This window comes from Lolium rigidum, chromosome 3 (assembly GCF_022539505.1).
Source record: "Lolium rigidum isolate FL_2022 chromosome 3, APGP_CSIRO_Lrig_0.1, whole genome shotgun sequence".
NCBI classification, from domain to species: Eukaryota; Viridiplantae; Streptophyta; class Magnoliopsida; order Poales; family Poaceae; genus Lolium; species Lolium rigidum.
In genome coordinates this window covers 235,460,900-235,532,988 of record NC_061510.1, presented here as the reverse complement: position 1 = coordinate 235,532,988, position 72,089 = coordinate 235,460,900, and the positions used below count along the sequence as shown (strand labels likewise).

Genomic DNA, 72,089 nt, shown 5'->3' with positions numbered 1-72,089 from the left:
ATACATGTTATGTGAGGGGGCTTTTTACGGTAGGTACTAGCAATTATTGACCGTTCAAGTAGGATATCTAATGGTCTGAATTGATCAATACTTGTTGACTGAATGAGTAGTATTTTTCCACCATAGTACAGATTAGGCAGGTAAAAAAGAGACATGTATCTAATATAGAAAACTATCAGGGAGAGTGCATGGGTATCTTTGCCTACCATGTTTATTCCAATAGATACGATGGGTCAATAATTCGTGAGATGCATGTACCGTATCAACTAGTGTGTACCACGGGCCACAACAAAATATTTCTTTTTTCAACACGAATGGGGTCTAGAAGACCCCATAGAAACTTCATTTCACACGTGGCGGGTACAAATTACAATGATACCCTTTTACATCTCTTGCACTGAGAAACCAGAAATTTTTTTTTTTTGAAACGGGGCAAAAGCTTTGCCTTTCATTGATATAGGAGAAAAGAGTTGGTCCGTTTATGAGGAAAACTGACCGAAAAACCGTACAACACGACACCACCCGCCAGCCTCGAGGCTGCGCTCCACACGGGTCGACGACCAGCCAGGTCGACACCACACCTCAAACGCAACAGGCGGAGGCAAAAAGACCGGAGCCACCGCTCCAACTACCACACCGGCCCCGAGGCCGCGCTCCTCCTGGCCGAAGACGAATCCGCCTCCGCCGAAACCACCAAAACACTCCACAAGCCCCTTTGTCCGGTGGACATCCAAAGCGAGGCCCCAAGAGGCAAAACGACGCAAGAGCGCCGCCCACGCCCGATCCCGCGAGGGATCTAGGGTTTCCCCCGGAGAGTCCGAGCGGAGAACAAGAAACACCCGCTTCGACGACGCCTTCAAGAAGTATGCGGCGCCCACAGGCGTCGCCGTCGTCGGTCCTGGCCAGCCGCCAAGATAGAGCTTTCGCCCAGCGAAGAAACCAGAATTTTGAAGAAAGGCCCTCAAAACTAACAAAAAGCACCCTCAAACAAAAAGGAAGAAAGCAATCAGGTCCCTGGGCGCCGCCGCCACCTCCCACCGGCGATCTCAAGACGTTTCCATCGAGATACAGTGCCAAGACGTCCAATAGCACGCTTCCGGTGAAGCCTTGCATCTGCCAGCTGTTGGAGATATGCCCAAGAGGCAATAATAAAAGTGGTTATTATATATCTTTATGTTTATGATAAATGTTTATATACCATGCTATAATTGTATTAACCGAAACATTGATACATGTGTGATATGTAAACAACAAAGAGTCCCTAGTATGCCTCTTACCTAGCTTGTTGATTAATGGATGATTAGTTTCATAATCATGAACATTGGATGTTATTAATAACAAGGTTATATCATTGTATGAATGATGTAATGGACACACCCAATTAAGCGTAGCATAAAGATCTCGTCATTAAGTTATTTGCTATAAGATTTCGTTACATAGTTACCTAGTCCTTATGACCATGAGATCATATAAATCACTTATACCGGAAAGGTACTTTGATTACATCAAACACCACTGCGTAAATGGGTGGCTATAAAGGTGGGATTAAGTATCCGGAAAGTATGAGTTGAGGCATATGGATCAACAGTGGGATTTGTCCATCCCGATGACGGATAGATATACTCTGGGCCCTCTCGGTGGAATGTCGTCTAAATGTCTTGCAAGCATATGAATAAGTTCATAAGAGACCACATACCACGGTACGAGTAAAGAGTACTTGTCAGGAGACGAGGTTGAACAAGGTATAGAGTGATACCGAAGATCAAACCTCGGACAAGTAAAATATCGCGAGACAAAGGGAATTGGTATTGTATGTGAATGGTTCATTCGATCACTAAAGTCATCGTTGAATATGTGGGAGCCATTATGGATCTCCGGATCCCGCTATTGGTTATTGGTCGGAGTGAGTACTCAACCATGTCCACATAGTTCACGAACCGTAGGGTGACACACTTAAAGTTGGATGTTGAAATGGTAGTACTTGAATATGGAATGGAGTTCGAATATTTGTTCGGAGTCCCGGATGAGATCCCGGACATCACGAGGAGTTCCGGAATGGTCCGGAGAATAAGATTCATATATAGGATGTCATTTTATGTGAATTAAAATGTCGCGGAAGGTTCTAGAAGGTTCTAGAAAAGTCCGGAAGAAACCACCAAGGAAGGTGGAGTCCACATGGGACTCCACCTCCATGGCCGGCCAACCCTAGTGGGGAGGAGTCCCAAGTGGACTCCCCTTAGGGGGCCGGCCACTCCCCCATATGGGAGGTGGAACTCCCACCTTTGGTGGGAGTCCTAGCTTGGCTAGGTTTCCCTCTCCTATGGAAGGTTTTTGGTTCGGGTCTTATTCGAAGACTTGGACACCAACTCTTGGGGATCCACCTATATAATGAGGGGCCAAGGGAGGGGGCCGGCCACCCCAAGACCACAAGCTGGCCGCCCCCTTGAAGTGGCCGGCCACCCCTCCCAAACCCTAGCCGCCCCCTCTCCTCCATATCTTCCGCGTAGCTTTAGCGAAGCTCCGCCGGAGTTCTCCACCGCCACCGACACCACGCCGTCGTGCTCGTCGGATTCAAGAGGAGCTACTACTTCCGCTGCCCGCTGGAACGGGAGGTGGACGTCGTCTTCATCAACAACCGAACGTGTGACCGAGTACGGAGGTGCTGCCCGTTCGTGGCGCCGGAACCGATCGTGATCAAGATCTTCTACGCGCTTTTGCAAGCGGCAAGTGAACGTCTACCGCAGCAACAAGAGCCTCATCTTGTAGGTTTTGGAATCTCTTCAAGGGTGAGACTCGATACCCCCTCGTTGCTACCGTCTTCTAGATTGCATCTTGGCTTGGATTGCGTGTTCGCGGTAGGAAATTTTTTGTTTTCTATGCAACGTTATCCTACGAGTGGTATCAGAGCCGTGTCTATGCATAGATGGTTGCACGAGTAGAACACAATTGTTTTGTGGGCGTTGATGCTCTTGTTATCTTTAGTTGAGTACTTTGCATCTTTATGGCATAGTGGGATGAAGCGGCTCGGACTAACTTTACATGACCGCGTTCATGAGACTTGTTCCTCGTTCGACATGCAACTTGTATTGCATAAGAGGCTTTGCGGGTGTCTCGTCTCTCCTACTATAGTAAAGATTCAATTTACTCTTCTATTGACAACATTAGTATCAACATTGTGGTTCATGTTCGTAGGTAGATTAGATCTATATCGAAAACCCTAAACCACGTAAAATATGCAAACCAAATTAGAGAGCGTCTAACTTGTTTTTGCAGGGTTTGGTGATGTGATATGGCCATAATATGATGATGAATATGTATGAGATGATCATTATTGTATTGTGGCAACCGGCAGGAGCCTTATGGTTGTCTTTAAATTTCATGTTGAGTAGTATTTCAAAGTAGTTGTAATAGTTGCTACATGGAGGACAATCATGGAGACGGCGCCATTGACCTTGACGCTACGCCGACGATGATGGAGATCATGCCCGAAGATGATGGAGATCATGTCCGTGCTTTGGAGATGAAGATCAAAGGCGCAAAGACAAAAGGGCCATATCATATCACATATGAACTGCATGTGATGTTAATCCTTTTATGCATCTTATTTTGCTTAGATCGCGACGGTAGCATTATAAGATGATCCCTCACTAAAATCTCAAGATAATGAAGTGTTCATCCTTAGTAGCACCGTTATCAAGTCTTGTCGTTTCGAAGCATCTCGTGATGATCGGGTGTGATAGATTCAATAAGTACATACAACGGGTGCAAGACAGTTTTGCACATGCGGATACTAAGGTGGCCTTGACGAGCCTAGCATGTACGGACATGGTCTCGGAACACATGATACCGAAAGGTAGAGCATGAATCATATGATTGATATGATGAACACTTTGAGTGTTCGCCATTGAAATCACACCTTTTCTCGTGATGATCGGGTTTAGGTGCGGTAGATTTGGTTCGTGTGATCACTAAGACAATGCGAGGGATATTGTTTTGAGTGGGAGTTCACCTAGATTTTTTAATTATGTTGAATTAAAATTTGAACTCATTTTGTCATAAACTTAGTCTAAACTATTGCAAATATATGTTGTAGAGATGGCGTCCCCAATCAATTTTAACCAGTTCCTAGAGAAAGAAAAGCTTAAGAGCAACGGTAGCAACTTCACCGACCTGGTTCCGTCATGTGAGGATCTTCCTCTCCGGCGGAAATCTGCAATATGTGCTTGATGCACCGCTAGGTGACCCTCCCGTGAAACTGAAACCGATGAAGTAAAAGCTGTTTACGAGACTCGGAAAACTCGGTACTCTCAAGTTCGGTGTGCCATCCCGTGCGATCCGGAATCCGATCTTCAAAAACGTTTTGAGCACCACGATCCTCATGAGTTGATGAATGAGCTGAAAGCTATTTTTGAGACTCATGCGGCCGTGGAATGCTATGAAGCATCGAAACATTTCTTCAGCTGTATGATGGAAGAAGGCAGCTCCATTAGTGAGCACATGCTCGCCATGACCGGGCATGCGAAGAAACTCGGTGACTTGGGAATAGTGATTCCTAACGGATCGGGGATTAATCGTGTCCTTCAAACACCGCCACCAAGTTACAAGAACTTTGTGATGAACTACAATATGCAGAACATGAACAAGGAGTTACCTGAACTCTTTGGCATGCTAAAAGCTGCTGAGATTGAGATCAAGAAAGAGCACCAAGTGTTGATGGTCAACAAGACCACCAGTTTCAAGAAACATGGCAAGTCTAAGGGAAAATTCAAGAAGGGTGGCAAGAAAGCTGCCACACCTCCCGTGAAACCTAAGAACGGCCCTAAGCCTGATGCTGAGTGCTATTACTGCAAGGAGAAGGGACACTGGAAGCGTAATTGCTCCAAGTATCTGGCTGATCTGAAGAGCGGTCTTGTCAAGAAGAAGAAAGAAGGTATATCTGATATACATGTTATAGATGTTCATTTTACTGGTTCTCGTTCTAGTACACGGGTATTTGATACCGGTTCGGTTGCTCATATTTGTAACTCGAAACAGGAACTAAAGAATAAACGACAACCGCCGAAAGATGAAGTGACGATGCGCGTTGGAAACGGATCCAAGGTCAATGTGATCGCAGATCGGCACACTTCCTCTACATCTACCTTCGGGATTAGTTTTAAGCCTAAATAATTGTTATTATGTACCTGCGTTGAGCATGAACATTATATCTGGATCTTGTTTAATGCAAGACGGTTATTCATTCAAGTCCGAGAATAATGGTTGTTCTATTTTTATGAATAATATCTTTTATGGTCGAGCACCCGAAAAGAATGGCTTATTTCGTTAGATCTCGATAGTAGTGATACGCATATACATAACATTGATGCTAAACGAATTAAATTGAATGATAATTCTACTTATATGTGGCACTGTCGTCTTGGTCATATTGGAGTGAAACGCATGAAGAAACTCCATACTGATGGATTACTTGAATCACTTGATTTTGAGTCACTTGATAGATGCGAAGCATGTCTAATGGGAAAAATGACTAAGACTCCATTTTCTGGTATGATGGAGCGAGCTACTGACTTATTGGAAATCATACATACCGATGTGTGCGGACCAATGAGCGTAGCATCGCGCGGTGGTTATCGTTATGTTCTAACCTTCACAGATGATCTGAGTAGATATGGGTATATCTATTTCATGAAACATAAATCCTGAGTGGCCATCGGTGGCCCGGTCAAGGAAGGAGGAGGAGTGAGGCTATTGTAGAGGTAGGAGAGCCTGAGGTGGGGGAAATGAGGGGTGAAAAATTCTTTTAAGGACAGGCTTCATGGAGCTTCTTTTGACATTCTTTGAAATTATCATTTAAATTTTCGAAAAAATCCAACAAAAATACTAGATGCGTCAATGACGTATTGTATTGCCTGCAAAAGGTCAACACAAAATAGTTTTTTTTGGCATACATAAAAATAATAAATACTGATAAATCTGGCGGTTTCTGAATTTTGTACTAAACCTTGGATCTCGAAATTTGTAATTCTTAGACAGCCTAGACTACATAATGTTTCGCTGTGATATTTGCACACAGGTAGAAATCATCATTATCTACATCTAAGAATTTTTTTCAAATTTTCTAAAACTTCAAAATGTTGATTTTAAATTGATTCAAAATGGGGCTCCACGGGGAGCTCGTCCTCCGAAATGACGCACTCGGGCTATAGGGGGTATCACGGGCATTGATAACCGACTGGACCAATATCAAGGGTGTCGGCGCGACCTTGTTGCTGCTTGACCTGGGCGTCACGGAGTAGTAATTTGCTCCTTTAGGTTGATCATCCCCTTTGATACCTAGATCAATACTTCTGAGCACCCCATCGCCCTGCAGGTCAACAACTTAAGGGATATGCCGTCGCAGTCAAGAGTTTGGTTCGTGCATCCCCGTCGCCACATGTTGTCTCCTAGGTCGACACCTCCAAACCCGATAATAATGCCAGACATCCTTCCTCCATACAGTGTGCTGGCTGCCCGGCAGCATGGTCGCCGATTAATGTGCTATTTCCATGGTCGTGCCCACATGGCCGCATCTAGTTCAACACTCCAACATCGATCTGAGTTCTTAATATTGTTTCCACTGAGCTTGAAATACCAGTACTACAGTGCTATTGGTACTCTAGCAGCTTGTACATTTGCGTTACGGACAGTGCCACTTGCCTACACTTACTGGCTAACAGATACAGTCCAAGACCATGTTAACTGGTCGGGTCGAACATATTGCGACTTAGCAGGACGGTTGGGGCAGATAGGCGGACGACGTCGTCTTGTATTTCACGGCCGTGCAGCTTGCCGCCGCCAAAGCAAGTACATGCAGCGCCAGCGTGGGTGCCTCGCAGGGTCGAGTCTGCACCATTTGCATGACTGCACCACTTGCATAACTAGTTGAGTGCCCGTGCGTTGCCACGGATCGCTAATTTTTTCCACCACACATGTAAACACCATGATGCATGTTAAAATTCATGTTTATACAATAGTAAAATTTCATTTGAAAGACCAGCTGGAGCGCTTTCCCTATCATAGTCGTCCATTTCAACCATATTGTGAGGAATGTGAGCGACGGTAGCTTGTCAGTACCTCCAGAGTTTGTAGTACTGTATTTATCTCATATTAACTCAATCCAAGGCTTATGCGAATCTCAACGGTCCTGACCGGAGTGGATTTTGTAAGTATATATTTTCCCGGAAGTCAAATCGTATCTCTTTTCTTCTTTCTTTTTCTTTTTCTTTTTTTTTTAGCACCTCTCTATGCCCATGCGATACTCCCAGTCAGATCTACCACTTTGACCTGATTTTCCTGGCCATATCATTGCCCAGTGACAATCATATATGATATCACAAAACTTCTTTAGTTCTTCTCATCACACATTGAATCAAACAGATTTTAAGAGAACACATTCAGCCGAAAATGTATTCTTAAACTTGGTAGCACCTACCAATTTTTCATTGGAAATTATAACTACAACATACTGCAGATTATTTCTTACTAACTCAACACAATGCATCTCCCATAATTTCAATGATATCCGTAGGCGTTCTCCGGATGACTTGTAAGGCCAAAATTTGAGAAAGAGAGCTTTTTCGTGTTGTTTCTTTGGAGAATGCAGATTGTGTTTATGTGCTAGCAGTCCTGGCAAACAAAACAGAACCTACACATGTTGACTGAATCTTCTTTTCGCCATCTACGACTTGGTGCAGAGTAGAGAGCCACTATCCACAATATCTCATTAATCATCAACGCTGTGATACATCAAGATGAAATCGGTAACATTTTATTATTGAAGCATTAAACTGAAAACAACTTCTAAATACATTTTTATACATGGAACTTCAACACATGCACTTTCAGTTTTAGTCTTGAATGAAATTGTCTGTCAGCATGTCGACTTGATGCATTTACCTCCGATATAAACCAAATGCGTTCAGCATGTAATGTATCTACCTACACACTATGACCCAGTAAGTACAAATCAAAATGTGGTATGATCAGACGTAGTCCTATCGGGTTGACATGTATAAATCATGATCCTGAATGTACCAAGTTTCATTTTGGTCAGCCAAAATAATTCTACCTAATGGTAAACAATCAAAGTAAAATGCTAAAAATGTCCAATTATTGTTTCTACTTGTTGGCCCAATTCCAAGTGAGCACTACTCTTTGGCAAAATAAACTACAATAACCTGAATTCTTTTTTTTATTTTGAAGAGACTAAGCATCACAAACAACTTAATTTATTTTCAATACCGAACCTCCCCCAAAATATTTATGATTTTTATTGAATGGTCCTAAGGTTGATCATTAAATGCATGCATAATTAAGGGTTTTACATGATTCAATTTCTTACCTTTCTTTAGGTCAGATGGCTACCATATAAAAAAAACATCACATAAAAGTTCAGAAGTGAACATCTGTAATCCTGGCACAAGGCCAAATTCAGTACAAGTCACCACAGAAAAAATGGATTAAACTTACACATGTTTCAACAAGCCAACCATATGACTGCAATTTACAAGTGAAAAATCACCCGAGCTAATTGAGAAATCATATGAGTTCAAATGACCAAGCACATACAAAATTGATTCACAAACGAAAGTAGAAATACATTGTCCAACAGTGTTTCAACACACATTGCAAAATCCTACAAATCAGAGCATGCACGCATATAATAAGAACCAAAGATAATGTCCTGAGTTTTATAGCATGGTTTGAAGTTTGTACTTCCTCACTTGTTTAATCATCTCCTCGGGGCACTTCACCGGCATTGTGGTTTATCAACCAATGCATTGCTTTTCAGATTAGCCTACATGGCCCATTTTATAGAGACATTTTTTTGCATGGACCTCATACTAATAACCTGTATGCACTAATAATAATGCTAGATTGTGGCACCAACATGTACATTACGAATGTTTCAACCATAAACCAGAGTTCCATGTAAGATTTGCACGAAGGTGAAACTATATGTTGCCTCATTCACATGTAAGAATAATACTTACCTCGGAGGATTCATTGTACTCATCGGAATAACAGCGACCTGAGTCAATTTTATAGATACCAGAGTCAATCATCCTGCAAACAAGGGAGATCAGCAAAAAAAAGGACAAAAAATAGAGAGAACAAGTAAGAGATGGATCAGTCTCCTAGGATCTGCCAACGAAACCTAATGAAGCCTCGGGAGGTGCAGAGGAGGGGCATCTCGCTCGCGGCATGCAAGGTGTCGGCGTCTTTGCGTTGGGAAGGGAGGCTGCGTGGTCGACTGAACATAGCGGTTGCATGTGCTCCTTACCACAGGGCGGCGGCGTGGGCAGGGCGGCGACGTGGGCAGCTGTGAGGTCATGATGTGTAGGGCGCAGTCCGAGACAGTTCAAGACGGAGAATATAGAGATTGATATGGAGGAAAGGCAAATGATAGTGGGGAGAAAATACGCACCGTGTCTTCACTCTTTGGGAACACCATTGCTGCCGTCCTTCCCATGGGCCGTGGCGGCGATGCAGTCATGGTGGCCACCGTAAGAACTTGAGCGAGGCGTCAGGAGATGATAGGAGATGCGGGGGCTTGCTGTGCCGCGGCTGTGCGCCCATCCGTGCGCCGCGGCCTTTCTTAAGCATCGCACGGTTGGAAATTGCATGGGTGAACCTGGGAGCAAGCGCACCCTATATTCAAAAAAAAATTAATAATTCAGAAAAGGTCAAAAAAATCAAATCTTTTTGGGAATCAAAGATGATCATGTATTGTACTCGTATACGAAAGATTCACCATGGAATACCTTCTCTTTTTTCCTGGGTGAAAAAAACAGACTTGGAGGTCCTATATTAAAGTATTATTCACGCTATATTCGTCATAGATTTGTTTTTTTTTTGCCTGAAGTCAATGTGAAACATTTCTTGGCCAAACAAATTTATATGAGTACAATACTTGATTGTCTTTGATTCCCAAAAGGATTCGAATTTTTTTGACTTTATTTGAAATTACTACATTTTTTGGAGTATATAGGGTGCGCCTGCACCCGAGAGCCAAAAGTCATGGTCATCGCACGGTTCTGCTTCCTTGCCTTGTCATGCCTTCCTTTTTTCGATTAAAACAAATCGTAAATACCATCCAAATATATGTCTCCTCCGTAGAAGGCGCTACGATGGCGCCCCGCAACATCTCCCGCGATGCCGAGGATAATGGCGGCCAGCGATATTGCTTATGTGCTCATTCATATCATCGCTTGAGCGCACTAAACGGCCGTGCAGTGGGCGACATGGTGGACACTCCGGCCAGGCTGATCGGCCGCCTCGTCGGCATGTACATCTCGGCGACAGTCGCGGTAAGCGCGCAGTAATTCATCGGCAGCACTAATAATATATCAATGTCCGTCCTATCCTCCGCGCTTAGCTCCTCGTTGATTTAGGAATCGGCCAGTTTGTTGGTCATACTTCGGTCTTTCGCTAATGAAAGTGATGTCGCGCCTTGCCGACAGTGAAGCGGCAGACAGATAGGAGATCGCCCGCTAACGATGTGGTGCTCGTACTCTCCTCGACGCCTCGACAGCGTTCTACTTCTATGGCGGTGACTCCGCCCGGGAGAGGTTCAGCATCGGAGAATCCCCTGCTCGCCTGTCCGAAAGACGTCGCTGGTCGTCACCATCACGCTGCCTTCTGCGGAGGATTAAGAAGTACGGCGAGACATGTATTAATACGGTATATTTGCGACTTTTTTAATCGGAAAATGAAGGCATTAGAAAAGAAGGAAGCAGAACCGTGCTATGTTTGAGAAAGAGCCCCGGCGCACAGCCGCGGGCGCAGGCAAGCTCCGTCCGTGTTCTTGAACGTCCTAAACATTGATTGCCATGATTAGTGCGCAGGAATACTTCCGTGATTGATGGTTGAGGAAAATAAGGAATTATTTTGGAACGAAATAATCGTGGGTTGCAAGATACAATAACTTTCCTTATAACCATTGACGTGGGAGATGTTTGATGGGCATTTTTAGGTTGATTTTAAAGGCTGAGATTTCTCCAATGTTTGATGTCAAAGTGACACCATCCCCAACTCCAATTTAATATGAGTTCAAATGACCAAGCACATACAAAATTGATTCACAAACGAAAGTAGAAATACATTGTCCAACAGTGTTTCAACACACATTGCAAAATCCTACAAATCAGAGCATGCACGCATATAATAAGAACCAAAGATAATGTCCTGAGTTTTATAGCATGGTTTGAAGTTTGTACTTCCTCACTTGTTTAATCATCTCCTCGGGGCACTTCACCGGCATTGTGGTTTATCAACCAATGCATTGCTTTTCAGATTAGCCTACATGGCCCATTTTATAGAGACATTTTTTTGCATGGACCTCATACTAATAACCTGTATGCACTAATAATAATGCTAGATTGTGGCACCAACATGTACATTACGAATGTTTCAACCATAAACCAGAGTTCCATGTAAGATTTGCACGAAGGTGAAACTATATGTTGCCTCATTCACATGTAAAAATAATACTTACCTCGGAGGATTCGTTGTACTCATCAGAATAACAGCGACCTGAGTCAAATTTATAGGTACCACAGTCAATCATCCTGCAAACAAGGGAGATCAAAAAATGGACAAACAAATAGAGAGAACAAGTACGAGATGGACACAGTCTCCTAGGATCTGCCAACGAAACCTAATGGAGCCTCAGGAGGTGCAGAGGAGGGGCATCTCGCTCGCGGCATGCAAGGTGTCGGCGTCTTTGCGTTGGGAAGGGAGGCTGCGTGGTCGACTGAACATAGCGGTTGCATGTGCTCCTTACCACAGGGCGGCGGCGTGGGCAGGGCGGCGACGTGGGCAGCTGTGAGGTCATGATGTGTAGGGCGCAGTCCGAGACAGTTCAAGACGGAGAATATAGAGATTGATATGGAGGAAAGGCAAATGATAGTGGGGAGAAAATACGCACCGTGTCTTCACTCTTTGGGAACACCATTGCTGCCGTCCTTCCCATGGGCCGTGGCGGCGATGCGAGTCATGGTGGCCACCGTAAGAACTTGAGCGAGGCGTCGAGGAGATGATAGGAGATGCGGGGGCTTGCTGTGCCGCGGCTGTGCGCCCATCCGTGCGCCGCGGCCTTTCTTAAGCATCGCACGGTTGGAAATTGCATGGGTGAACCCGGGAGCAAGCGCACCCTATATTCAAAAAAAAATTAATAATTCAGAAAAGGTCAAAAAAATCAAATCTTTTTGGGAATCAAAGATGATCATGTATTGTACTCGTATACGAAAGATTCACCATGGAATACCTTCTCTTTTTTCCTGGGTGAAAAAACAGACTTGGAGGTCCTATATTAAAGTATTATTCACGCTATATTCGTCATAGATTTGTTTTTTTTTTGCCTGAAGTCAATGTGAAACATTTCTTGGCCAAACAAATTTATATGAGTACAATACTTGATTGTCTTTGATTCCCAAAAGGATTCGAATTTTTTTGACTTTATTTGAAATTACTACATTTTTTGGAGTATATAGGGTGCGCCTGCACCCGAGAGCCAAAAGTCATGGTCATCGCACGGTTCTGCTTCCTTGCCTTGTCATGCCTTCCTTTTTTCGATTAAAACAAATCGTAAATACCATCCAAATATATGTCTCCTCCGTAGAAGGCGCTACGATGGCGCCCCGCAACATCTCCCGCGATGCCGAGGATAATGGCGGCCAGCGATATTGCTTATGTGCTCATTCATATCATCGCTTGAGCGCACTAAACGGCCGTGCAGTGGGCGACATGGTGGACACTCCGGCCAGGCTGATCGGCCGCCTCGTCGGCATGTACATCTCGGCGACAGTCGCGGTAAGCGCGCAGTAATTCATCGGCAGCACTAATAATATATCAATGTCCGTCCTATCCTCCGCGCTTAGCTCCTCGTTGATTTAGGAATCGGCCAGTTTGTTGGTCATACTTCGGTCTTTCGCTAATGAAAGTGATGTCGCGCCTTGCCGACAGTGAAGCGGCAGACAGATAGGAGATCGCCCGCTAACGATGTGGTGCTCGTACTCTCCTCGACGCCTCGACAGCGTTCTACTTCTATGGCGGTGACTCCGCCCGGGAGAGGTTCAGCATCGGAGAATCCCCTGCTCGCCTGTCCGAAAGACGTCGCTGGTCGTCACCATCACGCTGCCTTCTGCGGAGGATTAAGAAGTACGGCGAGACATGTATTAATACGGTATATTTGCGACTTTTTTAATCGGAAAATGAAGGCATTAGAAAAGAAGGAAGCAGAACCGTGCTATGTTTGAGAAAGAGCCCCGGCGCACAGCCGCGGGCGCAGGCAAGCTCCGTCCGTGTTCTTGAACGTCCTAAACATTGATTGCCATGATTAGTGCGCAGGAATACTTCCGTGATTGATGGTTGAGGAAAATAAGGAATTATTTTGGAACGAAATAATCGTGGGTTGCAAGATACAATAACTTTCCTTATAACCATTGACGTGGGAGATGTTTGATGGGCATTTTTAGGTTGATTTTAAAGGCTGAGATTTCTCCAATGTTTGATGTCAAAGTGACACCATCCCCAACTCCAATTTAATAGTAAAGATACGTATTTTTTTTTTCACATGACTTGTATATATGGTGGGATTTTATCCACCAATACGTGATCTGTATCATTAAGTATCAAATTCTGACATGACACGATTGCACTTACCATAGTAGAAAATGAAATAAAATCTCCATCATGATTTTTTTTCTAGTAATTTGTTCAAAATATCCATAAAATCAACGGTAGATATTACTCAATACTACTAGTCCTATGGACTAGTAAATTGCACCGTAAAAAACCTCTATGTGAGACTTTATATATTCATACCGTAAAAAACCCCTATGTAAAACATGTCCAAATCTTGGTTCCGCCCCTGAATGCTTCCTTCCAAAGGCACCCAAGTGTGGCACGTACAAGAATTATTAGGATAAATTTGGTTTTGGGCCCCGACAACTCTGCCGCGTTGGCACAAAAGTATGCAAGTTACCGTGAACCATACACAGTAAAATCCGACGTTACCTGACTAAAATTATCATGTTAGCTAACTCCTTATGTTTTTTCCTATTTTTAAAGAAACCTCCATGCACTTAAGATTGCACATTGCCTAGGCTCGGTGTGCTCTTTGAAGTTGGGCAATAAAATGCCAGAATAATTTTGAGTAGTTACTACGGCCAATTTTCAGAGTATGTAATAGGTTATACTGATGATGGTTAGATGTTGATGTAAGGCCAACTTCAGGCAACTAATGATTCGGCAGCTCCAATGTAATTCCAGTTTTTTCTACAGTATATATCATATGGTGGAAACATGCACAATCCGTGGTCGTAGAGGGAGAGTAAAATCTAGCTAGTTCTATATAGCGCTGAGCTGCCTTATGTTGACGGGGAAGATGAATGGCGCCGACCCATCAAATGCGGTGTCGGTGAGCTTCTGCGCGGTGGCCTCGGTGGGGTGGTAGAAGTCCCAGAAGACGTGGTCGGAGCGGTTGGCGCAGTAGGCGCTGAGCGGAGTGCATGCGATCTTGGCGTGCATGTCCCCCAGACCGCAGCACGCCGACTTGGCCTCGGCGAAGCCGTACGCCGCGGGCTGGTCGATGTACCGGAGCAGCGCGGCGGAGGAGTCGAAGAGCGCGTAGTGCAGGTCCGGGTGCTGCGCGCTCATGCCGCTCAGCACGGCCTCGGCCGCCTTGTTGTACTGCACGGCCATGGCGTTGGCCAGGGCGCTGCAGTCCTTGGTGGAGCTCAGCTCCCGCAGCGACGGCGTGCAGCCCACCGGCCCCGTGCCGAGGAAGAGCACCTTGCGCGCGCCGAGGTTGTAGAGGCTCTGCAGCTGGCCGGTGAGGGACTGGATCAGCGTGTCGACGTACTGCTGGGAGGGACCGTCCCCGGCGCCGGCGCCGGTGTTGGCCTTGGCGTAGTGGATGATGTCGTTGCTGCCGATGGTGATGGCGAAGATGGATTTGGCCAGGTGGTTGTCGGACTGGGCCTGGCCGAGGCTCCGTGCGAGCGAGGCGTACACGCCGGAGTAATACTCGATCTGCTTGTCGAAGGTGATGCACAGGTCCTGTGGTTCAATCATCGCGCCATAAGTTCCAGAGATCAGTATCTGCTTGTTGCTCATTTGGGTGCGTTTGGAAAGGGAGATAATTTAAGATGGATCGCGTACCGTGTTAGTGGCGTTGGAGACTCCTGCGCCACCGGAAGCGAAGCTGACGCCGTTTGCGTAGTTGGCATTGCTGCTTGAGGACAAGGCGAGGTATGGCGGCGAGGTCGCCAGCCCCAGCTTCTCGGCTGCATCAACGATTCAATGTAGTGTGTCAGTTTTATAGTACATTCTTTAACAAAAACATCTGGTTGTCCGTCACACCAATTAGTATTAGTAATTGTGCAATGGAAAAAGTACGTACTACTACAGAGTACAGACAGAATTGAACACTTAGGTCACGATGTCAGGGTATTATGATAGTCCATCTACCTCCATAATAGAAAACCTAGAAAAGGGAGATTATCATAAAATTAATCTGAACCTCTAATGAAAGGTACTCGTCAGTTTGATCACTCATTTGGAGTGAACTGAATACGCACCGATGAAGTCAGCGGAGTTCTTGCCGTTGCTGAAGCGGCCGGTGGCCTTGCCGCCCGGGTAGTCCATGCCGTTGTGCGAGAAGTCCGCCTTGAGCACCGTCACCAGGTAGTCGTTGTTCCCGACATCGGCCAGCGAGTCGCCGAACACGTAAACCGCTGGTACAGACGCCGCCACGGTCACCGTAGACAAGAACAACGAGGCAGCCATGAAAGCCATGAATGCTGCTAGGGAACAAGAAGCGACTATATTGACACCCATTGCTGCTACCTCAAACGAATTGTTTCTGTTGAGCAGCTAGCTAGCGCGCGTGGTATGTGTTTTGCAGTGATTTAGTAGTGTCCAGAAGTGTTCACAATGAGTTCAAGAGGTTTGGTTGACGGCAATTTATAGGCCGCGCGCGCTGGAGTAGAAGCGTTATGTGAAAATATGAGATATAAAACTGTTAATTAAGCTAGGTGCGAACTGAAAAGAGCGCCGCGGAGGAGTACGTACGCTGGTCTAGCGTGTGTGTATGTGCTTGCTGGTGTGGAAAAAACGGCACGGCAATCACATAACCACCAAAATGACAACTGAGCGTATGGGACGGGTCTCCGCCGGCAGATGCAAAAAGTAAAATAAAGGTAGTACTAGCATAATCTCACCTCCTTCGAGACAATAGCATAAAACCACCACTTTGATGGTAAAATTTACCGTGTACCACCACTTTACGTTTGTGCGATAAAAAACCACCACATTTTGATAGATTTACATAATACGCTATAAACGTGAATTGATCCGGAATTGACACAGTTTCTGACCGGTGGGGTCTACTGCAAGTGATGATGTGGTAGGAATTTCTGAGATGGAGAGGGACCCATCTAATAGTTTAATTAAAAAAATCTAAAAAATCTGTAAAAAGAAATCCCAAACTGTGCCGCACCCGCACGCCAAGTGCCTCGCCTCTGAACCTGCACACCGCCGCCTGGCCGTGCCCGTCCGCCGCCGCGCGCCTCGCCGTGCCCGCCTGCCATGCGCCTCACCGAGCCCGCCCGCCGCCGCCTCGCAGGGCTCTGACCGGCGGCCGGCGTCGTCGAGATTAAGGCGGTAGAGGCGGCTCCTGCGGCTTGAGAGGAGGAGGAGGAGGGCACAGGGGACGTGGAGAGCCCGTCGTGCTGCTGCAGATGCTCGGGGTCAACCGCCAAATCCTCCGCCTCTCCTCCCGTCAGGCCGCCACCGCGAGCTCCTCCGGCAAGGAAGCCGCGGCTCACCACCGGTGCGAGCCCCCGCCTCCCATCAAAGCGTTGCCGCCTTCCCCTTTTCTCGTTGTCCGGTATCTCCAAGATCGAGACCCGTCGAGCCCACCGCGCCGCTGCACACGGAGCTGCTCTTCACCGACGCCCTGCTCACGAGCGAGGGGAGCTGCGGGCAGGCTCGGCGGCGGGGTCTGCGGCTTGGCACGCAACGGCGGAGGCAGGTGGGATCTGTGGCGGGCGCGGCAGGCCCGCACGGCGGGGCGCGCGGTGGCGGACGTGCACGGTGGCGAACTGGTGGGCAGCGGCGGACGGAATCATTGGGGAGATTTTTTAACACATTTTTTGTTTTTTAAATATATTTTATTTTATAAAATGGTCTGACAAGTGGGACCAATGCCACCTCAGCCCTAACAATGGGGTCAACCGTTGAAATTTCGTGTCAATTCACTCTAAATCAGCTATTAGCGCATGCCGCAAAAAAACTCGCAAAATCTGGTGATTTTTTGTCCCGCAAATATAAAGTGGTGGTATACGGTAAATTTCACCACCAAAGTGGTGGTTTTATGCTATTGACTCCACCTCCTTCTGTACCATAGACAAATGATATCATGCTTTCATCCTTCTCTAGAAAAAAGGTTCTTTCGTATTATATTATTATCGACTAATCCACTTTTTAGAAAATGAAACATTTCATGGGCATATCCATATGTCTTAAAAGTTTGATGTCCGGCCACTAAAAACTAAGCTTAACATAAAAAAAAGTGTGGCAGGCCACATATAACAATACTATCCGGCCTAATAATTAACAAAACACATAAGCCACACAAATACATCATCGTCCCGGTATGAAGTCTATTCGACGCATCACGCATGCTACCTAAGATGGAACATAAATTTGGTTAACTACTCCAACTCGTGAGATAAAAGTGAAATCCTAGCTTTTTTGGAGAATCGGCTCTATCTAGCCCGCGGGTTTTTCAAGGACATTGAACCATAGTTTAGAAGCTATATTAGCTCACGGCCTCAACACACAAGAACAACATGTAGATGTGTATCATGGATTGACTAGCCATTTGCACAAGTGCAGGCTTTTAATTACATTGACTAGTGCATGAAGTTTCACATGGTATCAAAGCTAAGGTCTCGAGTTCCGGTCCTATGTGGCGAAATTTATCGTAAAATTGCTGGTGCCCCTTGATTGTGTGTGCTCGTCGTATGTAGACACGTTGTTGGGGAACCCCAAAAGGAAGGTGTGATGAGCACAACAACAAGTTTTCCCTTAGTACGAAACCAAGGTTTAATCGACCAGTAGAAGAAATGCGTGACTTCTGAAGGTGTTACTGGCTGACTAGTGGCAGGGCGCACTACTGGCGTCAGCAACAACGTAAAACCTGCACATAACACAACCAAAATACTTTGCCCCAACTTACAGTGAGGTTGTCAATCTCACCGGTTTGCTGAACACAAAGGATTAGACGTATCGAGTGGAAAGAGATGTTTGCAGAAAGTAAACAGAACATGATTGCAGTTGAATTTATCAGTAAAGAAAATAGGACCGGGATCCACAGTTCACTAGAGGTGTCTCTCCATAAAGAAATAGCATGTTGGGTGAAGAAATTACAGCTGGGCAATTGATAGAATATTGATCGATACATGACAAGATGATTACTATGATATTTTGGTATTAGGCATTACAACATAATACATAGATCGTAATCCAACTGCGTCTATGACTAATAATCCACCTTCAGGTTAGCGTCCGCACTCTTCTCTACTACTTAAAAAGAAGGAACATGTTCCCCCTTCTCCCCTACTTTCGTCGTCCTTCGTCCCGCGTGGCTCAAATATTTGGTCGTCCCGCAGTATGGCGCCCCTTTGCCCCGCACGCCAAGCTGGGCCAGGCCCGTCGTCTATCACAAAGTCGCGTCGCACCTCCTAGCTCTTCTCCTCCTGGCGAAGTGGAGATCCCTCCCTATCCAACCCTAGCCGCCATGCCTTCTCACCCCAACGCGGTCTCCTTCCTCCTCCCGTCGGCGTCCTCAGGCATTGACGAGCAACTAACCCACCGCCCACCACGGACCCTCCAACGACGACAGCCAGGACGGCGGCGATCTCGGACCCCGCCAACCCAATCCCGCCATTGCCCTGAGCTAGGAGGCCTCTGGATCTCGGATGGCATCGGCCAAGTCCTCGCGGTCGCGGTCGGCCACTCCGGGGTGTTCCCTCTGGGCGGGGCGGCGTTGGGGGTTGGCGCCGATGGAGGTGGCGGGGGCGGCGGCGGCGGCGACGGCTGGGTGCAGCTCGCCGACAAGCTCAAGATCTTCAAGACCGACAACTTCGATCCCGACGCCTACGTGCAGTTCAAGTGCCAGACCATGAACGAGAAGGTGAGGCAGCTCTCTCTCCCTCTCTCTGATCCGGCTAGGGGTTGGGCGCGCGCTCGATCCATCTCCATTTGTGTTTGCCGAGTCTGGATCGTGAATGGTGGGATTTGGGTGGTGGAAGGAGCCTGTGATCGCGGTTCGTATGGGGGCACGAGAAATGCCATGTGGTGGCTCAATTGGTGTTCGCATGTAGGGCAAATACGTTATGGGGGCATCAACTTCTCCTTTCTTGGGGAGCATGGGGCTGACACCTCACCAGGATCTCCGCCGACACGCCGGATCTGGTGCCGGACGAGCTACCAAATGTCACCTCTCCATGTTTGTCCTCCCCAACCCACGTGACGCCGCCCAATCCGTGTTGCTGCTATCTTGCTGCGCCAAGCACCTCTCGATGAAGGATGCAGTGCCGTCCGGATCGCCGTTAGGTAACCTCCGTCGTCTCCAGGTCTTCCATGGCCGTCGCTTGCAACACCAACCATCGTACTGTGGATTCCCTATACGATTCGAGCTGGCCTCCCAGTGCTCCTCCTGCACCAGCGAGTACCACTGCGGCTGCCACTATAATCAAGGAAAAGGAAGGATGGCAAGGTATTCAAGGTGAATAACATCAAAAAATGTTTTGATAATTCCGCTCCTCTTAGTCAATTTGATCTACATGTTATTCTTTGGGGATTGTAGGACTAGATTAGAGGGTGTATAGCTGAAGCGGTCCTACCTTACCCCATGTAGCCACGGCCGCACAACCTACAGCCGAATCTCCGCATGAGGGTAACAAATGGATGATTGTACTTCGAATGGTTTATATTTTGCATAATCTGATGATTATGGCTTCATTTTTATGCATAATGGATGATTTATTCATGCTCAATGTCTTTCCTTTCATAAGCTTTAAATTATGTTAGTACTTGTGTTTCTCAAATTCCGATGGACTATCTATGTTAGATGCCTGCTTGTGTCTCCGAATTCTCATAACACCTGCTGACTTTGTATGTTTGGTTTGGTTTAAATTGGTTTCACTTGCACCTTGTGGAAGTAAAAATTATTTTCAGTAAAATCCGTAGCACCGAAAGTGTCCAGTTTCCACTATTATGAAATAGCATCCTACTAATATTACTGCATATTTCATTATTCTGTACTAGCTATTAATCCACATTTGATCATCAGGTAGATGGTAATACTTTTCTTTAAATAAATGGTAGATGGTAATCCTTTTCTTTAAATGGAGTCATCAGGGAACAGCTATATAACTGATGCATTGATGTACACCGGTTCATCTCGGTTTAGTAAATTTGAGTTATCGTAGCATGTACAGTGTGAGCAGAATTTGATTTCTTTGCTTTCACGAACAAGTTCAGATACATGGAGAGCTCCTGAGCACATGATTCAGGTTTGTTATCCGGCTGATAATTACAGTGGAAGCTTATTCATTATTATTTCTGCATTTTATCAAAATGTTTGTTGCACATAATCTACGGCTACTTGCATTTTCTTATGCCTTGCATTTTTAATTCGTTTTGCCTGATGAAGTTTCAGTTTGCCAACAGACGCTCTATATCATCATGGTAAGGAGCAAAAGTTTTTGTTTGGTACTCGAATTTGCTGCTTTGAATATACTCCCTCCGTCCCATAAAAGTTGTCTGAGATTTGTTAGATTTGGATGTATCTATACACTAAATAGCATCTAGGTACATCTAAATTTTAGTAAATCTCATACAAGGTTCATGAGGTGGAGGGAGTATGCTTTCACTTAAGAATAACAAGGAAGTTCCTATCAAATTTGCCACGCATGGTGTGCTTTGGCTGCAGGACTGCGGAAGAAAGCAATTTGGCGACTGAATCTGGTGCCTGCGTGCAGGTGCAACCTGCCTCAATTTGTTATTAGGGGTCTCCTCTCCTGAAAAACAAGTAGCAGCAGGTTGTGATTGTACCCTCGCCGTGCGCAAATATAAACTACCATGCCTTTGATTGAGGTCTTCTCTCACTGCCCGGTGGTCATTTTAAAGCCACACTTAGCAATGCGATGCAATATATTGCACTCGGCACAACCACTTTTTGGCTAGCAGCTTTCTGTATTAATCAAGTTGCGGAAGAGTATATTACCTCATTCCGCAACAACATATGAGGTGAAACATGACAGGGCAATAATTGGATAACATTAGTGAAATTTATCAAATTGTCTAATTTACCAAGTAAATTAACAAACTTTATGCAACTTATTTCTTCACATCAGTTTAAAAGATTAGCTTAGAAACTGGAAGCTGAGCTCCACTTGATGCTTGTCTGTTTTATTAGATCGTCTTTGGTGTTTTAGTTTCAGGTGATATTTGTCTCTATGAGCTAAATGTATGCAGGACTCGTCGGCCTAAGTAGCTGATCTATTTTATTGACATTTGTATATGAGATATGTCGGCTCTTCAAAATTTGAAATTGAGCTTATTGAGATTGTAGATTAATGCTCAATGATAGATTACATGCATGGACAGGTCAAGGCCATGATAATTTCATTTTCAGAGTTATCTAATATTTTAATGCTCTAAATTTGTATGCTCTCTGATTCGTCCTTATAGCTACATGCTTCAACTTTCATTTTGAACGCTTGCATTCGGAACCCAATTAATAACAAGATGCATTAAGGTCAAGGTCAGTAAATTCCATCATTTTTTCATTTCGTATGTTCTATTGTCCAATTATTGGACGTGGTATTCAGGTGTTTGTTGTAAAATCTCCTGGTTTAGGGTAAATAGGAGAGCAAATTTGCATAACCCACCTTACCGGGAGAAAAGTTTCGAGTATATTTCTAAATTTGAATGAGATTTAGAATTTTTGTTGAAATCTGCATATCTCATTCAGGTCATATCTAAAGAGAAGAGATTAGGGTGAACTTTGAGAACTTTGTTTCTCAGATGTAAGGTACATGTAAAAAGGTATGACTACTAGAAGCCTGAGCATTTTTTATTTTTTATATCTTTGTAGTATGTTAATTGTCAGAGTAATGTTCCGTTGTTCAAAATCTTGCAGATTTTGCACTATAGCTGTATAGTTCTCATCCCAAGGTTTAGACTTCGGATATTAAGCGTGCAAATTTTATTTCTGGTTGTTCCATATATAGCAGGGTGTAAATGATGAGATCTTATTCCTACACTTATTTTTGTTGCATATACTGATATAGAAGAAGGAAGTGGATCTCCACAAAATGCTTTCCGAGAATTTAAAGAATCTACTGTATACTAGATTGACTCTTACGTGTGGATAACCTGGCCCAAGTTCCTCTTCCGCTCCTGATGGCCTGCGCGGCTGTACCTGATCCGCCTCAAACCATATAGCAGGAGCAGAGCCTGCAACTCGTGCCTGACCCTCTGAACTTCCACGTGAGGGCGTCGTGCAGTACTAGCCTACACCTTGTTATGGTAGTTGGAGCACATTCAATGAATCTGCCGTTCCTCTTGCACTTAAGGATGTTAAGGATGGGTGCCACAGAACGTGTACTCCAAAGACCAAGACAAGAGTGGCGAGGTTTAGATATGAGCATACAATGTCTTTTCATACACCCATTACAACATACTGGATGTCTGTTTCAGTTTACAATCTTGATATTACCATGAGATCATCTTAATTGGTATGCTTGAGATGCACTTGCAAAGGTGAGCACGTAGCAAGTTTATAAATTTGCCATTGCTATTCTTTCTTGAAATTACTGGTGAAATTTGTTTTCTTGATGTTTGTTATTTCTGCATATTAGATGGAAATAGAATTATGGAAGAACCAACGAAAAGTAATTTTATCACCAGCATGACGTGGTGGAGAGCCGGAGACTCTGATACCATAGATAGAAGGTGTCGTCTGGCAGGGATGCTAACAATGAAGACTGGTTGGGAAGAAGCCGACTGATGGGTGGTGATGTTTTTTTCTTGCCAGTTTATCATTGGGACAGTGTTTTGAACTAATGATAAATCTGTATTATAATTATCTCAAAAGAAATGTACTTGGAGTAACTAATGTAACATGGTACCGTTTACATGTGCACTTGAAATGTTGATGTCCTCCCGTCGCTGCGTTGATTCTAACTTTTTTTTGGACTATTTTGCCCTCCCACCAAATCCCTTAATACCGCCCTGCCATGGTACCGTTTCAGTTTACACCCCTCTCGCTATGGTCGCATGTCACCTAAGAACCGCTCGTTTACTCGACACGCGCACGAGAAGAGGCACCTGAGGGCCCAGGCCACCCGAGAACCGGCGGTTCCTTCTCGCCACGCCTTTGACCTCCGAGAACGATGAAGAGCGGGAGCATGCGGTGTCCTAGCATGGCGGCATCGACGGGTGGCCGGAAGGAGGAGAGTCAAGACGAGGGGATCGAGGAGGGACAAGACGGAGGCCGCATCTGCCACCTGTTCCTGCTAGCCACGCGCGCGAGAAGATGCGCCGGAGGGTCGGTCGACCTCCAGGAACGATGAACAGAGAGAGCATGTGGGACGACGTCGATATGGCTGGGAGATTGACTTGTGATGTGCGCAGAGGGCATGGTGTAGGTGGCTGATGATTGGAGCGCCCACGACGATGGCGGCGGCCGCATGTTGCTCTCCTCGTGGCAATGCAAGAAAGGAAGACTAGGGAGAGAGGAATTAGCTCAAGGTAAACAATGTCTCTCGATCTAGCAGCCTCTGAACTACAACTGCAAAGCCGACCTCTCGGAGCAGCTACCCTCTTGAAGTTTGGATCCTTCACTCATATTTGCTTCTTTGCCCTCTAGGAATTTATTGCAGATGCTCATGTTGTCATTCCCAAGCTAGCTTTGTTGTTGAACTTAAAGTTGGTATGGAACCATTCTCTCAAATCTAAGTCCAATTGTGAACGACTGTTGGAGTATTATTTATGTGTAATACCTGCAATATCTAGGTTGTCCCCCATCAACAAATGTTTCTTTGGCAATATAACTATAGAAGTGAGGAGAAAGGAGCCCATGTTTTCATCAAGTGTAATGAGGTCAACCTGGTGTGTGGCGAAAGCATGGAATGGAGCACATTCAAAATAAACGATTGTCTTGACAGATACTGATATGGCAATACATATCGTATGGGAAATATCAGATCAATTGAGGATTTAACTTATGACTGCTTGTTGGAGTAACCCGAATAGTACCCGTATAGGAGATATTCCTTTTCCGGTTTAAGATGTTGCTCATAAGGCTTGATGCTATTCTATATATGTGCATTAAGAAATGAAATTTGAGACCCGTGGCAACGCACGGGCATTTGTACTAGTTCCAGTATAAAGTTACAAGCAACAAACTATCGCATTAAGCAATGCGTGTAAAGTAAACAGTAGAGTTACCCTTGGATAAAACATTGTTGGGTTATCCCTGGTAGCAACAACACATCTACAACCTTAGAAGTTATAAAGGTACTCTCCCGAGAAACTAGAGGCATGAACCTAGCTACTATCGAGCATAAATACCCCCTCTTGGAGTCACAAATGTCCACTTGGCCAGAGTTTCTACTAGCAACGGAGAGCATACAAGATCACAAATAACATATGACATGAATATATAATCAATCTCAACATAGTATTCAATATTCATCGGATCCCGGCAAACCAAACATATAGGATTACATAAAGATGATCTTGATCATGTAGGGCAGCTCACAAGATCGATACATGAAGCACATGGTGGAGAAGATAACCATCTAGCTACTGCTATGGACCCATAGTTCAGGGATGAACTACTCACGCATCACTTCGGAGGCGGGCATGCGATGTAGATGCCTCCGGCGATGATTTCCCACTCCGGCGGGGTGCCGGGAAGAGATCCAAAACCCTCCGAGATGGGTTCGGCGATGGCGGCCACGACGGAACTTTTCGTGGATGGAGGCTCGGGTATCCAGGGTTTTCCCGAGAAATGTATAAATAGACGGAGGATTCAGGTTGATGGGGCGCATGTGGGCCCCACACCTACCCTAGGCGCGGGCCAGCCATAGGCCGCGCCTAGGGGTGGTGTGGGCGCCCTGGTGCGCCTCTTAGCCCCCCTCCAGACTTCATCTTCGTTTCGGTAAAATATTGACTTCGGCTTTTGTTTCGTCCAATTCCGAAAATATTTCCTATACAACTTTTTTGAAATACAAAAACAACAGAAAACAGGGAACTGACACTGTGGCATCTTGTTAATAGGTTAGTGTCAAAAATCATGTAAAAGTGCAACGAAGTGTAAACAAAACACATATGAATTAGTGTAAAATAAGCAAGGAGCATCAAAAATTATAGATACGTTTGAGACGTATCACCCCTCTATCTATGTGCAAGGTATCTTGTGTCTACATCTGAGCTCCATGTGTTTACTTTCTCTTCTCCCGTAACACGTGAGAGAGGGGTGTTGATGTGTATAACTGGATTTTCTAGGATTTGGGGATGTCAGACATTTGTCAACCAACTTCATTCGGATAAGGTATTTTTCGTTGGTTATGTGAGGGAAATTTTGGGTTACTACTTATACAACCGAGAAAAGAGCGAAGTGTTTGTCACTCGGAATGGTGTCTTCCTAGAGAAACAATTTCTCAGCCGGAAGGACAGTGGTAGTAAGGTGCAAATCGAAGAAATTTGAGAAGTGCTGGATAAGGGAAAGTTGGCAACCTCGAAGGTTGAATCGTACATTGCACCTAAGGCAACAAATGCATCGGAAATTTTTTAAAAAAAATCGAGATTGCGATGTCATGTTGTTAGACAGTGCTAAGCCGGCTACTTATCAGGATGCGGTGGGAAGTAATGATTCTCTGTCATGTCTAGAAGCCATGAGATATGAGCAGAAATCCATGGACGACAATCACATTTGGAACTTGGTTAATCTGTCAAGCGACATGAGAGATGTGGACTGCAAATTATGGGTAGCTAACATGGAAGAAAATGTTTCCACATACAAAGTATGACTTATCACGGTGTGTTTGGATGAAAAATTTACTAATGGATCTTGTTGTGGTTCCTGGCTCATCCAATCCTGACAAAAATGGTGCTTTCGCACAAGCCATGGAACCTAGATAACACTAGAAGAACAAACACATACTCAAGCGGTATCACGTAATTAGGATATTTCTTAAGATGGGAGATATGAAGATTTGCAAAGTGCGCACAAAAGATAATGTTGTTCATCCATTAACAGAGTCGCTTTCACAGCTGAGGCATGAGCGATGGGCATGAGATGCTTTACACATGGAGATGATACTTTGTATGAACTATTGCACATGTTGTTTGATTTGATCCATTGGGAATTTGCGCTTAATTAATTTATAAATATTCAGTCCTTAGTCGTTTGAGGTTGTACTGGACATAAAGTATCCAGGTTAATGTGTAAGGCGAAGGACCCCTCATTCAAGCAAAACAGATAAAGTATTAGGTAATTTTGTTTCTAGAAACTATTCCTGATTAACATATACTCTGTATGAGAATATGATGATTTCTAATTAGATGATTTTGTTACAGTTAGGAGTGATGGACCTGGAATGGACGAGAGGGAGAAGCATTAGAGCATGGCCATGCATGAAGATGGTAGCAACCGCGTGAGGATTGGAGATGTAGCAGCAAGTGGAGATTTTAGAACTTTGAAGACACCATAATGATGCAGGAAGACTTGGATGAGATACTCATGATCACACTTCATATTTTTGTCCATTTCTTTATATGGTGCTACGTCACCATTATTTTTGGGACAATGCCTTGTCATTTTAGATGCTATTGTTTCGACCAGTTTTTAGAATCCGTATTTAAGGAGGAAAATCAATCTAAGATAGGATTCGGCCACCTACCCCTTGGCTGGTAGAAACTCTGCCTATCTTCCATAAATACCTCCATAGGCGTTAGTATAGACTCGGGATTTTATTTAGTTAATAATTTAAAAATCGTTGCAACTTCTACGTACTTCGTTTTTGTCCAACGACTAGATAAAGACTGCCTAATAAAGCTTTCATCTTTATTCGTAATTCAGGTTGTTGTTATAATTATGTATTGTTCGATTGTGTGTAGGAATTGACTCTCGTGGTTAGGTTGATCTAGCTCCGTGTGGTCAATAACCTTGGAAGTTGGTGTAGAGATTGCTAAGGCACAACGCCCACGCACATTTGTAGTCGGATCATCAATGTCGACCTCCAAAAAAAATGGATAGCTACCTTCTCATCGAATGACTGGGACATTTTTACCATGTCAATTCCACCTGAATGTGCCCATAGAGATGCTATCCAGTTTACATGTGCTAGGCAAAAGATTTATGCTACCTGGATTGCCCCCAAAAACAAGCTGGCACGAGCAAGTCGTCGTGTGTCTATCTTGACCAATGTAATCCTTAGACCCGAGATGTTTGCATAATCTAGGTTACAGACTAGCCGACTTTGAAGTCGCCTATCGGTGTACGTAATTGGTAGCTCTAAAGGTGACTCTCGAGCCGCCTAAGAAGCAAGCCGCATGACGTGGATGATCAAGATGGAATATGCCCCTCCAACTCGAAGAGATATTCTCTGGATCCTCTCGTGTGATATGGTTCGGAAGCATGGCCATGCGCAACCTCATGCCCGTTAATCGAGGTTGTCCGATTAAGGTGTTAGCCGAAGGAATCATATATCACGAAGATGAGAAAAGAGAGTGAAGATGACACTAGCATGACAAGTGCCTTGCCTACGGCTTAGCACAAATATCGTGAGACAAAGTTAGACGCTTTGTCACATGGATAAGCTACTCATAGGTATCTAGGAGCCGACATGCTTTGCTAGAAGCCAATTCCGTCTATTAGTTCTAAGCGCAACTCATGGAATTATGCCTGACTTACCTTGAGCATGTGGGGTCACACACTGAATAGAGTGGAACTAGGTGGAAGCGATCCAACTAACACAAGCCGACTAAGTGAAGACATATGTGGAGAAGGACACGTGTTAGAGCTTGTTCGATTGCAGGAAGATCCACCCGTTTTGAGGTGTATTAAGGGGTATCAAATCCTATCTAAGTCAAATCCTCCCTAATACTCTCCAAAACACTCCAATCCACATGGGAAGGGGATTAACTGGGCAAGCCCTCAATGGGTTAGACCGACTTTGACTAGGGTTAGGGTTTGGGGGAAGATGGACACATGGGATTGTCCTCTCACCCAATCCCTATAAAAGGAGAAGTGGATTGGTGGCGGAAAACATCCATCCCAAGCCAGTAAAAGGCCATGCCTTTGAAGGCAAGTTAGTCCACTTCACCACTTACCCATCCTTGGCAACATAAAAGAGGCTAACATCTCCCTATCACCGTTTCACCTTCTTTGTATGTGAACTGTCAAAGGCACCTCAATTCCAGTGCTCTAGGCGGTGGCGTTACCGGAGTCGGAGATGGAGGAAAGGCCGGCGGCAGAGCGAGTTCGCGATAGTCCATGTCTTAACCGACAAGGCCAAGAAGGAGAAGCCAGTGATAGAGTAGAAGGATTGCACTGTCCCGCCTAGTGTGCGACACTGACTTCCACACATGCGTGTCAAGGGGTAAGAATCGTGGCTTCTCACCTAAGCTGGATCCTCGGAGGCGTCTCGCAAGAGCCGAAGGAAAAAAATTGTTACTCTTCCTACTCAAAACACGAGACCCAACAGTTTTTTGTACTCCGTGTGATCCTATCTCATGCCTGAAGCTTTTGTGTATGTGTTTGTCTTTATCCTTACCATTTGCTTCATCACATTCATATCTCTCTCGTTAGCCAACAATTTGATTTATTTATCTAGTTAAAGCACTCGGTTTATTATCCTATGTGTTTTGCTTCATCGAGTTTATATTTTTTAGGTTTCATCATGTTACTGATGCGCATTACTTGTTACTCCCCCCATCCCTAGCCGTCATACTCCGATCTTTTACACATGTTTTTTTAGTATTTCAACTTTATGCAGAACTAATATTCTAGCATTTCCAATAATTAAAAGTGGTATCGTTCTGTACAAAGTGGCATCAAGTGGTTTTGCATTGACCTAGATCGATGTAATAACCCGTCAACTAACTAGCGTGTATTCTAGCGAGTAAGTGATAACAATTTCACAATTACTACTAAACAGTTATCAAAACATGTCAACATCTATCTAGTTTGTAAGATCTCATCCTAAGTTGATAACTAAGTCAGTCGTGAAAACGAAATGTTAATCAAATTAGATGTTGAAAAGATAAAAGTTTTCAACAATCTGATCAATGGAATCTATGTTTATCCTGAGGGCCTCCGATAGGGACTCCGTGAGGCTTAACTTTTTTATGCATCGGAATTCACAAATGATTTAGGCTCCGTTTGGGAGCACCGTATTTTCAACACCACTGTATTCCAAAAACGAAGCTGTCTCTGAAGTTTTCAATAAGTCAAAATAACTGCAGTTTGGGGAAATACTTAAGTTTTTGAAATCACGCTATTCTTTGATCTAAACACGTTAAATTATTTAATATTTCAGACCGAAACATTCTATGAATACATCAAAAATAACTTCGATGCCAAACAGAGCGTTAGGGGCAGATTCAGAATCCCAGCTGGAGATTGTCTTTGCTTCCGCCCTCTTCTTTGGGTGCCCGCTCGAGTACTAGTTGTATTCGGACCGAAATACTACTCTACTAGAAGTAGAAACCAGAGGGGAAAAAAGAGGAATAAATTCCGTGCAACGTACGATCAGGAGCTAGATCTCTAGCTCCGATCGACAGGAACTCGGCGAGGTTTTCGTTCGCAGAACACTTTCGTTCTAGGCAAACAATACAATACCCCATGCCAGCACGCGGAAGCGGACGCGGCCGCCATGGCGGAGGCCGTGGCCGGCAACCTGTGTGGGTGTGGCTGCCTCGGGATCGCGTAGCGGGGGATGATGAAACGTCGCAGAACCGTGCTACCGGCGAGCGTTCCGGTCACGCCGAGCATGATCGTCACCGCAATCAACCCTCCCGCGGCGGCGCTGGCCGCAGTGGTGGCCGTGGCTTTAACGCTCGCGGTCGCGGTCGCACCGGCCCTCCAGACTCACGCCATGGCGGTGAACATGTCCGGTATGTCGACTCTCGCTTTCAATCTTCCTTTTCTTTTCGTCAAGAAAAATCTTCCTTCTCTATGTCTCATCGTAGTCGGCAGTAGCTGGCCAGGTAGATCCATATGTACTATTTCACTCGGATTTCTCGATCTTGGATTGAACATTACTGGTAGAAATCTATCAACTTTTGTTTTTTTTCACAGAAATCGAAAGTAAAGAAGTGATTTTTTTTTCTCATCATCTTGCCCAATGCCCATAGCACGAGGCCACGAGCCACGACGGTTATACTATGTGTCCAACTCTTTGGATAAAGATAGGTTGCTCTATGTCTCATCGTAGTTAGCTGGTCAGAGATAGCAGCGGAAATTCAATTCGGTTCCCGGGTGCGTATGCTCCCTCTACTAAAAAATTATATTTCGAAATGTCAAAAAATTTGGACAAAAAATTCTACATGTACATCTTCATAATATACGTGCGTTCGTCAAGTTTCACGAAAAACCAATATTTTGTGTGGTCTATAAAAAAGAGAAAGTTTATCGTGTGAAAAGCATTATTTTTAGCACTGAATTTTGTCTTTTTTACACACGTCACATGATAAGTCGATTTTTTATGAAACGACTTTGTGAGCACGTAGCACGTGAAGATGTACGTGCGAACTTTTAGTTTCAATTTTTTTAAAATTTAAAATGTATGTAAGATGCATTTCGAAATATAGAGAGCATATGGACCCATGTTCCAAAACACCACTCCCGGTCAGAGATATCCATATATACATAATACTCGGTCTTTAACTTTGTCTAAGTTTAAGTATCTCTAACAGAAACTCAATTCGGCTCCCGGGTGCGTATGATCCCTCTACCACAAAAACATATTTTCAAGTGTAAAAAATTTTGATAAAAAAATTTACATGTACATCTCCATAATATATGTGTATTCGTCAAGTTTCACGAAAAAAAATGATATTTTTTGTAGTCTAAGCGAAAAAGAGAAAATTTATCTTGTGACAAGTCTTTGTTTCAGCACTGAATTTTGTCTTTTTTTACACACGCCACATGACATGTCAATTTTTCATGAAACGACTTTGTGAGCGCGTAGCACATGAAGATGTACGTGCGAAATTTTTGTTTCAATTTTTTTGACATTTTAAAATATGTCTAACATGTATTTCAAAATAAAGGGAGCATACGCTCCCATGTGCCAAAACATCACTCCCCCACCAACGTGTAAAATTTCGTTGCAAAATGTCATCGTATGCGCTCTGAACAAGAATGACAAATTTCTGACATGAAATGAGATCCAAAAATTTGAATCTCAGATCTGGAAATTTGTCATTTTTTCCCAGGACGCATACGATGACATTTCACAGCGAAATTTCACAAGGTGGTGCGTGCCATGGTCAGGTACGTGCATGATTTTTTTTCGGAATTGTTTGAAAAGTTTTGAAAAACAAAATTTGCTCCCCAAAAATCCGGGAGCAAATGCTCCCGGGAGCCAAGACGAAACACTAAGAAATTCTAATATATCTTTATTAGACGGAGGAACTATTTCACTTGGATTTCTCGATCTTGGATTAAATGTTACCGATAGAATTCTTGGAGTATCAACTTTTGTCTTTAATTTCATAGAAATCAAAAGTAAAGAACTGTTATTTATTTACTCATCATCTTTCCCATAGCACGAGGGTTATACTATGTGTTCAACTCTTTGGATAAAAATAAGTTGCTCTTAATCTTAATCATCAAGGCTGCTTAACTTTTCCTCATAATTCAGGCGTCAGGAACATGCTGATCTGCCTCCATCTGCACAAAGGCTGGACATGTTGCGGGGCAAAACAACACTGAAGGAATCGCCTGTCATGGCCATTTCGTCGCCCATCTTGGTCCGGAAACCTGAGGACTGGTACTTCACATTTTACATCAGGACTGATCTCCAAGGATTTTACCATACATATCCTGATGTGCGCGGGCCATTCAAGACCTTACAGGAAGCTGACAATGCTATCCATCGCCACCTTCATGACCTCGAGGATCCAAAAATGTATGGCTCTGATTCAAACTTTTTTTATACCCGCAAAAAAAAATTTATATTTTTGGATCAACGATTCAAACAAAATTTTGTAAGTATCTTCCCAGAACATACAATCTACTAATGATATAAATTGATTTCATCTAAACTAGGTCTAGTGACTCATTAGACAAGCTTTCCCTAAAGGAGCGTGCTGTGCGTGAATCTCTCTACTGGCCTGATGGCACTAGGCGGAATTGTTTGGAACCGCCAGACGAAAGCCATGATGAAATTCACCTACTGGTTGAAGCTTTAGTGGACCAGTATAACGAGGATCACAACCTTTTGGAGGTTTGCTCTCTCTCCTCCTGCCCTCACTCCCATGATCTCATTGTTGAAATATTGGGCCCATTTTTAGTGGCCCAAATTAGATTTCAGTTTTTCCTATAAATCTCAAAGCCCACATAGTGGCAGCCTTGTGAGTTTGAGCCCAAGTTGGTGGCAGCTCACTAGGGAGTGGCAAGAGGTGGGAAGTTTAATCCCACATGGAAAGTTGGGAGGAAGTTAGACCACCTTATAAGGTGGGTTGTTCCACCACTAGTAAGTGAGTGAGAATAGGAGTGCTACACGCGCGCTCCTCCTCCTCCTCGCTCGCTCTCCCGGATCGTGGGCTATCTGTAACCGACTCGAAACGTTCGTGCGACGTGGGCGTGGCCCACGTTGTCTAGGGTTTCCCGAGCCTATATAATCTCCTGCCCGGCTACCGCAGAAACACATCTAATACACAAGTTAGGGTTTCCACCTCTCTCTGCTTGCGCCGCCATCGTAGCCTACTCCATCCCGCGCGCCGACGTGCATCGGCGAACGGGAGAGCAGGTCTCCGGAACCGCTCGTCCTTGCGATCCTGTACGGGAGAGGGCGAATTAGGTTTTTGGGAAGCGCTCTGCGCGACTGCTCAAGCTCTCCATCACGGGTCGCCTTCCGTCCAAGTCGGGCGGTGCTGCCTACCGTCGTCTACAACGCCGTCTACTTCGACCCGTCGTCCCCGTCATCAACAACGTTACTGCTGCGACATCATCTGCTACACCTCCACCGCCACCTCCACCAGATCGGTACGTGCGACATATCTCGATCCGTTTAGCGATGGATGTTGTACTCGTTTGCTATGCTACTTGTTCATGTTGATCACTACATCTAGTATGTTCGAGTTTCACATGTTAGTAGTTACTCGTCGTCATGCTTAATATTCTGGAATTAATCATGGAAATTGTGCCTAATTATCCAACAATCCAAAAACCTAATTGTAGGCAATTTCCTGAGTTAACAATGGCTGGTTTTTCCGATGCACTGAGGCCGGATAAGTTTACCGGTGTGCACTTTAAGAGATGGCAGTATAAGGCCATGCTCTGGCTTACTCATCTGAAAGTGTTCGATGTTACTGATGGTTTACCTGAAGGAACTATATCTGATCAAGATCAGAACAAGTTCAAGGAAAACAATACTCTCTTTGTCGGATGCGTTACGAGCATTCTTGCTGATCGTCCGTGTGATGTGTACATGCACATAACGGATGGTAAAGAGCTCTGGGAGGCACTTGAATGCTAAGTTCGGTGCAACCGATGCGAGCGATGAATTGTACATCATGGAGAACTTCCATGACATCGGGATGGTTAACAACCGTTACTGTAGTCGAACAAGCTCATGAGATACGAGTGCATTGCGAAAGAGCTTGAGCTCCTTAAGTGTGCCTTACCCGACAAGTTTGTGGCTGGATGCATCATCGCTAAGTTGCCCCCTTCATGGAGGAACTTTGCCACAACTCTCAAACACAAGAGACGGGAGATATCAGTTGAAAATCTGATAGCATCTCTTGATGTTGAGGAGAAAGCTCGGGCTAAGGATAATACTGAGAAAGGAGAGGGTCAGTCTAGCGCCAACATGGTGCGGAAGAAACCCTACAGCAAGAACAAAGGGAATAACAAGCCCTCCTTCAATAAGCCTATGAAGACTACAACCTTCAAGAAGAAGAAGATGATAAACAAAGCAGATCTGAGCTGCTTTACATGTGGAGAGACTGGCCACTTTTCTAAGGACTGTCCAGAGAGGGCGGACCGCAAGAAAAAGGCGAGGCAAGTCAACACGGTGACCGCTAGCAATGCTGATGGGTACGGTAATCTCTTTACTGTTCTTTCGGTACTTCAATCTCCATGTTGGTGGATTGATACAGGTGCTAATGTTCATGTGTGTGCTGACATATCCATGTTCACTTCTTACCAGGTCGCCGGGATTCTTCCGTCTTGATGGGGAATGGGTCACATGCTTCGTTCGTGGTGTTGGCACGGTAGATCTGAAGTTCACTTCGGGGAAGATCGTGCGGTCGAGGAACGTGCAGCATGTCCCTACTATGAACAAGAATCTCGTTAGCGGCTCCCTTCTATGCAGAGATGGGTTTAAGGTTGTTTTAGAGTCGAATAAAGTAGTTGTTTCCAAGTTTGGACAATTTATTGGTAAAGGCTATGAGTGCGGAGGCTTGTTCCGCTTTTCGCTTTCTGATTTCAGTAATAAGTCAGTGAACCATATATGTGGCAATGTTAGTGATGATACCAGTGTTTGGCATTCTCGTTTATGTCACATTAAAATGTATGTAAGATGCATTTCGAAATATAGAGAGCATATGGACCCATGTTCCAAAACACCACTCCCGGTCAGAGATATCCATATATACATAATACTCGGTCTTTAACTTTGTCTAAGTTTAAGTATCTCTAACAGAAACTCAATTCGGCTCCCGGGTGCGTATGATCCCTTTACCACAAAAACATATTTTCAAGTGTAAAAAATTTTGATAAAAAAATTTACATGTACATCTCCATAATATATGTGTATTCGTCAAGTTTCACGAAAAAAAATGATATTTTTTGTAGTCTAAGCGAAAAAGAGAAAATTTATCTTGTGACAAGTCTTTGTTTCAGCACTGAATTTTGTCTTTTTTACACACGCCACATGACATGTCAATTTTTCATGAAACGACTTTGTGAGCGCGTAGCACATGAAGATGTACGTGCGAAATTTTTGTTTCAATTTTTTTGACATTTTAAAATATGTCTAACATGTATTTCAAAATAAAGGGAGCATACGCTCCCATGTGCCAAAACATCACTCCCCCACCAACGTGTAAAATTTCGTTGCAAAATGTCATCGTATGCGCTCTGAACAAGAATGACAAATTTCTGACATGAAATGAGATCCAAAAATTTGAATCTCAGATCTGGAAATTTGTCATTTTTTCCCAGGACGCATACGATGACATTTCACAGCGAAATTTCACAAGGTGGTGCGTGCCATGGTCAGGTACGTGCATGATTTTTTTTCGGAATTGTTTGAAAAGTTTTGAAAAACAAAATTTGCTCCCCAAAAATCCGGGAGCAAATGCTCCCGGGAGCCAAGACGAAACACTAAGAAATTCTAATATATCTTTATTAGACGGAGGAACTATTTCACTTGGATTTCTCGATCTTGGATTAAATGTTACCGATAGAATTCTTGGAGTATCAACTTTTGTCTTTAATTTCATAGAAATCAAAAGTAAAGAACTGTTATTTATTTACTCATCATCTTTCCCATAGCACGAGGGTTATACTATGTGTTCAACTCTTTGGATAAAAATAAGTTGCTCTTAATCTTAATCATCAAGGCTGCTTAACTTTTCCTCATAATTCAGGCGTCAGGAACATGCTGATCTGCCTCCATCTGCACAAAGGCTGGACATGTTGCGGGGCAAAACAACACTGAAGGAATCGCCTGTCATGGCCATTTCGTCGCCCATCTTGGTCCGGAAACCTGAGGACTGGTACTTCACATTTTACATCAGGACTGATCTCCAAGGATTTTACCATACATATCCTGATGTGCGCGGGCCATTCAAGACCTTACAGGAAGCTGACAATGCTATCCATCGCCACCTTCATGACCTCGAGGATCCAAAAATGTATGGCTCTGATTCAAACTTTTTTTATACCCGCAAAAAAAAATTTATATTTTTGGATCAACGATTCAAACAAAATTTTGTAAGTATCTTCCCAGAACATACAATCTACTAATGATATAAATTGATTTCATCTAAACTAGGTCTAGTGACTCATTAGACAAGCTTTCCCTAAAGGAGCGTGCTGTGCGTGAATCTCTCTACTGGCCTGATGGCACTAGGCGGAATTGTTTGGAACCGCCAGACGAAAGCCATGATGAAATTCACCTACTGGTTGAAGCTTTAGTGGACCAGTATAACGAGGATCACAACCTTTTGGAGGTTTGCTCTCTCTCCTCCTGCCCTCACTCCCATGATCTCATTTCGTCAACCAGGGTTGTGCTATGACTTGTTGTGTTACTCTTGTAATGGTTGGCGATCTGATCCATTCTCCGTGTTTTAGGACCGTGCACTTCAACTTAAGGCCGTCCAGCGGCAGCGATTCTTCTTTTCTATGGGCGATCAGTACTACCATTTCAATTTCACTGCAAGGACTGAAGGAGTTGTTGATTCTTTCTTTGCTGAAGTCCAATGTATACAAGGAGATCATGAGGAAATGGTGGTCAGCTGTTTCTGTGTTGTTAAACCGAAAGATAATGGTATTCCGTCTAAAGTCTCTATTTTACTTTAAGTATCATTCAATTCACCAGAACCGACACTTGTCGTGTGTTTCTCAGTATTGTTACATTGTACTACATTGATTCTTTGTTTACCTCTTGTGCCATGTTTCCCTAATATTCGTGAGCTTACACTTTGTAAATCTCAAACCGGTTCATCCAATAGATGTATATTTGGTGCATTTTTTTACCTTCAATGGTTGAACTATCATTACGTGTATGTGCCTCATTTGTTATGTGTCAGTTAAGTGATAATCATTCCTATCTATTTAATGAAGGTCGCTGCTATGGCTGCCAGAATAATGGAGCAGTTGATATGAAGCACCCAAAAAAAGCTAATGCATATTGTCGTGGACAAGTTGATGAATATATGCCCATTTTGGGTGGATATCATATAGACCAAAACTACTTGGCTGAAAGTGTACGGTGATCTTTTTTCTAGCAAAATGTTTCCCATATGTTTGTTGTCAACTATTTATGATATATATGTTTCCCTTCATCTACAGGATGACGACGAGGAGGAGTGGCTAAGAAGTGAATACGAGGTATTTAATGGCACATATGGTATCCTCGTACAATTTTAATTAGCAACATGCATGATTTTGGTTACTTTATTTATGTATTTGTGTATTTTTAGTTCTTGGATGACCCGATTTTCATGGCGGAGCACTTCCCTAACTCTGTCAAGCATACGAAGACCTAAGAGGTTGGCAGAAGTGGAGCACCGAGAATCTACCAACATTATACATCAGAACTCCATTGTTCTTCCTTGTGACGGAATACCTGTTTTTTTTTTTTTTTGCCACTAGTAAACCTATTGCTTTCTCTGTTGAATAATATAGGATGTTATTACAACCGATATATGTTGTAATTGGTTTATAACAACTTATATTGCAGGACGGATGGAGAATTTATTAATGTTTCTAAGGTTTATAAACTCAGTTATTCCATAGTTGTGCCGAGACACTAATTACTTGGTTTGAGATGGACCTATTTGTAACAAATGAAGTTGTTTCTGAAACTGTCCTGCACGATTGGGAAAAGGAATTTTTTTAATTTGCATGCTTAGTGCCCAACCTAATATTATCTTTGTGAGTAAGAGTGGAATGAGAATAAATTATTTCTCAACCAATAAGCGTCAGATTTTTGTAATGGATGTGTTTTTCAGTGTGTTCTTGACATGTGGTTGTGTACCACGTGTAGTTTCCCTCGTGGGCATTGTCCTTTTGTCCACTAGATTTGGCATCATAAACCTTTTTTCTACTCCTCCTGGGTGTATTAGCATATGGTCCCACTTTGCATGCAACAAGTTGGACATGGCGATTTGTAGCTACAGAATGATACCATCACAAAGCTATATTTTGTTATCTTTTGTTTGCAAATTTGTACACGCGATATGTTATGAAACCAGACACAATATGTTGCAAAGTTTTATGACGTTTGCTACAAAGTTTGTGTTTCCAGCAGATTCTTTGATGTAGCATGCATGCTTCCAAATTGTAACAAATGTCTTATACCATGCATCCACCATAGGACTCACATAGATAGCCCCGTAAATGTTAGGAAGCTCATACGGGCTAGGAAATGATCATACATAGTCGATCAAGGGGGTAGACTACTCACATCTCATGGTGGAGAGCAATGAGGAGGAATTGGTAAGGGAGGAGAGGCGTTAGGCATATTCAGAATCCCCGCTGGAGATAGTCTTTGCTTCCGCCATCTTCTTTGGGTGCCCGCTCGAGTACTAGTTGTATTCGGACCGAAATACTACTAGAAGTAGAAACCAGAGGGGAAAAAAAGAGGAATAAATTCCGTGCAACGTACGATCAGGAGCTAGATCTCTAGCTCCGATCGACAGGCATCGATTACGGGAGTACTCGGCGAGGTTTTCGTTCGCAGATCACTTTCGTTTTAGGCAAACAATACAATACCCCATGCCAGCACGCGGACGCGGACGCGGCCGCCATGGCGGAGGCCGTGGCCAGCAACCTGTGTGGGTGTGGCTGCCTCGGGATCGCTTAGCGGGGGATGATGAAACGTCGCAGAACCGTGCTACCGGCGAGTGTTCCGATCGCGCTGAGCATGATCCCTACCGCAATCAACCCTCCCGCGGCGGCGCTGGCCGTGGCTTCCGCGGTCGCGGTCGTACCGGCCCTCCACACTCACGCCATGGCGGTGAACATGTCCGGTATGTCGACTCTCGCTTTGAATCTTCCTTTTCTTTTCGTCAAGAAAAATCTTCCTCTCTATGTCTCATCGTAGTCGGCAGTAGCTGGCCAGGTAGATCCATATATACTATTTCACTCGGATTTCTCGATCTTGGATTGAACATTACTGGTAGAAATCTATCAACTTTTGTTTTTTTTTTCACAGAAATCGAAAGTAAAGAAGTGATTTTTTGTCTCATCATCTTGCCCAATTCCCATAGCACGAGGCCACGAGCCACGACGGTTATACTATGTGTCCAACTCTTTGGTATTAGGTTGCTCTATGTCTCATCGTAGTTAGCTGGTCAGAGAGATCCATATATACATAATACTCGGTCTTTAACTTTGTCTAAGTTTAATAAGTACTTATATCTACACACTAATAAATTCTAATATATCTTTATTAGACGGAGGAACTATTTCACTTTGGATTTCTCGATCTTGGATTAACTGCGATAGATTCTATCAACTTTTGTCTTTAATTTCATATAGAAATCAAAAGTAAAGAATGTTATTTTTTTACTCATCATCTTTCCCATAGCACGAGGGTTATACTATGTGTTCAACTCTTTGGATAAAAATAAGTTGCTCTTAATCTTAATCATCAAGGCTGCTTAACTTTTCCTCATAATTCAGGCGTCAGGAACATGCTGATCTGCCTCCATCTGCAAAAAGGCTGGACAAGTTGCGGGGCAAAACAACACTGAAGGAATCGCCCGTCACGGCCATTTCGTCTCCCATCTTGGTCCGGAAACCTGAGGACTGGTACTTCACATTTTACATCAGGACCGATCTCCAAGGATTTTACCATACATATCCTGATGTGCACGGGCCATTCAAGACCTTACAGGAAGCTGACAATGCTATCGATCGCCACCTTCATGACCTCGAGGATCCAAAAATGTATGGCTCTGATTCAAACTTTTTTATACCCACAAAAAAAAAGCATATATTTTTTCGGATCAACGATTCAAACATAATTGTGTACATATCTTCCCAGAACATATACTAATGATATACAATGCTTTCATCTAATCTAGGTCCAGTGACTCATTAGACAAGCTTTCCCTAAAGGAGCGTGCCGTGCGAGAATCTCTCTACTGGCCTGATGGCACTAGGAAGAAATGTTTGGAACCGCCAGACGAAAGCGAAGATGAAGTTCACCTGCTGCTTGAAGCTTTAGTGGATCAATATAACGAGGATCACAATCTTTTGGGGGTTTGCTCTCTCTCCTTCTGCCCTCACTCCCATCTCTTTAACCAGGGTTGTGCTATGTCTTGTTGTCTTACTCTTGTAATGGTTGCTGATCTGATCCATTCTCTGTGTTTTAGAATCATGCACTTCAACTCAAGGATGTCCAGCGGGAGCGGTTCTTTTTTTCTAAGGGCAATACGTACAACCATTTCAATTTCACTGCAAGGACTGAAGGAGTTATTGATTCTTTCTTTGCTGAAGTCCAATGTACAGACGACGGAGAGCATGAGGAAATTGTGGTCAGCTGTTTCTGCGTTGTTAAACCTAATGATAATGGTATTTTCCCTCTAAAGTCTCTATTTTACTCTAAGTATCGTTCAATTCACCCCATTTTTTACCTATGATAATGTGTATTCGGTGCATTTTTTTACCTTACAATGATTCTACTACTATTACATATTTGTGCCTTATACGTTATGTGTCAGTTAAGTGATAATTGCCCCTCTCTCTTTAATGAAGGTCGCTGCTATGGCTGTCAGAATAATGGAGCAGTTGATATGAAGCACCCAAACAAAGCTAATGCATATTGTCGTGGACAAGTTGATGAATATATGCCCTGCTTGGGTGGATATCATATAGAGCAAAGCTACTTAGCTGAAAGTGTACGGTGATCTTTTTTCTAGCAAAATGTGTTTCATACTTTTTTTGTGGTTAACTATGATATATATGTTTACCCTCATCTACAGGTTGAAGACGAGGAGGAACGGCTAAGAAGTCAATATGAGGTAACTAACGGCATATATGTTATCTCGTACCATTTAAATTAGCAACATGATTTTGGTTACTTGATTAAGTTTTTGTGTATTTTTAGTGCTTTGATGACCCAAGTTTTATGGCGGAGCACTTCCCTTACTCTTGAAGCTACATTGAAGACCTAAGAGGACCTCTGAAGTTGAGCACTGAGAAGTCCCACCGACATTATACATCACAACTAATTTGAATTTTCGAAAGAAAAAAAGAACATAGCTTCGGATGTAAGATTGTAACAATGAGAAAAAGAGATAGGGGAAAAGTTGAAGGGTGTGACATGTACCTTTGGCGATAAATTTTGTGTTTGTGTTTTCGTGATATTCGCATGTGATGGATCCTTCCTCCTGGGATTCGAGAGAACTACTCGACTGATCAGACTGTAGATCGAAATTTCAAAACAGTGCTGTCAAAACTTGGGCCGAAACATCAACTGAATCCACTCCCAGATCGGCATTACCAGCCCCCACCACATTAGCCAAGCCATCCTCAGCCGCCAGGCCTAGTTCAGCTGAGTGGAAGGTGTGATCATGAACAGTTGCGAGCCTTCCCAGCTCATTCAGATGTATTCCATTGAATGCTTCGGCCCAGGAACGTTTAGAGGGATAGATCAGCCTCAGAACCGCTAAAGAATCAGCATAATCCAGCAGAGAACCCAATGTAAACACCCATTTCAGCAATGCCAAAGACTCTTCCTTGAACATCTTACAGAAAGAGACAAAATTCAGTGCTGGCTCTCTCTCTCAATATCGTACTACAGCATTCAGATCCGGCTCACTCACGAAATCAATTAAATCTGGGAGACACTTCACAGCTTGATAAATGTGATCTTTAAACAACATACTTTTACCTGCCTAAAATTGAAATAAGGCGATATAGGGCTTGAGTGGAACACGAGAATATCATGCACCAAGTACTGAAGTCTCCATCCTACCATGAACATAGGGCTTGGAAAAATCTCTTTATGGATCAATATTATCCAGACTTTTTTGGAAAAACTAAAAGAGATCTTCCAACAGTTTCGGCCTCAGTAGCTCAAATTGCATGTATGGGGCACGACTAATTGATTAGTTTGGTTGTACAATTTTACACACATGACTACATGACACAACCAAGCCTTAGAGCAACTCCAACGCGTTGCGATAAAAGGCACATGCACGGAGAAAACTACCAATTTAGCGCGTGTGCGGCTGGTCGACGCGGGAAAGGAAAGTGTGTGGGAAAATATTTGCCGCGTGCGGCAAAGCACGCGCTAAATTTACCGCGCCAGCTCCAGCGCGCGGGATAAAAAGAGGGCGCACGCTCACCAACCGCCCCACTGCTCCACTCCAAGTCCTCCCCCTCCATGCCGACATGCCTCCTCGCTGCAACTCATCCGGCTACCACGTCGTGCGCGCCTGGCCGGCGAGCAACTTCTATGCTAAGATTCGCGCCGCCGGCTACCGCCTAACCATCGGGACGTTCGAGAACGCGCACAAGGCCCCGCGCACCTACCACGCGGCGGCTCGACCGTCCACACCGCGACCTCAACTTCCACAACATCAACTCCGCCGCCCAAGCGGATATATTGGCTCCCCCAACGCTCCTTGGCACCAACGAGGAGAGGCAGCGCCACCGCCTTCGCCGTGGCGGACAAGCGCACCATGGCAGCGTGGCGCGAGAACTTCCCCGAAGATGTTGTCGACGAGAATGAGTTCTTCAAGCAGCAACAGGCGGAGCACAAGGCCGCAAGGCAAGCGAAACGAGCACGCAAGGCGTTCATCATGGAAGGCCCGAGCACCATCGACAACGACGATCCTCGGTGGGTGGATCTGTTTTCATCAACTGTTTCGAGTTTGTCGGACTCCGACATCAAGTTCGACGACTAGATGTTTTAGGTTTTAGATTATCGTATTTCACTGTTTAAGTTTATCACATTTGTATCCCTTTGATCTTTGTCTGATCCAAATTTGCACCAAAAATCTGTTTGTGGCATTATATTTTACCGTGTCTGGTGAAGTGCGCTATGTTTTTGGGTGTTTGGTCGCAGTTCAGTGAGTGGGGCGCAAAAATAGCAAATCAGGCAATGTAAAAGTTATAGCAAATCAGACGCTGTAAAAGTTAATTTTTTGCGTGCGGCTATTTGGCACCTGTTGGAGATGGTCTTATTTGTTGCTACACTCTGGTGTGCAACTTGGAGAAGATCATGATGGAAGCCTTTCAGAAGTCCCCTAAACTTAATAATATCATGTCTTCTCTCCATGCACATTGGTATCTCTGGAAATGGCGATACACAAGCAAAAGTTTCCTGCTAGTGACAACAAACACCAAACTAGAGTCAATATAACATTTTGTACAAGCCTAGGATTTGGGATCCATTAAAACAAAGTTGATCTCTTTGATGCTAGGTGTTCATTTGTTTAGTCAACCAAGTGGATACAGAAGAGGACCAAGTCATCCCGATCATTATCACATAAGAATATGTAACACCAATTTAAACGTGCAATTGTAATTTTATTTCATCATTTCTTCCTTCCATTAAGAGAAGAGAGACTTCACACCACAGGATTCAGAGAATGAAGTGGTTATAGAATCCAAAATTTAGAAGTGCCAATAGCCTCCTACCAATAAAGCAAATTCAGAATTGCGATCAGATGCAATCATAGAACAATTCAGGTAATGCAATAACAGCGAGCACTCAAGTATTCAGCACAGAAAGCACATAAAACAATTCAGGCAATGCAATATCAGCGAGCACTCAAGGATTCAGCACAGAAAGCACATAAAAAGAGAGCACCGGATGACTTAGCAATTACATCCATTGCCACAGCGATTAATTCAGCACGTCTTAGCTACATAGGACACAGAACAGAACAGCAATCCAACTTCTATGGCCACTGCCATATCAACTTCCTACCCAAAACTACCCCTGAAGTTTTTCATTGCAATAGGGGGCCATCCTTACATTAAGGCCAGATCAGCTTCAAGAGATTTTCTTGACGATGTCGTGGATAACCTTGTCCATGTCAAGCTCCCTCATCGGGTTGAAGGGCCGCTTCATGTCCTGCATGCCAATTTTCAGCATTATGGTCCATCATAACCAATATCATAAATCGTAAATGTATTTAGAATGGCATTAAACTGTGCAGCAGGTCTAGTTGTGCACTGTTGGCTAGCATGAACTGTCACTAGCCAGTTTTCAAATGAAAACAAGGTTTACAGTTAACTGAGCAGTTTAATATGATACAGAAATAAACTCAGACAGTTAACCAAATTACCCGCAGAGACATGAAGACTTCACCACCTTCCTCACGGATCTCAAGGCACCCACGGCGTGGCTGAGAATTAAACAAACAGGATGCCAGTCAAGAAAGGCAAGATGCACACAATAAAGGCCAGCAACATGTAACAAAGTTTATGATGATTAAGAAGATGTAACATGGTGAAATACCTTTTCAGGGTTGATTGTCACGGATACACCAGGTACAGCACTTTCCAGATCTTCCTTCACCTTCACAGCTCTCTTCTTAAACTGTTGGCACTGCGTGCTGAGAGTTCAACAAAGAAGCAAGAGGTAAGAGCATAAGAGAAGTGCAACCAGCATCACCAAATTGAATACAAGATCATATTGAGTTGAGACTTGCAAGGGCATTGAATTGGCCAAGGAGTTTTGAGTATATGGACAGGCAAGTTTGGATGAAATGTAATCAAGGCAGAAATATTTTGAGTTTTACAGTACAAAACAATGGTTGCTTCCCTCTACTAAAAACTACAAGATTCCTACATAAGAAATCATAAAAGGATACATCTCCAGTAAACAATAAAGAGGTTCTGCTTGTGGTTCGCTATGTCCAAGAAGCAATAAAGAGCATCTTTTGCTTCTAGTTCCCTTCTGTAGAACAGCAATGAAGCAAACAAGGTTCCACTAAAAACAGGAATGAGTTGATACAGCTTTTGTTATCCAAAAGAATTTAATCTTCGACTTAAATTGGGAAAACACCCTGCTATAGAACAGCCATCCAATGAGAGCAACATTGAGAACCAGAAAAGTAAATGTCTCACTCGTGTTTTGGTACTAACCATTTAACAAGTTATGGTTAAAACCTGTATTCAACAAGTTAGCAAGTGTTTTGTGAAAATATGTGATTTTCCAGGCCAGTTTAATGGAAATATTGGCTCCAACATAATGACCCGACAGTGGTGAAGATGGCAATTGCAAGAGGAAAGCTAATGTTTCAGTCTATGTTTGCACACACATAATTACATTTTAGAAGAGTAACTTAATATATTTAGGCTTGTGACTCCTATATTTATTTAAACACCTAACTGATGATGAATCAATACATCTCACAAATAAGCAAACAGGTTCATTTACTTCTGGCATTCTGTACTCTAGTAGTACATTGAAAAGGTGATACAATTCAATACAGTTGGAACGATTTACGATTCCTTTTGGTTCCTTAACGAACCAATAAACCCAAGAGACAGGATATTTGCTACGCAAGCAGAGTAAACTAACAAGATCAAAACGAAGATATCTGCTGAATATCTGTCAGGCCATCTTTACCTCGAAAATAAGTTAATCGTGATCTAGACCAGAAATACGAATCTAAAAACTCAACCTTTCTCATCCACTAATCGTGTACCCGAAACACCGCTAAAATCTGGCCTTAAACTAGTCAAAATCTTGCTGAACCCAGATGGGAAAACCCTAACCGTCACGTGCAGGGGCGGGCGCAGCATACTCACCATGCCTCGACAACGACGCGCTTCCCGTCTTCAACGAAAGGGCTGTCATCCACCTCCTCCTCCGCCTCCTCCTCTTCCTCCTTCGCCGGCGCCGGCGCAGGAGCGGGCGCCACCTCCTTCTTGGCGTTCTTCCTGCCCTTCCCCTTCCCCTTGGCCGCCGGCGGAGGCGACAGCACCGCCTCCACCTCCTCCACAACCTCCTCCTTCTTGGCCTTCTTCCTCCCCTTCTGACCGGCGGGGGCCGCAGGCGGAACCGGCACCGCCTCAGCCTCCTCCTTCTTGGGCGGCGCGTCCGCGGCCTGCTTCCCCGCGGCCATGCTCCTGGTGATCCTCGACGGCATCGCGGGTGCCGCCGCCGCCGCCGCAGGGGACTTGCGCTTGGGAGCCATCGCTGGGTTAGTGGGCTGGTTGTGGTTGAGGGTGGTGGTGTCCTTTGGTTTCGGCTCGTCGGTTTTCGAGAAGTGGAAAGATTGGAGTATCTTATAGGAGAAGATTGGCCTACAGAAAATGAGAATCTTCTAGGAGAAGATTGCGAAAAGGGCGGGATAGGAAGAGCGTTTCCCGCCTATTGGGTTTGAGACTTTTGAGGCGGCGGGAGATGAAGGAACATACATACGTGGGCCTATTCCACTCCACAGCCCACGTTGTACAGCTTATGCGTGTTAAGCAATGTCGCATGAATGATTCTCAAAACAAAACACAGTGTCCAGTGAATAGCAGATAAAAAAAGTATCCTAAATAGAATGCCCAAGAAAGTGTTTAAATTTTGTAAACAAATCCCTAGGACAGAATCCCAAATGCATTTTATATACATTGTGTCTCTCATCAACTTCAAGTAGTGGTTGTTTTCCTGCCAAGTGTTATACTTTTGTTTTGGATTTCTTCAATAATGTCACTCCACTTGTCACCATTGTTGGTGCTTCTTGTATGGTAAAGGAATAACTTATCCAAGATCACAATGAGAAAATATGAACCAATTTGGAGAGCGTTCCAGCTTTTTCACGCATACGAAAAAATTAAGCCGATAGTCTTGCAAAGACCGGTGGTACACGGTGGGGCACACATCATAATACTTTGGTTTCTTCTTCAACTAATTCGGACCTCACTATTGTAGGTATTGGAAAGTATGTATTTGTAGAGAGTGGGTCAATAACTCAAGCATCAGGTTTGATATAAAAGATGGAACACTTCCAATTTATTCTTGTAATGCAATTTATGATTGGATTGTCAGGTAACACAAAAAAAATTCACAATGCTTGCAAAGGAAAAAAAAAAGTTAATATTGTTCGGACAGAGATTTAGTGCACATGGCACCAGTGATCTAATTTAAAAAAAATCAAAAATCATATTCTTGAGTCTCAAAAATTCTGGGAAAAAAATCGCATATAGTTGATGATATATCCCACAAACATGCAAAATATCAGTTTCAAATACTTTATATTCTAAGCTACCAAAAAGTTACAAAAATGTTGATGTGAGTAGTACATTTTCAAATCTCCAAAATGAATCAGATTTTGTCATTTTTTTCTAACACAAAATAAAAAGAATTCGTGTTGAAATTTTGCATGATTGTGAGATATATCACTGATAATCTCCGGGATTATTTTCAGATTTTTTGTTAACTTGTAAAAATGTCTTTTATTTTTTAAAAATAGCGAGAGCACTGAAACTCGTGAGCCAAAAGCACTTTTCAATATTGTGCGTTCTATTGGATTAATTTATTGTGTCATTATTGATGATATAAATGAGACGAGTGACAAATGGTTTTGGATGAGTTTTTTGAAGAAGTGGAGATCTTTTAGCAATAGGGATTTTATTGTGTCAAATATTACCACTCGAAGGTCATTCAAGGGGTCGTGAAGCAAAGTTATTAAGTAACTATAATCATTTTAGTATCGTATTGTCAATGTTATTCCTAACTGATTCTAGTCAATGTAAACTTTAACTTTTCAGAAAAGTTAACTCAATTGTTGAGATGTGTGTGTGTCTTGACCCTAAGAAATCCTTTCTCAAGTTGGATAGAAACTGGTTGAACTTGGCAAGATTTATGATGTCAATTTCTTGGAATATGATTGTGTCATCCGAAGGGAACAACTGGCACATTTGTTGACGAGAAAAGTGGTGAAGATCTCTCAAGTTGTAATGATCTTTGCAATCTTGCTTTGAAGATTGTTCAAACTGAGAACACTAACTTTCCTTGATTCTACCTTCAACCACCGCGACAGTGTAGAAGGCCGGCTCACCTATGAATATTATCAGGATCGAGCCGGGAAATAAAATGAATGATTAACAGTGGATGATAACATGGTATGATACATTGAGAATAGATGTGGTGACCAAACATACCACTTCATGGTGTAGTATGCAAGTCATTGACATAACACCAATGAAACACCGTTGCACTAGTATTACATCCCTTAGAGTGATACAACAGAAACATTTGCGGGTCCAAGGCATATCTATAGAATTACATCACGGACTCTTTACAAAAAATTAGCACAGCCTCCTAGTTACAATGAGGTAAAATGGCAAATAAGCTCCAGAAAAATAAATCGTAGACTACACTTATCCTAGCTCTACCTATAGAGATACTTGGCTTAACTACTACAGAACTATAGATCAACCCTAGCTACTTAGGTTCTAGAATTAAGGAGCTAGTTCTCTTCTACTTATAATCTAGGTTCTCTCCATGGTGGATGTAGTGGTTGATTCTGTTGACTCTGCTGGCAGGGTCCTGTCACTTGAGTTCACTAAGTAAGGAAATGTTGGTTCCTGATGTTGTGCAGAGCATGCAGTTGGGAAACCTATGGAGGAAGATATGATGAGCACAGCAGCAAGTTTTCCCTCGGTAAGAAACCAAGGTTTAATCGACCAGTAGGAGAAAGAAATCACTTCTGAAGGTGTTGTTGGCTGACTTTGGCAGGGCGCACTACCGGTGTCAGCAACAACGTGGAACCTGCATATAACAAAACCAAAATACTTTGCCCCAACTTGCAGTGAGGTTGTCAATCTCACTATTTTTGCTGAAAACAAAGGATTAAGCATCCGCACCCCTTTCAGTACTAAGTTGCAAGCAACATATTATTGCATTAAGTAAAGTGTGTAAACTAAACAATAGAATTATCCTTGGATGAAGCCTTGTTGTTTTCTCCCTAGTAGCAACATCACATCTACAACCTTAGAAGTTATTGTCACTCTCCCAGATTACTAGAGGCATGAACCCACTATCGACCATAAATACTCCCTCTTGGAGTCACAAGCGCATACTTGGCTAGAGCATCTACTAGCAACAGAGAGCATGCAAGATCACAAATAACATATAAAAAAGTTTATAATCAATCTCAACCATAGTATTCAATATTCATCGGATCCCAGCAAACACAACATGTAGCATAGTAATGCTACATGTTTTTTTTTTTCTCTCTCAAAAAAAAAACATGTAGCATTACATAAAGATGATCTTGATCATGATAGGCAGCTCGCAAGATCTAAACATGAAGCATAATGAGGAGAAGACAACCATCTAGCTACTGCTATGGACCCATTGACATAGGCATCCCCAATGGGCCTGCCGAAGATGGTACCCGGGGTTTACTGAAGGCCCATAACTCGAAGAATAAGAAGATTCGGAAGCCCAAGTTATTATTAAGGAAAGCTAGAGTTGTATTAGGAAGTACTACTTGTAATCTTGCGGGACGGGTTGGATATCCTCCCGGACTCTGTAACCTGTGTATTACGAATCCCTCGGCTCCGCCTCCTATATAAGGGGGAGTCAAGGGACAAAGAGAGGATCGATTCATTGTTCCACGCAACCATAGTTTTTACATCGTCGAGTACTTTTCGGCTGAAACCTTCGAGATCTACTTGCCCTCTACTTCCGACTAAAACCCTAGTCTACAATCCGTAGGCATTGATAAGTTAATCCCTTGTCAATTGGCGCCGTCTGTGGGAATTAGAGGTGTCAAGGATCTGATCTCGATGGCACGTTCAAGATCGTCGACTTCATCAACTGGAAGCAACACAATGGACAGAGGTAAACAGATCGAAATTGGTCTAGTTGATTTTGTTCCTCACCCGCCCTCCCGTTTGGATGCATATGCGTATCTGGAGGAGCCCATGGAGATGACGTTCGGGAAGTTCCACTTCCGCGTCGAGAAAGAAGGAGCATATCGTCTCGAAATTCCGATCTCGTCGGGATTATCAGCGGTCGATCCCGATTTTTCGAGTTCAGCATCATCAATCGAGTCAGACGACGAGGAAACTTCGTCGCCACGCTTCATCAGCACCATGGCAAGTGAAAAACTCGCCAAGATCTTCAGCGACATGTCTTTCGAGTCATCTACGGACTCCGATATAAGCGATGACTCGAGCAACATTGACAGCTTCAACTTCATCGACAAATCTACTATTGTTGGAGAGGTCTTCACCAATCTCTATGATGGTGTCACCAAATCCAACAAAGCTCAAAATCCAAAATATCATCAGATCTATGCAATTGGAGAATCAAGTCGGCCAGAACCGGCGACGTCAGAGGCTTTCGACGATGCGGGAAATCCGTATGTCGATCCTGCAGATCTCACGCGAGGTTTGGGAACAAAATATATCGGACCAGGAACACGAGAGATGGTGCGATTTCCGCAGGCAGTATGGGATCGAGTCGCAAGAGCCATTGATGGTACAGAACCAATGACCATTACGGCAACACCTGAGGAGTTACAAGCGTACCAATATAGGCTTGCACGTACCAGGAGGGAGCTCGAGAAGCAGAAAATCAAGCTGGACAGGAGGCAGGAAGCAGCTTCCGCATCAAGCAGGCGAAGGGCAGAGCTAAGCCGATATTCAGGAACTTCGGGAGACAGTCATAGAGAAGCTCGAAGGAGAGCAAGATCTCGGCTGCAAAATATACCTGAAGCAGAGAGAGAAAATTTAGTTCAAAATCTCGACATGTCTTTTATGTCAATCGACACGAGGGGGAATATTATTCCCAAAACACCGGAAGCGGGATATATGGCAACGCAAGCTTTCATCCTAGCGTCCAAGCCACCTCCTGGAGATCCAAGAGAAGCATTGTATAACATGGCCATGGCAGGGTGTGGAGCCATGGGAGCAGCATTCGCAACTACACCTCCCGAAGGATCAGTAAGGCAAAATAGTCCACGACCCACTGCAGCAGCACCAGGTCCCGAAAGAACAAGTGGAGCAAGAGACACAGCAGCACAAGCACGGGTGGACAGAGCACGACAAAATAGAAGAGAACACCGGCATTCCCCAGAGATAGATAACGAGGATATGTGTGGGCTACCGTGCTTTACAAGAAGGGTCCGGAAAACTCGAGTTCCTTCAGGGTTTAAGTTACCCGATAATTTCAAAAAATTCGATGGCCTGCAAGATCCCGAGGATTGGCTAGTCGATTACCTCGAGACGGTGAAACTGATAGGTGGAACCAGAGCAACAGCCATGCAGAGCATTCAAGTACACCTAAGTGGAGCCGCAAGATCTTGGATCAAGATGCTTCCTCCAGGTTCCATCGACAGCTGGGACAGTTTTGAGGATGTGTTCGTCAAGAATTTCCGATCCACCTGCAAGAAACCTGCATCACTTGAAGAGTTGAGACCATGTCGACAAAAACATGATGAGTCAATGAGGAAATACATCCAGAGATGGAACATTATCAAAAACTCGGCATAAAACATATCTGATGAGAGGGCAATAGATGCGTTCGTGGCAGGAATTCGACGAGGAGATTTTGTCGAGGACTTGGGGAGAACAAACCCAAGGATAGTATCAGCATTAATGGAGATAGCAAACAGATGGGCGGATGGAGAAGATGTTGTTCACAATAAGCGACATAGGTCACCAGAGGAGGACCGCAGTCGAAACTTCCAAAATAGACGACGATTCTCTCGGCAGTTTTCGAGTTATGACGCTCCTGGCCAAATATCAGCTGGTTTCCGAGGAAATACTGGGGGAAATTGTCGAGATGATTATCAAAGGAGTAGCGAGCAGCGAGGCGACAATAGAGATGATTCTCGGAATAACAGGCAAAATAGTGGACAAAGGTTTCAGAGACCTTTTGTATCGCCTGAGGATATGATGAACGGGCCATGTCAGATGCATTTTTATCTCGACAATAATGGGAAGAGGCAGTCAGGACATCTGCAGAAGGACTGTCGAAATTTTCAAGCGATGTTGAGGGTTGCAGGGCTAGCCAATGCTCAAGCAACAAATAGAAACCCCCAAGGGCCCAGGAGTGAGATTCACTTGCCACCTCCTCCCGCAATTACGGACGAAAATCGGCACCAGCTCAGAATAGCGGCAGCACCACACCCACCTCCATATGTTGATCCTAACTCTAACGGAGCGGTCTCGATGATTCAGAAAGCTAGGCCGTCCAATAGGGCTCAGAAAGTAATCTCACGACAAGTGTTCATGGCAGAGAAGATGCCTCCACCAACGGTTGAGTACCTAAATTGGTCGGGACAGGACATTGGTTTCACAATTGCGGATCACCCGCAGCAAGTTCCTCGACCAGGGCAGTCAGCACTTATCTTGCCAGCGGTGATCGCAGGATTCGACGTATCTCGAGTATTCATCGACGGATGCAGCAGCCTAAACCTTATGTATGCAGATACACTAAGGAAGATGAACATATCCTTGGCAAATCTAAAACCAACTGACACACGTTTCCATGGAATCACGCCAGAGAAGCCAAGTTATCCGCTGGGAAAGATCAATCTCGACGTTCAGTTCGGAACCCGAGAAAATTACAGGATCGAAAAGCTGGAGTTCGAAGTCGTGGATTTCCCGTCGCAATATCACGCTTTGTTGGGACGACCAGCATATGCCAGGTTTATGGCGGTACCACACTACACGTACTTGTTATGGAGGTTGCCAGGACCTAAGGGACCAATCACAGTCAAAGGAAGTTTTGCATTAGCTGATAAATGGACAAGGATTTTCATCGACTGTCAGAAACTTTCGGGATGCAAGCAGAATATATGGCGTCAAGGCTCACAACTGATTATGATGTGTTGCCAGATGTAGGAAGGCCTCTCAGGGAGCCAACCTTTAACACTACGAAAGATTCCAAGGAGGTGCAGATTCACCCGACAGATCCAAAGAAAACGACGTCCATTGCACCAGACATAAACCTCGCATAGGAAAGCGCGCTTGTCGAGTTCCTCCGTGAGCACCGGAAAATCTTCGCATGGTGTCCAGCTGACATGCCAGGAGTACCCAGGGAACTTGCCGAGCACCACCTAAACTTGGATCCATTAGCGAGACCAATCAAACAACCTTTGCGGCGTTTTTCGGAACCAAACCACAAAGCCATGTTGTCAGAGATAGATCGACTCAGAGAGGTTGGTTTTATCAAAGAGCTACATACAGAAGCCACGTGGGTAGCTAACCCAGTTCTGGTCCCGAAGAAAAACACGAAAGTCCTTCGCATGTGTGTCGACTTTACGCGTCTCAATAAACATTGTCCAAAGGATCACTTTCCCCTCCCAAGGATCGATCAAATCATCGACTCCACGGCAGGATGTGAACGTCTTTCCTTCCTGGATGCATATTCTGGTTATAACCAGATCAGATTAAAAGAAGATGATGAAGTCAAGACAGCGTTCATAACACTGTATGGCGTGTTTTGTTACAAAACAATGCCTTTTGGTCTAAAAAACGCGGGAGCAACGTATCAGCGGATGATGCAGAAGTGCTTAGCAACACAGATTGGGAAAAACGTACAAGTATACATTGACGATATCGTCATAACATCAAAGAAGGGGACAACTTTGATCGAGGATCTAAATGAAACTTTCGACAACCTTGACAAGTTCTGCCTCAAATTGAACCCGACGAAGTGCTCTTTCGGCGTCCCTGCAGGAGAACTTCTCGGGTTCCTAGTCTCAGCAAGAGGAATCGAGGCCAATCCAGAAAAAATCCAAACTATTGTAACAATGAGGAAGCCAACAAAGTTAAAAGAAATACAACAATTAACTGGGCGAGTCGCAGCTTTAAGCAGATTCGTCGCCAGGCTGGGAGAAAAGGCGTTACCCTTTTATGCTTTGATTAAGCAAGGAGAGAAGTTTCAGTGGAACGAAGAAGCAGACAGAGCTTTCGGGGATCTCAAACGCACAATCTCGACACCACCAATCTTGGTGGCGCCTAAGGAGAAGGAACCCCTCTTGCTATACATTGCAGCCACTGATGTCTACGGGAGATTCTATTCTTGTAGACAGTGTTGGGCCTCCAAGAGCAGAGGTTTGTAGAACAGCAGCAAGTTTCCCTTAAGTGGATCACCCAAGGTTTATCGATCTCAGGGAGGAAGAGGTCAAAGATATCCCTCTCAAGCAACCCTGCAACCACAAAGCAAGAAGTCTCTTGTGTACTCAACACACCTAATACACTTGTCAGATGTAAAGGTGCACTAGTTCAGCGAAGAGATAGTGAGATGCAAGTAATATGGATGAGTATGAGTGGTAATAGCAATCTGAATAAAATATGGCAGCGAGTAAACATGCAACAAAACAGTAAACAAACGGAGATTCGATGCTTGGAAGCAAGGCCTAGGGATCCCGCTTTCACTAGTGGACACTCTCAACAATGATCACATAATAGGACTACTCTACACCCTCTTGTTGGATGATGAACACCACTAACTGTGTAGGATTACACGAATCCTCAATGCCGGAGTTAACAAGCTCCACAATATTCAATGTTCATATTTAAATAACCTTAGAGTGCAAGATAGATCAACACAATCACACCAAGAACTAACATAGCATGCACAGTGTCACCATCACACTATGAAGGAGGCATAGATCACATCAATACTTATCATAGCAATAGTTAACTTCATAATCTACAAGAGATTACAATCATAACCCACGCCAAGTACTACACGATGCACACACTATCACCATTACACCGTGCAGGAGGAATAGACTACTTTAATAACATCACTAGAGTAGCACATAGATGATATTCAACTAGATCACATAAAGAGAGAGATGAACCACATAGCTACGGCGGAGCCCTCAGCCCCGGGGGTGAATTACTCCCTCCTCATCATGGAGACAGCGATGGCGGTGAAGATGGCGATGGAGACGGCGGTGGAGATGACTCCGGGGGCAATTCCCCGTCCCGGCGGCGTGCCGGAACAGAGACTTCTGTCCCCCGAATTGGAGTTTCGCGATGGCGGCGGCTCTGGATGGTTTTCTCTGGTTTCGTCGAACGGGGTCGAGGTTTTAGGTCAGGGACGACTAAATAGGCGAAGAGGCGGAGTCGGAGGGGCCACGGGGTGCCCACACACTAGGGGGGCGCCCCCCCTTGGGTCGCGCCGCCCTGTGGGGTGGGGCCCCCCTGGCTCCCCTCTCGTCTTTCTCCGGTGCTCTGGAAGCTTCCGGGAATTATAAGATCTTCGGTGTTGATTTCGTTTGATTCCAAAAATATTTCTTTACTAGGATTTCTGAAACCAAAAACAGCAGAAAACAGCAACTGGCCTTTCGGCATCTCGTCAATAGGTTAGTTCCAGAAAACGCATAAAAACGATATAAAGTGTGAACAAAACATGTAGGTATTGTCATAAAACAAGCATGGAACATCGAAATTATAGATACGTTGGAGACGTATCAGCATCCCCAAGCTTAGTTCCTACTCGTCCTCGAGTAGGTAAACGATAAAAGATAATTTCCGAAGTGACATGCTACCAACATAATCTTGATCATACTATTGTAAAGCATATGAGATGAATGCAGCGATTCAAAGCAATGTTAATGCAATGAGTAAACAATTGAATCATATAGCAAAGACTTTTCATGAATAATACTTTCAAGACAAGCATCAATAAGATTTGCATAAGAGTTACTCATAAAGCAATAAATTCTTAGTAAAAGCATTGAAGCAACACAAAGGAAGATATAAGTTTCAGCGGTTGCTTTCAACTTCAACATATATATCTCATGGATAATTGTCAACATAAAGCAATATAACAAGTGCAATAAGTAAACATGTAAGAATCAATGCACACAGTTGATACAAGTGGTTGCTTCTAAGATAGAAAGAATAGACAAACTGACTCAACAATAAAGTAAAAGATAGGCCCTTCGCAGAGGGAAGCATTGATTACTATATTTGTGCTAGAGCTTTTCATTTTTAAAACAAGAAACAATTTTGTCAACGGTAGTAATAAAGCATATGAGTTATGTATAAGACATCTTATAAGTTGCAAGCCTCATGCACAGTATACTAATAGTGCTCGCACCTTGTCCTAATTAGCTTGGGTTAACACTGATTATCATTGCATAGCATATGTTTCAACCAAGTGTCACAAAGGGGTACCTCTATGCCGCCTGTACAAAGGTCTAAGGAGAAAGCTCGCATTGGATTTCTCGCTTTTGATTATTCTCAACTTAGACATCCATACCGGGACAACATAGACAACGAGATAATGGACTCCTCTTTAATGCATAAGCATTTAACAACGATTATTATTCTCATAAGAGATTGAGGATTAGCTGTCCATACTGAAACTTCCACCATGAATCATGGCTTTAGTTAGCGGCCCAATGTTCTTCTCTAACGAGTATGCATACTCAAACCATTTGATTGTGAAAACCGCCCTTACTTCGGACAAGACGAACATGCATAGTAACTCACATGATATTCAACAAAGGTAAAAGAGTTGATGGCGTCCCCGGAAAACATGGTTACCGCTCAACAAGCAACTTACTAAGAAATAAGACACATAAGTACATATTCTTCACCACGATAGTTTTTAAAGCTATTTGTCCCATGAGCTATATATTGCAAAGGTAAAGAATAGAAATTTTAAAGGTAGCACTCAAGTAATTTACTTTGGAATGGCGGAGAAATACCATGTGGTAGGTAGGTATGGTGGACACAAATGGCATGGTTATTGGCTCAAGGATTTGGATGCACGAGAAGAATTCCTCTCAATACAAGGCTAGGCTAGCAAGGTTGTTTGAAGCAAACTCAAGTATAAAAGGTGCAGCAAAGCTCACATATGAACATATTTTAACTATTATAAGACTTTACATTGTCTCCTTGTTGTTCAAACACCTCAACCAGAAAATATCTAGACTCTAGAGAACAATCATGCAAACCAAATTTTAACAAGCTCTATGTAGTTATTCATTAATGGGTACAAGGTACATGATGCAAGAGCTTAAACATGATCTATATGAGCACAACAATTGCCAAGTATCAAATTATTCAAGACATTATACCAATTACCACATGTAGCATTTTCCGTTTCCAACCATATAACAATTAACGAAGCAGTTTCAACCTTCGCCATGAAAAATAAAAGCTAAGAACACATGTGTTCATATGAACCAGCGGAGCGTGTCTCTCTCCCACACAAGCATTTATTCAGAGAATGAAAATAACAAAACGAAAATAAAAGCACACAGACGCTCCAAGTAAAGTACATAAGATGTGACCGAATAAAAATATAGTTTCAAGAGAAGGAACTCGATAATTTGTCGATGAAGAAGGGGATGCCTTGGGCATCCCCAAGCTTAGATGCTTGAGTATTCTTGAAATATGCAGGGGTGAACCACCGGGGCATCCCCAAGCTTAGACTTTTCACTCTTCTTGATCATAGTATATCATCCTCCTCTCTTGACCCTTGAAAACTTCCTCCACACCAAACTCGAAACAAACTCATTAGAGGGTTAGTGCATAATCAAGATTCACATGTTCAGAGGTGACACAATCATTCTTAACACTTCTGGACATTGCCCAAAGCTACTGGAAGTAATGGAACAAAGAAATCCATCCAACATAGCAAAAGAAGCAATGCGAAATAAAAGGCAGAATCTGTCAAAACAGAACAGTCCGTAAAGACGAATTTTATTGAGGCACCATACTTGCTCAGATGAAAATGCTCAAATTAAATGAAAGTTGCGTACATGTCTGAGGATCACTCACGTAAATTGGCATAATTTTCTGAGTTACCTACAGAGAATTAGGCCCAGATTTGTGACAACAAGAAATCTGTTTCTGCGCAGTAATCCAAATCTAGTATGAACCTTACTATCAAAGACTTTACTTGGCACAACAATGCAACAAAATTAAGATAAGGAGAGGTTGCTACAGTACTAACAACTTCCAAGACACAAATACAAAATAAAATTACTGTAACAAAATAAACACATGGGTTATCTCCCAAGAAGTTCTTTCTTTATAGCCATTAAGATGGGCTCAGCAGTTTTTATGATGTACTCGCAAGAAATAGTATTTGAAGCAAAAAGAGAGCATCAAGAAGCAAATTCAAAACACATTTAAGTCTACCCCACTTCCTATGCAAAGGAATCTTGTACACAAATGAATTCATGAAGAACAAAGTGACAAGCATAAGAGGATAAAACACGAGTAACTTCAAGATTCTCAACATAAAGAGGGGAAACTTAATATTATTAAGATGCATATAACCATGTTTCCCTCTCTCATAATAACTTTCAGTAGCATCATTAATGAAATCCACAATATACTCATCACTTAAAACATTCTTATCATGGCTCATATGTATAGAAGTATCATTAATTTTGGAATAAGAAGAGTTCTTCTCATTAATAGTAATTGGAGCAAGATTATTATCAAGAATTTGAACATGGTAAACAAGTTGCATATTAAGGGAATTGTTTTTGGCAATCCAATCATAACTATGACAAGTTTCATAAGGATAGTTATAACCTATATCATAGCATTCTTTATAATAATCATTAAAGGTCGGAGGCACGGTGTCATCATAAGAAATAGAATAGTTATCTTTCACAGTTGGTTTATCTGTGACCATACCATCATTGTTATTAGAAGGAGATGTATCAAACTGATACGTCCAAAACGTATCTACTTTCCCGAACACTTTTGCTATTGTTTGGCCTCTAATTTGTGTATTTTGGATGCAACTAACACGGACTAACGCTGTTTTCAGCAGAACTACTCTGGTGTCTCGTTTTTGTGCGTAAATCCAACTTTCGGGAAAAACCTCGGAATTTATGCGAAGGCCTTATTTTCCCAGGAAACTAACGGAGCCGAAGGGCAATTGAAGTGGAGGCCCGAGGGCCCCACACCATAGGGCGGCGCGGCCCGGGGGGCCCGCGCGGCCCTGTGGTGTGGCCCCCTCGGCCGGCCTCCGACGCCCTCCTTCGGACTACTTAATCGCCTCGACCTAAAAACGCCAGAAGAGAGTCGAAGTCGCCAGAAACCCTCCAGAACGCCGCCACATCGCGAAACTCCGTCGCGGGAGCCAGAAGTCTCCGTTCTGGCACTCCGCCGGACGGGGAATTGGAGGAGATCATCACCGCCATCACCGCCAACGCCTCTCCATCAACCAGCAATGTTTCCCCCATCCATGTGTGAGTAATTCCCCCGCTGTAGGCCGAAGGGGATGGTAGGGATTGGATGAGATTGGTCATGTAATAGCATAAGATTGTTAGGGCATAGTGTCTAGTGTCCGTAGATGGTACTTTTATGATATTGTTGCAACTTGTTATGCTTAATGCTTGTCACTAGGGCCCGAGTGCCATGATCTCAGATCTGAACATGTTATTATTTCATCATGATATTCGTTGTTTATGATCTTACCTGCAAGTTGTATACACATGTCGCTGTCCGGAACCAATGGCCCCGAAGTGACGAAATCGGGACAACCGGAGGGAATGGCAGTGATGTGAGGATCACATGTGTTCACGGAGTGTTAATGCTTTGCTCCGGTACTCTATTAAAAGGAGTACCTTAATATCCAATGAGTTTCCCTTGAGGCCCGGCTGCCACCGGCTGGTAGGACAAAAGATGTTGTGCAAGTTTCTCATTGCGAGCACGTACGACTATAATTGGAACACATGCCTATTGATTGATTAGTACTTGGACACCGTTTTATTATTATCTCGCAAATGCCCCGCTATGATTGTTACATGAGTTTCTCTCATCCATGCAACGCCCGTCATCCGTCCCCATGCCTACGTATTTTAATCCTGCTCGTTTACTATAATTACTACTGCTTGTCTTTGTTACTCTGTCGTCGTTATTTCACTATCGCTATCTGCTATAAAACTCGTTACTATCGATAAACTCTTGCGAGCAAGTCTCGTTTCCAGTGCAATCGAATTGACAACTCCGTTGTTAAGGCTTCCAAGTGTTCTTTGTCTCCCCTTGTGTCGAATCAATAAATTGGGTAATACTTCCCTCGAAGACTCGTTGCGATCCCCTATACTTGTGGGTCATCAAGACTATTTTCCGGCGCCGTTGTCGGGAGCATAGCTTTATTTGGAAGTTCACTTGGATTGATATTGTTCGCTGCAAATTCTCCATCATGGGTAAAACTCGCGATACTAAGATCGCCATATTACCATCCACTACAAGAAAAGGTACAATTCTGAGTACCTCCACTACACTTGATTCACCATCTGTGATTGATAAACTTGTTTCACCGCCACATGCTTCGCATGCGAGTACATCTGCTGAATCTGAAAACTCTCATAATACTGATAATATGTCTGCTGTGCTTGATGATAGTGGTTCATTGGGAACTTTTCTAGATGCTAAAATTGCTAGGTCTAGACAAATTGAAAATGCTGAAACTCCTGATGTTACTACACCTGTTAATTCACCCGAACTTGAATACTCTAGTGATGATCTTGATGAAGATTATGTGGAACTTGATGATGATTTTATTGAAAAATGCCATGCTACTACCGATGCAAGAAAAATTAAAAAGTTGCTTGCGTAACATACTCGTTAGATATAAACCGTCTCCTGATCCTAAATTTGCCACATCTCCTATAAACATTAGGGATAAAGATTATGATTTTTCTCTTGATCTATCTCATATAGCTATTGTTGAGAAAACACCATTTTGTGGTACTGAAAAAGAAAGTGTCGTTGAACACATGACTGAGTTATCTACTTTGAGTAGCTTGTTTTCTGATGATGTTAAGAAGCGTACTTACTTTGTTGCTAAAATCTTTCCATTCTCATTAAAGGATGACGCTAAAACTTGGTATAATAGTTTGCCACCTGGTTCTATTAAAAGTCCGAAAGAATTGCTTGATGTTTTCTTCCGCAAATACTTTCCTGCTAGTGCTCAACATGCTGCTTTGCAGAGAGTTTATAATTTTGATCAGGGAGATGAGGAGAAATTGCCTGAGGCTTGGGCGAGATTTTGCTCTCTTATTAGAGCTTTGCTCGACCATGATTTAGAAAAGCATGATTTACTTGATATATTTTATAGTGGACTAACCATTGAGTCTAGGGCATACCTGGATAGTTGTGCTGGTTGTGTTTTCGGAAAAGAACTCCGGACGACGCCGAAGAATTATTGGCTAAAATAGGCCGGAATTATGATGATTGGAATACGCCTCGAACCAACTCCAACGCCAATAGTGAAGAAGAGGGGTTTAATTAAATTGAATGATGAAGATATGAGGGAAGCCAAGAAGTCTCTCAAGGAGAAAGGTATTAAATCTGAAGATGTGAAGAATCTACCTCCTATAGAAGATATATGTGAGATAATTCCCCTTCATCCATGATTGAGGTAAACTCCCTTCAACGCTTTACTAGGGAAGATATTCCGTATTCGAAACCTCCTGCACAATGCTTAGATGAGTTTGATAATTATATTGTTAAGCAAGAAAATTTTAATATGAGAGTAGAGAATCATTTAAGGGAAAATTCTCAAGCTATTAGTCAATTGCATGATATTGTGGAGAGAACCTCCAATGATGTTAAGATGCTTGTCAAATATTTTCAAATGATTCAGACTCAAATTGATCAACTCACTAAAGTGCAAAATGACTTGTTAGGGAATAATTCTAAAGAGAAACATGCTTATGAAGTAACAACTAGAGGTGGTGTCTCTACCCCGGATCCTCTATATCCTGAAGGGCATCCCAAAAGAATTGAACAAGATTCTCAAAGCATTGAACCTAGTGCTCATTCTAAGAAGAAAAAGAAAAAGAAACATAAAAATGTTGTAGAATCCTCTCGAACCTCGTTAATGATCCTAATAGTATTTCTATTTCGATGCTGAAACCGAAAGTGGTAATGAACATGATAATGATAAAGATAATGATAAGAATGATACTCCCGATAAAGAAGAGGTTGAAGAAGAACCTGAAAAGCATGCTAAAAATAAAAAGTATACTAAAGAAGATTTTATTACCGAGAAACATGGTAATGAAAGAGAACCTTGGGTGCAAAAGCCAATGCCTTTTCCTGCTAAGAAACTAAAATCAAAGGAAGAGGAACACTATAATAAATTTTGTGATTGGATGAAACCTTTATTCTTGCAAATCCCTTTGACTCGATGCTATTAAATTGCCTCCTTATTCAAAGTATATGAAAGATATTGTTACTAACAAAAGGAAAATCCCCAATGAGGAAATTTCCACTATGCTTGCTAATTACTCTTTCAATGGCAAAGTTCCAAAGAAGTTGGGCGACCCAGGTATACCTACTATTCCCTGTTCTATTAAGAATAATTATGTTAAAACTGCTCTATGTGACTTGGGCCGGTGTTAGTGTTATGCCTTTTTCTCTTTATAAGAGACTTTACTTAGAAAAGTTGATACCTACTGATATATCTTTGCAAATGGCTGATAAATCTACTGCTATTCCTGTTGGTATATGTGAGGATGTTCCTGTTCAAGTTACTAATAATTGCTTGATATTAACTGATTTTGTTGTGTTGGAAATGCCTGAAGATGATAATATGTCTATTATTCTTGGGAGACCTTTTCTTAGCACCGCAGGGGCTGTTATTGATTGCAATAAAGGAAAGGTTACTTTCAATGTTGATGATAAGGAACACACCGTCTATTTCCCCAAGAGGATTGAAAAAGCGTGCGGAGTTAATACTATTTCTCATGTGAGAACTATCAAAGTGGGAACCATCGATTGTCCCATATATGAGCCTAAAGAAGAATATCAAACTCTTGTGATTGGATCCATATCAATACAATTCAAGGTAACATGATTTATTTGAGGTTTATTTCTTCATATGCTATGTAAAATTTATTTGGTGGCAAGACTTGATCAACCTTGTTAACAAATACATCTTATATGCATAGAGGAGGTAAACAACATATCTTTCTTCCTCCACTTGCTTTAGTTGCTGTAGCATTTTTAATTTGCAAAGTTTCTTAGTTGATTTGAGATTTCAAAAAATTTCCTGTCCAGTAATAATAAACTTAATACCCAGAAAATGTGCGTTTTTCAAAGTTTTCAAAAATTCACAAAAATTATACCGTTGGTCCTATTTTTCGACGAGGCACCTGGGAGCACCAGAGGATGACTTGTGGGGCACCGTAGGGCGCCACACCACCGGCCGGCGCGCCAAGGAGGTGGCCGCGCCACCATGTGGTGTGGGCCCCTCCTTGCCCCACTTTGCCATCTCTTCCTCCCAGCACCTTCTCTCTCCCGAAAAAACTCGAACACATTTCCTCTCACTCGCGTTTCCGCTCAAGAACTCCAGATTTCTCGATCTCTTTGCTCAGCTCAGATTTCCTGCTGAAATTTGGCACATTTGCTCCTTGGTATGTGACTCCTCCACCCATCCAAGTAGAATTTTGTTTGGTTGAGTATATCTTGAATATTTTGCTGCTGTAGGTAACATGTTTGGTGAGCTTGCATGCTTGTTCTAATTGGTAGAAATTAGTTTTGATGCATGATTAGTACTCTAGCAAGTTCCTATGGTAGTTTCCCTCAATTATATGTCACCAAATCAAGTTTTATATTGTTTGTTAAAAATTTCAGAAAATGGAAGGAGGTAGATACCAACTCAACCAACATGAGTTGGAGGTGCCACAGGTCATGAGAGTTCACCGGGAAGAAGGAGTATATCCCACTTATTATCCGTGTGTGGATTTCATGAGAAGTGCAGGGATTTTGCAGGACGTCCAAAATTTAATCTCTCGTGCAGGATTGGATGATTTTGTTGACGGGGAACCATGCCAATATGTGAAGCTGACTATGTCAGTAGTGCAAGATTTTAAATTCAATTGGTCACGGTCTAACCCCATGGTTCAATACAAAATTTATAATAAAACTCGTCAACTTGCCATTCAGTGATTTTTGTGCAGCAATCAGAGTGCCGCAATGGGGATCATGCGAGAAAATAAAGGGATCGCCGCAAGAGCTTTTGGACCTCTTCAAGATGATTTGTCATGGAAGAAGCTTCTCAGAGGATGATGGTAAAATCAGTAGTATTCATTTCCCAGCTATTCGTTATTTCGCCTATTTCATTACCAAGTGCGTTCTAGCGAGAAAGATTGGAGGTAAAATAACTATCCCGCATCTAGCCTTTCTAGCTGCTGCATTACAAGGTAATAGGACTTATAACTTGGGAGCTTTGATAGCCAACAGACTTGCCACTAATCGTGAGAAGGGAGGAATTTGTGGAGGTCTCATCGCCTCTCGTTTATTAGCTATGCATAATGTGAGACCTCACAGTCTTGATATTCCGCTCCCTATGGAGAAACTTGACATAGCTTCCATGATTAAGCATGAATTTCTTTCTAATTCGTCTAATGTTGGGAACCTGTCTTATAAAATAACATTTTACAAGAAATCTTGGACAAAGACTAAGAAAGTTGAAAAATTAGTAGGATTGCCTGCACCTTCTCTGTTTAACCTTGATTTCAGGGGGGATTGGTCAGTCACGGAAAGTGCAGTTAATGCATACATCGAGGGAGGAAGCCATCGTGCACGAGACAACACGGATGAGGTCGAGGAACACCTCGACTCGTCATCCGATGCAGCAAGCTCTTCGCATCCACCAGCTGGGTATGAGGAACCCCCACGCTTTTCTTCTGCATCGGTACCTTATTATGACTACTCCACATATGATCCACCGGCGTGGAACCCAGGCCCTCGATGGGATTGAACTCCACTTAGGCCAAAAGCCTAAGGTTGGGGGGAGGTATACCGGCATCACTCATTCTTTGCATATTATGATTGCTGGATACTTGTATATACTTGTTTAGTCTCTTTGAGTGGTTTTCTAATGAGAGGAAGATGATATCTGGGGAAGTGCTGCCTGAAAACAGATTCTGGGCTGTTACCGTAAAAATTCGTGCGCCCAGCCAGAACAGTATTTTGAGTTGAAAATTTTTGTGCATGTTCCCCAGGTTGTTATCTAACTTTCGTTAGTTGAACACTTTTCGAACTGAGCAACGTAAGATTTTTGTAAAAATCTATTTCTGTACTGCTGTCAGGTTTTGGCAGATTTCTGCCATCTCGCTTTTCTGTGTTTCCATTAGTTTGCTATTTCTTGTTTTCGCTTTGTTTCTTTCCCAAAACACAAAAAGACCAAAAATATTTCTGTTGTTTCTCTTCATCATTTGTTTATCTTGGTTTCTTGCATTTGTTTCGCTTTATTTGCTATTGCTAGTTTGCTATAAGAAAACCCAAAAAGATTTTGCTTTGTTTTCTTGTTTCCTCTTGTTCTTATTTGCAATTTGAAAACACCAAAAATATTTGCTGTTCTTCTTTGGTTTGTAAAGTTCTTTATGAGTTCAATGGTCTTCGGTGGCTGGAGCGTGGTTTTCATTTCATATTATCCAAGCTACACAAGTGAAAAGGCAATAATGACGATTTACGACAATCTGATTGTGGTGAGAGGCTGGTATGAACTCTATTTGTTTTCATTTTTGTACATATACTCATCCATGTGAGCATGCTTAGTTGGTTCATGTGAGGTATATGTTATTTAAGAAAGTCTTGTAGTTCATGATCTCTCATGTTTAGCTCCAATCTATTAATATGAGTAGCATGTCATGGATGTTTGCTTGCATTGTTTTATTCATAAGTAAGTATGGCATTGTGGTATCCTCCTCTGAATAATTCATTTATATCGACTTGGCACATGCTCACGCATGCATATGACTGAACAAAAAGTCAATTAAGCCTCGATGATCTATATTGCTTCAGAGTTCTTGTATCACTTTTATGCCTCTGTTAATTTATTTTGCCGCAAGCATGATTTTGACAGTTACTGCTCTCTTGATTTGTCGCTCCCTAGTCTATTGCTAGCCTACACTTGTACTGAGCGGGAACGCTGCTCGTGCCTCCAAACACATGAAAACCAAGTTATTCCAGAGTGTCCACCATAAATACCTATGCATGGCATTTCAAACCATTCCAAGTAAATTCTCATGCGCTACCTTTAAAATCTTCAAAATGCTTCTTAATTTGTGTTAATGTTTCATAGCTCATGAGGAAGTATGTGGTGTTTAGCTTTCAACCTTGTCATTTACTTTTGACGGACTCTCATATGGAATAGTGGCACATCCGCTTATCCAATAATTTTGCAAAAAGAGCCGGCAATGGGATTCCCAGTCCCGAATTAATTAACATAAATAGACACTCCTCCATGGTTTGTGATTGTTGGACGGCACCCGAAGGATTCGGTTAGCCATGGCTTGTGTAAGCAAAGGTTGGGGGGAGTGTCATCATCATAATAAAACTAAAATAAAAAGGCACTCCTTCATGGTATGTGATTGTTGGCAGTGCACCCGAGGATTCGGTTAGCCATGGTTTGTGCAAGAAAGGTTGGAAGGAGTGCCAAATAAATATGCAATAATTCATGGGAGCCGCTCTTGAAAGTCCGGTTGGCGAGGTAGTTAGTGTACCCATTACCATTCGTTGACAACAACAAACACCTCTCAAAATAATTTTACTCCTGATTTATAAAAATGAAAAGCTCTAGCGCATGTTAATCCCTGCTTCCCTCTGCGAAGGGTCAATCTTTTACTTTTATGTTGTGTCTCCATTATTTCTTTGAGTACTATCTTGAGAGCACAACTGTCATTCTTAGTACAATATGCTTGTCTCAAAATATGATTGATTGTGGTATAACTTTGATGCATTTATCTTTTGACAATCACTACTTCTAGTCTTTCTATGAACTCCGGAGGTGCCCGGGCATTTATGTTTTGCCAATCAAATACGAGCAAGCGAGATACCACTTTATCATACTCTCTTATGAACATTGCAATCTTGCTTATGTACATGATTCTTGATGCTTATTATTAATTGTTGGTACCTCTCCATGATTGACATAGCTGTTAGATGATCTTATTTGCATGTGTCTCATTATGAACTCGCTTAAGTATTAGCCATAACATGAGAATATATACATCATATGAGCAAATGTGTTCGTGAAAGTTCTTTTATCGCTCAGTTGTTAACTGAATTGCTTGAGGACAAGCAATAAGCTAAGCTTGGGGGGAGTTGAGACGTCCAAAACGTATCTACTTTCCCGAACACTTTTGCTATTGTTTGGCCTCTAATTTGTGTATTTTGGATGCAACTAACACGGACTAACGCTGTTTTCAGCAGAACTGCTCTGGTGTCTCGTTTTTGTGCAGAAATCCAACTTTCGGGAAAAACCTCGGAATTTATGCGAAGGCCCTATTTTCCCAGGAAACTAACGGAGCCGAAGGGCAATTGAAGTGGAGGCCCGAGGGCCCCACACCATAGGGCGGCGCGGCCCGGGGAGGGCCCGCGCGGCCCGTGGTGTGGCCCCTCGGCCGGCCTCCGACGCCCTCCTTCGGACTACTTAATCGCCTCGACCTAAAAACGCCGAAGAGAGTCGAAGTCGCCGTAAACCCTCCGAACGCCGCCACATCGCGAAACTCCGTCGCGGGAGCCGAAGTCTCCGTTCCGGCACTCCGCCGGGACGGGAATTGGAGGAGATCATCACCGCCATCACCGCCAACGCCTCTCCATCAACCAAGCAATGTTTCCCCCATCCATGTGTGAGTAATTCCCCCGCTCGTAGGCCGAAGGGGATGGTAGGGATTGGATGAGATTGGTCATGTAATAGCATAAGATTGTTAGGGCATAGTGTCTAGTGTCCGTAGATGGTACTTTTATGATATTGTTGCAACTTGTTATGCTTAATGCTTGTCACTAGGGCCCGAGTGCCATGATCTCAGATCTGAACATGTTATTATTTCATCATGATATTCGTTGTTTATGATCTTGCCTGCAAGTTGTATACACATGTCGCTGTCCGGAACCAATGGCCCAAAAGTGACATAAATCGGGACAACCGGAGGGAATGGCAGTGATGTGAGGATCACATGTGTTCACGGAGTGTTAATGCTTTGCTCCGGTACTCTATTAAAAGGAGTACCTTAATATCCAAGTAGTTTCCCTTGAGGCCCGGCTGCCACCGGCTGGTAGGACAAAAGATGTTGTGCAAGTTTCTCATTGCGAGCACGTACGACTATAATTGGAACACATGCCTATTGATTGATTAGTACTTGGACACCGTTTTATTATTATCTGCAAATGCCCTGCTATGATTGTTACATGAGTTTCTCTCATCCATGCAACGCCCGTCATCCGTCCCCATGCCTACAGTATTTTAATCCTGCTGTTTACTATAATTACTACTGCTGTCTTTGTTACTCTGTTGCTGTTATTTCACTATCGCTATCGCTATAAAACTCGTTACTACCGATAAACTCTTGCGAGCAAGTCTCGTTTCCAGTGCAACCGAATTGACAACTCCGTTGTTAAGGCTTCCAAGTGTTCTTTGTCTCCCCTTGTGTCGAATCAATAAATTGGGTAATACTTCCCTCGAAGACTGTTGCGATCCCCTATACTTGTGGGTCATCACAAACACATAATGATCAGTAGCAAAAGGATTTTCAAACACCTCTTCCCCAAGCTTAGAGCTTTCTATATCATTATGGGAGGAAGCATGGATAGCACTGACACTATGGCAATTATTATCATCATCATTTTCAGAATTAGTTTCCAGAGATTTGCAATACCAAAAGTAGTGTGCTCATTCAAATCATGATCACTAATGTATGTAAAGGGCATAGGAAGATCATTGTATTCAGATTCATTATCATAATAATCATTAGGAGCAACATACTTACGGTTACCTAGCGTTATCTCATTCACGCGGGGATATGCCGTTACCTCTTTCTCTTTATTCTCCTTCTTCTTCTTCTTCTTCTTCTTCTTCTTCTTCTTCGTTCCCTTCTTCTTCTTCTTCTTCTTCTCCTCCTTCTCCTCGTTCCCTTCTTTAGGAGGAAGAGGCTTGAAGGGTGGCTTGTCCGCATAACCTGATTTACTTTCAGAAACAATAGAAGAAACTTGGGAGGATTCCTCCTTTTCATTAATTAGTTCAAAACACACAACGGTCCTATCATATTTTGGCAAGGTGTCATCTTCTAAAATATTTTGTATGTAAGTATTTGTATGGCTATTATCAATGCAATAAGAAAAACACCCATGCATGACATCATCAATATCAAGATCATTAATATCTAACAAAGAAATTTTCCTTGATAACTCTTCACACCACAAAAATAAAGTGAGTCCATCATGCTGATTAGGAGTAATTTCATCATCACAATACAAATTTGCAACACTCATTGGGTTCAAATTATCATTGGTGGAGCATTGAAAATTAAAATGACCCACTTCATGGCAAACTTCACAAATAAAAGGATAGAGGGCACAAACTTTTTTACCAAGATCATCTAGAGCCCTAACCCACTTTCTAGTTTTTTCATTAATATGATGGATACAATATTCATCTTTGATTTGATTAATTCCACAAGGTATATGCATTCCACAAAAATTAACATGCTTATAGGAAATAGCATTCTTAGGAGTTTGAGCATGCTTATTGCAATCATTAACAACAATTTCATCCTTCATGCAAGCCTCTTTAAAAGGTTCATGATACTTATCAAAATTCTTTTTAGGCAATTCAAAATGAGAAGCAAAGGCTTTATAAAGATTTGCAGCAACTTGAGAGTCAAGACCATAAGTAGCACTCATATCTCGAAATTTATCAGTATCCATAAAAGCTTCAATGCATTCATAATCATAATTTATACATGACTCTTCACCTTTGTTGTTCTCCCATCCTTCAGCATTCTCCTCAATCCGATCAAGAAGATCCCACCTAGCTTCAACCTCCTTGCTTGTGAAAGATCCCTCTGAACAGGCATCCAGATAGTCCTTGTGTTGTCCGGAAAGCCTCGCATAAAAATTGTTAACAATAACATTACGGGGGAGCTCATGAATGGGACATTTGAGCATTAGTGACTTCAATCTCCCCCACGCTTGAGAAATACTCTCTCCATCACGAGGATAAAAGTTATAAATGTAATTCCTATCAATATGCACTTCATGAGGAGGATAAAATTTAGAATAAAAGAGAGGTACAATTTCCTCCCAACCAAGAGAATGACTATTCTTCAACTATTTATACCAATGCGCCGCTTTACCAGACAGCGAAAAAGAGAATAGCTTCTTCCTCACTTCATCCATAGAGATACCTGCACACTTGAATAACCCGCATAATTCATGCAAAAACAGTAGAATGATCTCCAGGATGGACAGTTCCATCCCCTTCATAGCGGTTATCAATAACACGTTCAATAATTTTCATGGGTATCTTGAAAGCCAGTACTTGCAGTAGGTGGATTTAAAATATCACAAGCATCATTAGAGTTATCGCATATGGGAGATAAAGCATTATCGAACAAATTTTCTCCCCTAAGGATGGGAAGCTAAAAAGATCACAAAAACTAGCTTCCCCAAGCTTAGACTTATCCATAGCATTAGCAAGTGATTGCGTTCATACTAATAACATTGCTACTAGCATGCAATTGAGGCTCCATAGGTTCTTTAATTTTCGCATCACACAATTCATGTCTTAACTTAGGAAATAAATTAAAAAGCTCATAGTTGTATTCCATTATGCCTTACTAGTGTAAACAAGAAACAAAAAGATGCAATTGCAGGATCTAAAGGAAATAGCTTCGAGTACTTACAACGGCGAAAATAGCTTAGTAGCCGAGATCCGGAGTGTGAGTACCTTTTACCTTTCCTCCCCGGCAACGGCGCCGGAAAATAGCTTGATGTCTACGGGAGCTTCTATTCTTGTAGACAAGTGTTGGGCCTCCAAGAACAGAGGTTTGTAGAACAGCAGCAAGTTTCCCTTAAGTGGATCACCCAAGGTTTATCGATCTCGGGGAGGAAGAGGTCAAAGATATCCCTCTCAAGCAACCCTCGCAACCACAAAGCAAGAAGTCTCTTGTGTCCCCAACACACCTAATACACTTGTCAGATGTAAAGGTGCACTAGTTCGGTGAAGAGATAGTGAGATGCAAGTAATATGGATGAGTATGAGTGGTAATAGCAATCTGAATAAAATATGGCAGCGAGTAAACATGCAACAAAACAAGTAAACAAACGGAGATTCGATGCTTGGAAGCAAGGCCTAGGGATCCCGCTTTCACTAGTGGACACTCTCAACAATGATCACATAATAGGACTACTCTACACCCTCTTGTTGGATGATGAACACCACTAACTGTGTAGGATTACACGAACCCTCAATGCCGGAGTTAACAAGCTCCACAATATTCAATGTTCATATTTAAATAACCTTAGAGTGCAAGATAGATCAACACAATCACACCAAGAACTAACATAGCATGCACACTGTCACCATCACACTATGAAGGAGGCATAGATCACATCAATACTTATCATAGCAATAGTTAACTTCATAATCTACAAGAGATTACAATCATAACCCACGCCAAGTACTACACGATGCATACACTATCACCATTACACCGTGCAGGAGGAATAGACTACTTTAATAACATCACTAGAGTAGCACATAGATGATATTCAACTAGATCACATAAAGAGAGAGATGAACCACATAGCTACAGCGGAGCCCTCAGCCCCGGGGGTGAATTACTCCCTCCTCATCATGGAGATAGCGATGGCGGTGAAGATGGCGCTGGAGACGGCGGTGGATGATGACCCACAAGTATAGGGGGTGTATCGTAGTATCTTCGATAAGTAAGAATGTCGATCCCAACGAGGAGCAGAAGGTGTTGACGAGCAGTTTCGATGAAGGATTCACTGTAAATGCTCACAGACAAGTATTCGGGGGGTTTTGATATAGCAGATGAAATAAGTACAAGTAAGTAAAGTGCGAGAGAAATAATTGCAGCGAGTGGCCCAATCCTTTTTAGCACAAAGGACAAGCCGGTTTGTTTACTTATAATGACCAAACGTTCTCGAGGATACATGGGAATTTAGTCTAGTGCTTTCGCTACATACAGTTGATTAATATTCATTGTTTTGATAAGTGTTGTGTGGGTGAACCTATGCTAATGTACCGCCCTTCCTAGGACTAATACATACTTGTGATTATACCCCTTGCAAGCATCCGCAACTACAAGAAAGTAATTAAGATAAA

At 43.0% G+C, this 72,089-nt stretch overlaps 2 protein-coding genes across 2 annotated transcripts; one reads left to right on the top strand and one right to left on the bottom strand.

The window, feature by feature from the left end:
* Positions 1–14,391: 14,391 nt before the first annotated feature.
* On the bottom strand, positions 14,392–15,882 carry LOC124696199 (GDSL esterase/lipase At5g55050-like). The gene is made up of 3 exons (XM_047228961.1): positions 15,624–15,882; positions 15,205–15,329; positions 14,392–15,102 (listed from the first exon to the last, which is right to left on the bottom strand). Exons 1-3 carry the CDS (start codon positions 15,880–15,882, stop codon positions 14,392–14,394), a joined length of 1,095 nt encoding a protein of 364 aa, XP_047084917.1.
* Positions 15,883–38,837: 22,955 nt separating this feature from the next.
* On the top strand, positions 38,838–41,192 carry LOC124696198. The gene is made up of 7 exons (XM_047228960.1): positions 38,838–38,869; positions 39,716–39,982; positions 40,120–40,297; positions 40,411–40,609; positions 40,793–40,935; positions 41,020–41,058; positions 41,145–41,192. The coding sequence occupies exons 1-7, from the start codon at positions 38,838–38,840 to the stop codon at positions 41,190–41,192; spliced, it is 906 nt and encodes a 301-aa protein (XP_047084916.1).
* Positions 41,193–72,089: the final 30,897 nt, after the last annotated feature.

Excerpts from the sequence above, each read along its gene's own strand:
- LOC124696198 (XM_047228960.1), top strand. The coding sequence starts at position 38,838 with ATGGCGGAGGCCGTGGCCAGCAACCTGTGTGG. Across the intron at positions 38,870-39,715 it reads GTGGCCAGCAACCTGTGTGG|GCGTCAGGAACATGCTGATC; the intron begins GTGTGGCTGCCT and ends CTCATAATTCAG. Across the intron at positions 39,983-40,119 it reads GACCTCGAGGATCCAAAAAT|GTCCAGTGACTCATTAGACA; the intron begins GTATGGCTCTGA and ends CATCTAATCTAG.
- LOC124696199 (XM_047228961.1), bottom strand. The coding sequence starts at position 15,882 with ATGGGTGTCAATATAGTCGCTTCTTGTTCCCTAGCAGCATTCATGGCT. Across the intron at positions 15,330-15,623 it reads GAACTCCGCTGACTTCATCG|CCGAGAAGCTGGGGCTGGCG; the intron begins GTGCGTATTCAG and ends TCGTTGATGCAG. Across the intron at positions 15,103-15,204 it reads TCTCCAACGCCACTAACACG|GACCTGTGCATCACCTTCGA; the intron begins GTACGCGATCCA and ends ATTGAACCACAG.